Below are 72,089 nucleotides of genomic sequence, written 5' to 3'. Positions count from 1 at the left end.
CCTAGTTGGGATGCTGCCCCCGCGACCCGGACCCGGATAAGTGGAGGAAGACGACGACAACGATGAACTCCTGCATGTCAGACTGTGAGTACTGTCTAAATGCTGCAGTAGCTGTATAGAGTCTATTATTTATGATTGCTCCTGCTACAGGAATTATTGCATGCGGTCCACCCTGAGAAACTGAAGGCTTCTCTTTATCCTAGGTGCTTAAAAATTTGTTCGTACAGCAGCGCTCCTCCCCACTCAGCTGTTGGTTTGGAGTGATGCTAATCAAAGTGTCTTCCAGGTCAAAGAAATTGTGCTTCTCCATGAGAGACTCTGTTGTTCTGCTGCTCTTCTGCACTGTTCTGCCAGTTGTTCCTCTTCTGTTTGTGCTGCTGCGCTCAACCACTGTCCAGTTCCACTGCCTCCTCCACCCCTCTGCTGTGCTGGTTTATTAGACGATCAGTCTAGAATGTCTGGAACAGCTCCTCTCTCCTTCAGTCATGGCCCAGTACCAGCTGGGGACATCAACCCGGCGTGGGTGGGGACATCCCAACGAGGGGATGTTGACAGCCGTGGGAACTCCTAAGGACTTATGAGGCTCAGGATAAGAAATTTGTGTGTGTGTGTGTGTGTGTGTGTGTGTGTGTGTGTGTGTGTGTGTGTGTGTGTGTGTGTGTGTGTGTGTGTGTGTGTGTGTGTGCAGGTGAAATGTATGTTGGCTCATTTCTTGACAGCCTGCTCAGCTTTGCTGTATTTTATTGTTAATAATGTGTGTGTGTGTCCTCACTGTGTTTATTTTTCTTATTTTAGGCTGTGAGCTGACGGTGGTGATTGAGCCCTGGTGACGGTCCTATCTGACTATGTGCATGTGCTCCAGAGTCAGTTAATGTCCAGGCTCCATCATAGGCAGCTCCATCAGTCAGCCTCGCCCTAAAATGTTTTGGTATTAATTAGTTTTAGTGTTTTATTAGCATGGTCATTTTAGTAAATGTGAATTTTATTTATTATTGGAACCCTGTCTCTAGCTTAATTAGTGAAGTTGAGCTTGCGTGCCTTTAGGTTCGTGGTGACCTTGGTTCCTGATACTAGATAACGTTGTTGAATTTTAACTAAGTTACAAGCTCCTAATCTGGCGGCATAAACTCGTTTGGAGGAGTTGGTGATTCTAATAGCTCCCCTCGCCACATTTTTGGCATTGCTGGAAGGATTTTACTTTAAAACTGAGATGTGGGTTCCATTTTTATTTATTTATTTTCAGAAATTGTATTAACCACGGTTTGTTTTAATAGTAACAGGTTGGAGTAAGCAGAACACCAGAGTCTCTTGTGCAAGTAAGGAAATAACTAGATTCTTTGCTGGTGTGTACCCCACGTTTTTTTCCCATGTAGATCTTCAGGAATTGAGGGATTTAGTCCAACAACTGAAAGCAGAAAATGAAAGTTTGAGGCAAGAATGGGACATGGCTGTGCCTAGCCACAGTTCTGCTCCTACCCCTCCTCCGGTACCCCTCACTGGTCCCCCAACCACTGCTTCTGCTGTTGAGAAGATAGTGTATATTCCTTGGGAGCGTAAATGCCCCGTCTTTACTAGATAAGGGGCATTAGTTTAGCTGAGTGGCTTGAGGAGGCACAGGCTTTTATGAGAGTATGTCATGTGTCTGGTACTGACAAAGCATTTTTCTTATTTGATCACCTGGGAAAAGAAGCCTGTGATGAAGTAAAATTCCGGCCCAAGGTTGAGAGCGAGGACCCGGCTAGAGTGGTTGCTTTGCTCTAGGAGCTGTATAGTTGCTCAGACTCCTATGTAGCTTTGCAGGAGGCTTTCTTTTCACGGCGCCAACAGTAACGGGAGACACTTCAGAAGTTCTCCCTAGCTTTAATGGCTCTTATGCAGAGCCGTGTCCAGGACTTTTAAAATGGGGTGGCCCATGTGGGGCACTTGTTTATGCATGGGTGGCACCAATGGTTATGCTTATTTATTTATTTACACAATTTATTTATTTATTTATTTACTTTCTAGTGAATTTTAGAGTTTCACATTGCACAATCACCATTTTTTTCTATTCATCTTCTAGTTTTGTGGTGGTTAGCAAGTCACTTCTTGTTGTATTATTACCACCAACTGGAGTTGAGTGGGACTCAATACTATTTATGTGAATATGAAAAAATAATAAATAATATTAATACTACCTAAATGTTCTGTAGGCCTGGTCTAGAAGACAATGTTAAAGGTGCATGCTACCACACACTATTTTTGGAGTTTACAACTCAAGCCTTTTGTCGACAATGTAAAGTCAATTTAAACTGGAACTTAGAAGGTGGCACCTGGGGTGGCCAGTCAGATTCTAAGGGCGGCATGTGCTACCCCAGGCCACTCCCTGGACACGCCCCTGCTCTGATGGCTGCGGTAAAGCAGCAGGCCCCCAGCTAAAAGGTAAATGCTGAGGTGATGCTAAGGGACCAGTTTGTAGAAAATGTGGTGGATGGGTTTTGCACCGTGAATTGAAGCAGTTTATGTGTGGCTACACTATTAGATGTCCGAGCAGAGGCCATTCAGTGGGAGCGAGAGGGTATGCCAGGAGGAACTAGAAGCCATACCCACTCTATGCCCTCGGTGCTAGGTCTCCAATATGGTGTGCAGTGTCCCCCAGCAGTGGTTGGTTTTCCCCCAGCTGCTGAGTTGAGTGGGATAAGGAGATGTTAAAATGCCAACAAGAGCAAACGAACAAACTTTCTGAAAGCATTTCTTATCCGTGGACACATTAATATCTAAGTTCATATGGAATAATAAAAACCCTCGAATACGAAAAGGAATCTTACAATGACACCATCAACACGGGGGTTCATCACTCCCAAATTTTCCAGTATTATTATTGGGCTTCTAATATCACAGCTGTTCCCAAACGTATTTAGCCGCGCACCCCCTTCTATGTCCTGACCATGTCGACGCACCCCCCAGCCCCCACATCATGGCATGGCTATATATATATATATATATATATATATATATATATATATATATATATATATATATATATATATATATATATATAATATCAGACGTCAAGCTAAACAGTCACTCGACAGACAGGGTTAAAAAAAATATGATAGACCTTTTTCCCCATCACTTTCATTTTTAAAATAGTAATTAATAAACATTCAATACCATTACAATTTCCTTTGATTTAATTTTAAATAAATATTTAGAGTGCCCAGGTAGCACATAAACAATGCAATTTAACGGTTTTCTTAAAGTAGGAATGTTTAACCTGTGGCCAGAGCTCTCTCCTTCCTTCTGCTCTGCGTAAACCTGAGCTGGCCACCTACTTGTGCGTAATCAAATGTCTATAGGGGAAAAGATGGAAAAGCTATAGCCATGAGGTTCACTTTTGCCTCAGACCGACTTATTGCTGTTTTATGGTGTGGCTGAAACTGCGATCCGCTGCCACGCGGACTGGAATAACAAATGCTGCAGTAACATGAGTTGTAGTCGGGTTCATGAGGAGTCACTGGCTAGAGCGGACTCAAATTTCATACGTCATCCCAAAATAGAAGCTAATATCTTAACTTGACTTTGAATCAAAAATGTTGTTATAAAACCTCTCAAAAGTTTTTTATCATGAAGGTGGCAGCGCTCATTTCTGCCTTTAGTCTGACAGCGCGACGCAACGCCGGAGTTTGCGCAGCGTGCGCTTATTGAATCTGTGTGTGTGTGTGTGTGTGTGTGTGTGTGTGTGTGTGTGTGTGTGTGTGTGTGTGTGTGTGTGTGTGTGTGTGTGTGCGGCACAGCTCCATGAGCCGCTCCAGTCACCGCGTCTCGTTATTGGTGCTATTTAAACCAATGTTGTAAAATTACTTATGCCCAGCCCAGATGTGCTCACTTGTGCACCCGTGAGCCGTGGTTCCGCTGGAACACGTCTGACCTCTGACAGACGCACTCTGAACTTCAGATCTTCAGAGTGCTGTTAATAGCCTGGCACATTTAGAATGCTGTCCCACAGTCAGTGTGCTAATATAATAATATAATAATGCTAAAATGCTCAGATGGAAATCATTTCTTGATTTATTTTGTTACATCCACAATGTTCTGTGTGTGAGGTTTACAGTGTCAGAACACCTGCATGAGACAGGGTGTTAATTACAATCTGCCAGAATGACTCACCACCTTCAGATTTCTCCAACATCGTTAAAAATGATCAAATACGGAACATATCTTGCTATTGACAGCATGCACAGGCCAGAGCGCTGAAGCTCGGCGCATTATTATTATGAAGCTAGGGCATATGCGGAGGGCACACACACACACGCAAAATATACTAATTTTCAATTACATTTATTGGCCCCACTTACTTTTTCTTAGGCCCACCCACAAATGAGTTTCTGGCTACGCTAATGGTGACATATGACAGACTTCTCTGAGCTCCGCAGCATTACACTTTTCACCTCGCGCACCCCCTAGCGGCAGCTCGCGCAACCCCAGGGGTGCGCGCACCACACTTAGGGAATCCCTGTAATATCAGATCAATGTTGTACTGGAAGGAGTTCCCATCTTATATTCTCTCACCAGAATAGTTGTGAATGGAACATTTATCTTGTGCTCAAACCTCCTTATATTCACTACTTTTCTCAAAACTTCCTCTTTTGGAACCTATTTCTAAATTCACCTCAAAACACTCCTTAAAAATGTGGATACAGTTCAGACGAGCTTTTTCCCTTAAGGATCTACGAATCTGTGCTCCTATATTTAAAAACCATCAATTTATGCCATCAACCATAGATACAGCTTTCAATGAATGGACCAATTGAGGAATTATCGCAATAGAAAAGTTGTTCTTCTATGCTAAATTTGTGTCTTTTGATCAGTTAAGGTTAAAATTTGACATTCCAAGGTCGCAGCTCTTTAGATTCTTACAACTTTGCAGCTTTATGACAGCGTCATCTACTCATTTTCCAACGCAGCCACCTCACTCCCTCTTGGACATCACTTTGAGACTTAATCAAGGTTCCAAGGCAACTATTGGGAAAGTCTATTCCCTATTAGGTACACATAATCTGGAACCCTCAACATTATTAAGAAAGCAATGGGAGGATGATTTGCGGTTAGAACTTCCTAAAGAAACTCGGGGAAAGGCTTTAGATAGAATACACACTTCTTCAATTTGTCTGCGGCATACAGTTATTCAATTCAAGATTCTGCACCGCCTCCACTGGTCTAAGGTGAAACTAGCTAGGTTTATACCCAACATCGATCCACTTTGTGATCGATGTAAACAAACACCAACTACCCTCACACATATGTTCTGGTTTAGCTCAAAACTAAAAAACTTCTGGCGTGCAATATTCAAAACTTTATCAGATGTTTTACAGATGCCTATAGAACTCAGCAGAACGAGGGAGTCACCGGAAGAAGCATCATTCCAGCAGCCCTTCCAAGGTAAATAGTAAATGGCATGTATTTGATATAGCGCCTTCTAGAGTCCTGGAACCCTCCAAGGTGCTTTACAACACAACCAGTCATTCACAATGTGGGTTAAGTATCTTGCCCAAGGACACAACGACAGCAACAGACTGAGCGGGGCTCGAACCTGCAACCTTCCAATTACGGGGTGAGCACTTAACTCCTGTGCCACCATTGCCCACCCCAAGGTCTCCAAAAAGGGTGGATATTCTTAATTGTAGTTTGGTGCATAAGCACAAACCACAGTCAGAACCCATCTCCCCACACACAGGCGGAGGGAGGCTACACTCTCAGTCACTGGGGTAAACCCCAACGTACAGATACCAAGATGGGGGCAAATAGTATGCCCACCCCTGCTCAGCACCTCTCAGTGGGAGCAAATCCAGAGTGATAGAGTTTCCAACCCCTCTCAAGAAAACTGGTTCCGGAGCCAGAGCCATGCCTTGAGGTGAGTCAGACTATATCTAGTCGAAACCTCTCAACCTGATAAACCAACTCAGGCTCCTTCCCCACCAGAGAGGTGACATTCCACGTGCCCAGAGTCAGTATCTGTAGCTGAAGATCAGACCGCCAAGGTCCCTTCCCTCGGCTACCATCCGTCAAACACTGAATCCGACCCCTTTGGCCCCTTCCAATGAGTGGTGAGCCCATGGAAAGAGTTCCATTAAATTCAAATTCAATTCAAAGATACTTTATTAATCCCAGAGGGAAATTAGTACACACAATTCTGAGATCAGACATACATACATAGGCAAAGACACGACAAGAATTGGTGACTGTGGTCATTCGCAACCTGAGTTGCGCTACCTTAATGGAGATCAGAGGGGTTTACATGAGGATTGGGTCAGGTGGAGGAAAAAAAGGCACTTCAGAGTTACCCTCCACAGGGAGGGCAGCTTTGCCATGCAAAAAAACACCTCAGAGAGAAATGCAACAGACTTCAGACATAACACAACATAAGTGTCCACTAGGTGGGGTGGTAGGGTTTGGGACTCTCCACATGTCAGTGAATGCAGCCGCGATAAGCAGTGCTCATCACCTCAGTCCGGACAGGGGGAGGAGGTTGTTGGGTTTAGAGGGCACAGTGACTCCTGGAACGATTCAGCAGCCTTCACAGGCCGCAGTCCCACCCAGGCTGGGATAGGGAGGCAGAGTTGCCATGGCGACGGCAGCATTCCACTTTTCTTGGGGGGGGGGGGGGGGGGGGCTATTTGTCTCAGCCTGACAGGTTCAAGTTCACCAGATTCAGACAATAAATTGATTTGGGGCCAGACAGATAATTTCCTCTCTGTCTTAAAGTTATGCTGGTCCTCAACCTCACAAAATCTAATAATGGCGTAATTAATCTATCCCAATCCGTGCTGATTCACCCACTCACTCCTTGATCACATCCATTTTTTGTGCCAATGTATGAATCTCAGCCACAGTTCCAAGCTTACGACTCATCTTGACAATTATATAAGTCTGTGCATTCACAGCGGGGTGTAATCCATCCCTGAGCTCCGGGAAGGAGCCAATATTCCTTGACAGCTCGTTAATTTTCCAGTAAGCCAGGTAACCTCCCAGGCCAAAAAGCAGGAAACCTGACACCAACACCACGAATATCCAGACGTCTTCAGAATCTTCTACAGATAGGCAAATCAGGTTCCAATGTTTCCAGGAGTCCATGATATGCCCAACTGGATCTGTCCCAGAGGGGCACCTGGGAGCCCCTTCTCCCGTTCTCATTGCTGAGAAAAAATTTTCAATCGCATTGAGACCAGCTGACCAGGTCTATTTTTAATCATTTCCAGTTTCCAGAAAAAATGTAGAAGCGCCGTACACCCAAACACAGACAAAGAGCCTTGGGGATAAGATAGGGGAGGAGAGGAGAAAAAAAGCATCTGTACTCTCCAAGAACCGGACGAAAGCCCAGCCAACAGGTTCTCACCAACATGCCCCACCTCCAGGTCTGGCTCCAAAGGGGGGTCCCAGTGACCCGCGTCTGGGCAAGAGAACACTATTTTTATGTATAATTTTCTTCATAATGGGTCTTTGGGCTGCTCTTTGTCTGACCCCTCACCTAGGACTTGTTTGCCATGGGTGACCCTACCAGAGGCATAAAGCCTCAGACAACTTTGTGTGGTCAGACAACACCTGTGTGGTCATTAATAAATGAATCTGAATCTTTGTTTTTCAGCTCATGTGAGAGTTGTTTTGAGAACCCCATGTTGCTACTCTTCAGAGAATATTCAAAGAGGAATGGAAAGTTGCAACTAGACCCCTTAAATATTCTTTCTCATAACTGTATTCACCTGTGTGTGGAGCTCAATGGTCACTGAGCTTACCAAACCAATTTTGAGTTCTAATAATTAGTTCTAAAGGTTTTGGAATCAATAAAATGACAACAGTGTCCAAATTTATGCACCTGCCTAATTTTGTTTAAACAATTATTGCACACTTTCTGTAAACCCTATTAAGGTTGTTTCACTTCTCAAATATCACTGTGTGTGTTTCCTATATGATATATTTAACAGAATTGTTTTATAGTAACAACCATGAAGATTAACAAGGCTGCCCAATCTTTCACATCCCACTGTAGCTATAATTTGGCAGAACATTGTTAGGAAGCATGAAAAAAAAATGTTTTAAGCTGGGTTATTTAGCAGATTTGCCATTGTACCTTTATGAGAAAATGCAGTCCTCAGACAGCTAAAATCACACCACATAAATGTGTGGACAACTGTGTTTAATTAATTTATATAAATCTGAAAATTTGTACTTCTGTTCACACAATCTTGAGGTCAAAGCAATCAAAAACTCCATTTTCCTGCTGATGGCATTTCTTCATTTTATTACCCTGCCTTTTCCTCCGGGCTGAAAAATGCTAAATAACAATCCTACATTGTTTTAAAAATCCATTTATTGTCATTTGTAAGCCCAATAAAAATATTCAGAGTTCTAGGTAAACTTTGGCTGGAGGACTTTGTTCTCAAGACCACTCTCTCCAGATGAATCAATCTTGCTCTTCACCCATGATCATTATGGGCTTAACTGAGGTTTTAGTGGACACCAGAAATGTACTGCAGGAAAAAGATGAACAACAAAAGATGTCAAAGTTCAAAACTTGTGGGCACATTTCCAAATAAATGTGTTAATAAATTAGTCAACATAACTACATTAGTGTACCTTAGCTTGACAGAGAAGCCTCTTGAGGTGTTTATAAATCTCCTTCATTTTCAGTCCATATATGATTGGATTGCAAAGAGGATTGTACATTATCATTTGCATTGTCATAAGAAAACGTGCAGTCTTTGAAAAATCTGATTCAAGTCTAATTATAATTATATCAAAAGTAAGCAAGCAAGAATAGTTTAGTAAGACCAGCAGGTGAGGTAAACAGGTGTTAGCAACCTTCATCCTGACTTGTCCACAACTTTTATAAGTTGTTATGAATATCATTGTGTATGTAAAGAGTATAAAAAGCAGAGGAAGGAAGCCAATATTGACCAGAATAACTAAACCAAATATTAGCAGTGCTCTAGAAGTCACACAAAAAAGGTGGTTCACTGAATTGTTGCAGAATATACCTTTCAAAGTAAAGCTACACAGCTGGGTTTGAGCATTTCCTATGACTGTCACAGCCATGTGACAAAAAGGTAAAAACCAGGATAAAACCAGCAAAATGATCACAGTGGCTTTTCTCATGATTGTTGGATAATGCAGAGGTTTACATATGGACACATATCTGTCATAGGCCATGGCTGCCAACAGTAAGAACTCTGAACCACTTAGAGAGTAAAAAACACAAACCTGAAAGAGACAGGCTTGATAAGATATGATCTGTTTATCAGATAGAAAGTCAATCAAGAGTTTTGGATAGACCACCGTGCTGAAAAGAACAGAGTTGATCAACAGAGCAGCAATAAATACATACATTGGCTCGTGAAGGTTTTTGTGAACCACAATGAGATAAACAATGGTAAAACTGTTGCACAAAATGAAAATATATGCTATAAGCATGATGACAAAATAAACAAACCGGTATTTTTCCACCTCCACATGACCATCAAGAGTAATGTATGTTACATTCATCTCAGAATTCTAAATTATTGTAAAAAAAAATTCTTGAACTGATAAAAGAAGCAGAGTTTACCTGAAGCACATATAAACAGTCTAGATATGTTTAGTGAGTGTAGTGTGTTCAACTTAAGACTGGAAACCTATTCAGACCACCCACTTAAAATGGTTTCACAAACCACCATGGATCTCATTATGGATTCCATGTGGAGATAAAAGTAACTCCAACTGACAGCTCAAAGAACTTGTTTATGTTGGCAGTCTATTACATTACTTTTGCTGTGTGAAGATACATTTAACATTCTTGAACTTATGTGAAAGATGAGCAAATGAATAAGAACAAGAATACATTTATTTGTCTCTTAGTGGGGAAATTGCATTATTGCAATGGCTCAGGTTCAGCAGGATAGCAGCAGTATCACACAAGATATCACGCAAGAGTATGTAGCAATTGTAAATTAAGATAATTTTTGCACATAATAACAAGAGTCATAGTAGCATTGCACAAGTCTTGAAAGATGATGACATTTGTAGTGGAATGTTACAGATGTAGGGGTTCCATTAGCAATGGATATTATAGAGTCTAACATTGGCAAGGAGGAAGGGCCAGCAGTATCTCTCCTTCATACAACGAGGGTGGGTCAGTCTGTCGCTGAAGCTGCTCGACAGAGCAGACAGGGCATCCTGCAGGGGGTGTGACCAAGCCCCCACAATGCAGCTCAAAAATTGAGGCCAACCCGGAAGTACCAAAAATTGCAGTTCCACACTCATCCGCTGGGGGCTGGTGTCAGAAGCGAGCAAATCCTCATTGACTCCCATGTTAAAAATACCAATTTCACAGCAGAAATAAACATGTTTACAGCCTGGTACCAAAACATGTTTTTGGTTTAAATTATCTAGTTTACATTCATGACAACTCTGAGGGGGGTGACTTTTTTTCTCACTCTTCTGTTTAAGTGTATTAAAAGCCTAAAATTCTGTATAATTAATGAGCATCAGACCCACGTGACCACAGAGCTAGCTCCGTGGAAAGGCCTCAGTAGAGCCTCGGTCTGGCTTTGAAATTGTTCCGGGATTTTGAGTCTCTGTGTTTGTGTTTTCTTTTTTGTATATTTTTTTGTGCAATTGTTGGACAAAATTACTTGCTGTGGCATTAATTGCACTAATAGAGCGTCCAAGGAGTCTCCACTTCATTTTTTTCGGTAAGTAAAATTATATTTATGTATTTTAGGTCACTGCTGAGCTGAGCTTAGATGTTAATATGTACTGTTTAACCATGAGATTTAAATGTAATAGGGTAAAACCCAGTGCATTTAACATAATGCTGCACTTTAGAAAATGGGTTGAAATATAATATGTTGGTGGAGCTGGGTTCCGACTATCGGCTTGTGGAGCTCTCGGGAGACCGATGTTTTCCACACGGTTCTCCCCTCCCCGCAGCTCGGCGCATCTCTGTCTGATCGCGGCTTCTGTCTGCTGCGCGTGCTGCCGGCTTTCAGCAGCTTTCGGGAGACCTCTGTGTTCCACCCGGTTTTACCCAGCGGTCAGCCCGTCGTATCTCTGACTCAGAAGCTCTGGTGTTGTGCACAGTTAACTCCGGTTGTAGCTAGGTTGCTACCTCTGTTAGCTTAGCTCCCACCTCCGCATTAGATTTGGGTTAGCTTCAGGTTAGCTTGTAGCTAGTTTGACCGGGTGTCATCAGTTGATCTCAGCCTTACAGCCACACCCTCAGCTCCACCTCTCTTCCCTTTTGTGGAATTGTCTGGGCTTGACGGAACCTGTGACACGGTCAAAATGGCGGAGGTGGCCACCTCCCATTTCACCTCAAAAACGTGTTATTGGAGTCTATGGAAACCCATTGTCCAATATTTATATGTCGATGGGTGTGACTCATGGTCCAGCATGGATCTGAGTTTTGCCAGCACCCTCCTGTCCCCAACCTCTCATACTGAGTCAGAGGACAACCCAGGACATAGCTGGACTTCTTTATCAACCTGTCCAGTTTCTTTCTCTCCCTCTCTGTGATGCTGCTGGTCCAACAAACCACACCATACAGGATTGCTGATGCCACCACAGAGTCGTAAAAGGCCTTTAGGAGTGTCCCCATCACTCCAAAAGACCGTAGTCTCTTCAGGAGGTAGAGCCTGCTCTGGCCCTTCCTGAACAGTGCATCCTTGTTGTGAGACCAGTCCAGTTTGTTGTTCAGGTGCATACCCAGGTATTTATAGGAGTCCACTCTCTCAATGTCCGTTCCCTGGATGTTCACTGGTGAAGAAACAGCAGGCCGGCAGCAGGCAGTCTTGATGTAATAAATGCATGAACTAGTTTTTCAGCATCACTGCTGGAAAGGATGCTTCTAATCGTAGCAATTTTCCGAAGGTAGAAAAAAGAAATCCTCCAAACCTGTTTAACTTGGGATTTGGATGACATGTCCTGGTCAAAGATAACACCAAGGTTCCTTACTTTGTTTTCTGAGATTAATATAATGCCATTCAGGTCAGGTGACTGACTAAGCAATTTCCTTTTCTGGATTTCTGGTCCAAAGATGAGACCTTCAGTCTTATCTTGATTTAAAAGCAAAACGTTTAGAGTCAGCCAATCTTTAATGTCCTCAAGACAAGCCTGTAATCTACCTAACCAATTAGGTTCATCAGGGTTAATGGATAAATATAACTGAGTATCGTCAGCATAACAGTGAAAGTTTATCCCATGCTGTCTAATGATTTTACCAATTGGGAGCATATATATATATATATATATATATATATATATATTAAAAAAACAGCACACTATCTTTCCAATCTCATATCAATAGCGTCACACGGTCACCTTATTTCCATCTTCGTAACATTAATCGTCTTCGCCCCTCCCTTGATGTCCACTCTACTTCTATTCTTGTCCATAGTCTGGTTACATCACGTATCAAGTTGTCACACCCTGTCCTGTCTCCCCTTATGGTTTAGTCTTGTGACTCTGTTAAGTGCTCCCACCTGCCTCTCGTTTTCCAATCACCCAAGTTCCCAACCCTCTTGTATTTAAACTCCTTCAGTTCTTTGTCTCGTGTTGGATCATTGTTTCTTTGTCAGCGTGTTTATCACTAAAGCCTTTAGCCGTTCCTGTCTGCCTGCTTTCTTCACGCGTGTTTGGATCCTTACCTCCGCTTCGCACTCCAGCACGTCTGACAGAATGGTCCAACCCGGTAAAGGATCCAGCGGGGAGATTCTCCCCTGGGAGTGCCTGCTCCAGTTCCTATCCTCCGACCACCGGCCGGCTTCTCCTCCTCCGGCGTCACCTCGCCGCCGTCACCGACCCTCAGCCTCGGCGTTCCGCTCCACCCTCCCGGAGCCAGATGAGAGGTTGGACCGGGAGACGTTTCTGGATAGCTCCAGCTTCATGGGCACCAGACTGGCTGTGTGCTCCCCTGGAGCTGGCCCATGGCGTGGGGAAGGATGCCGGGCTCCACCGCAATCCTGTGTCCCAAGACGGAGCAGCGAGCTCGCCGCTGCCCCGGCTTGGCGCACCTGCTTGGTCCTGCCCCCAGTCAGACCAACAGTCCCGTCTCCGGTCCAATCCACGCCTCCGTCATCTGCAGGCGGAGGAACCACGCCCCCAGCCCAGCTGACAGAGCTCGCAGGTCTCCAGGCGGAGCTTGGCCGGATCCGTCAGCTCGTCAGCCTCAAGGAGACCCACCTGGACACCCTGTCCTCCCCGATTCACCAGGAGAGGGTTTCAGTTCAGCCAGCAGCTCCCTCATCTCAGAGCCAGAGGAGCAAGCCTGCAGTCCACCTAGCAGAGCTCGCTGGTCTAGGAGCTGAGCTGGCCCAACTCCATCAGAGCCTCAGTCTCCAGGAGCTCCAACTGGACACTCTATCCTCCCTCCTTTCCCAGTTTCCAGCACCACCAGATCCCGGAGGTCGCACCGCATCCATTTCCAGTGGTGGTCCCGGTGGATGCACCACATCCAGTTCCCCTGGTGGTCTTGGAGGTCGCACCGCGTCCAGTTCCGGCGGTGGTCCCGGGGGTTGCACCGCATCCTGTTCCAGCGGTGGTCCCGGTGGATGCACCACATCCAGGTCCCGTGGTGGTCCCGGAGGTTGCACCACATCCAGTTCCAGCGGTGGTCCCGGTGGATGTACTACATCCAGTTCCGTGGTGGTCCCGGAGGTCGCGCCGCATCCAGTTCCAGCGGTGGTCCCGGAGGTCGCACCGCATCCTGTTCCAGAGGTGGGCCTGGAGGATGCACCACATCCAGTTCCCGCGGTGGTCCCGGAGGTCGCACCGCGTCCGGTTCCAGCGGTGGTCCAGGAGGTCGCACCGCATCCAGTTCCAGAGGTGGTTCCGGAGGTCGCACCGCATCCGGTCCAGCCTTTCCAAGCGGTCCCGTCTGTGGCAACTCCTCCTCCACTCCAGAAGCCGGCGGTCCAGAGGCTGACGATCCAGAAGTCGACGCTCCCAGACCAGAAGTCGACGGTCCAGAAGCTGACGGTCCAGAAGTCAAGGGACCAGAAGTCGACGCTCCCGGACCAGAAGCCGACACCCCCGGACCAGAAGTCGATGGTCCAGAAGTCGACGGTCCAGAAGTCGACGGACCAGGAGTCGACGGTCCAGAAGTCGATGGACCAGGAGTCGACGCCCCTGGACCAGAAGTCGACGTCTCCGGACCAGAAGTCGATGTGGTCTACCCCTCTTCCAGTCCTGTGGTCGACGCCTCTTCCAGTCCGGTGGTCGACGCCTCTTCCAGTCCTGTGGTCGGCGCCTCTTCCGGTCCTGTAATCGACGCCTCCTCGTGTTCTGAAGTCGACGCCTCCTCGTGTTCTGAAGTCGACGCCTCATCCACTCCAGAGGTTGACGCCTCATCCACTCCAAAGGTCGACGCTCTCTCCAGTCCAGAGGTCGACGCTCTCTCCAGTCCAGAGTTCGACGCTCTCTCCAGTCCAGAGGTCGACGCTCTCTGCTGTCCAGAGGTCGACACTCTCTCTAGTCCAGAGGTCGACACTCCCTCGTGTCCAGAGGTCGACGCTCCCTCGTGTCCAGAGGTCGACTTCCCCTCCAGTCCAACGTCTCTGCCGTCTCCAGTCCCGTGGTCTCCGCCGTTTCCAGTCCCGTGGTCGACGGCATCTCCAACCCAGAGGCCGACGATGCCACCTCCAGCCCAGAGGCCGACGACGCTGCCTCCAGTCCGGAAGTCAAGGATGTCTCCTCCGGCGTCTCTGCCTCCGCTCACTGCCAGTCCTGCCCTCATCAGGCGCGGGTCCCCAAGAGTCCATCCTCATCTCCTCTTCTGTCCCAGACGCAGGTCTCCTAGAGCTTGTCGTCGCCTCCTCCTCTGCCCCAGACGCAGGCCCCCGAGAGGCCATCGTCACTGCCTCCTCTGCCACAGACGCGGGCCCCCAAGAGCCCGTCGTCACTGCCTCCTCTGCCACAGACGCAGGCCCCCAAGAGCCCGTTGTCGCCTCCTCCTCTGCCACAGACGCAGGCCTCCAAGAGCCCGCCGTCACCGCCTCCTCCTCTGCCACAGACGCAGGCCCCCAAGAACCCGCCGTCACCGCCTCCTCCTCTGCCACAGACGCAGGCCCCCAAGAGCCCGTCGTCACCGCCTCCTCTGTAACAGACGCAGGCCCCCAAGAGCCCGTCGTCGCCTCCTCTGCCCCAGGCGCAGGCCCCCGGACTCTACTGGTTCCTGCCTCCTCTTCATCGGGCCCTCGGTCCCTCTCGGTCCTCCCTCCGGGTCCCCCTCCTCCCGCCCTGCTCTATGTTCTTGTGGGCGTCTGGAATCCGCCCTTTGAGGGGGGTGGGGGGGATACTGTCACACCCTGTCCTGTCTCCCCTTATGGTTTAGTCTTGTCTCTGTTAATTGCTCCCACCTGCCTCTCGTTTTCCAATCACCCAAGTTCCCAACCCTCTTGTATTTAAACCCCTTCTGTTCTTTGTCTCGTGTTGGATCATTGTTTCTGTGTCAGCTTGTTTATCATTAAAGCCTTTAACCGTTCCTGTCTGCCTGCCTTCTTCACCCGTGTTTGGATCCTTACCTCCGCTTCGCACTCCAGCACGTCTGACACGATTATTGCAACTCTCTTCTCTCAGGCCTCCCTCAGAAAACCCTCCGTAAGCTCCAGTTGGTTCAGAATGCAGCAGCACGCATCATTATTAAAACTCCCATCTCTCATCACATCACCCCATCCTCAAACAACTCCATTGGCTACCAGTGCACACCAGGATTAACTACAAGATTCTCCTTCTCACCTTCAAGGCCATCCATAACCTCGCCCCTCACTACCTCACAGATCTCGTTCACATCGTCACCTCGTCCCGTTCCTTCAGGTCCTACCCCTCCATTCATCTCTCTGTGCCCTCCTTTCGTCTCAGCACCATGGGGAGTAGAGCCTTCAACTGCACCGCTCCCAAACTCTGGAACTCCCTTCCCCCTCTCATCAAGAACATTAACTCATTCACAGAATTCAAAAAACAACTCAAAACTCACGGGCTGAGCATTGTTTCTGGCCATGTCCATCCCTTCATGGCCACCATGTACCCATCCTCTGATGGCTACTTCCAGCAGGATAATACTAGCCTGGCCTGCCAGACTTGTACTCTGTTTAATTCTGCACAGAGAAAGAGGCGGGTAACCCACAGGCAGAGAGGCACATGAGGGGCAGGACTAGCCAGCTCAAAAATAGCCAATCAGAAAACAGACAGAAATCCCGACTGTACCATGTAACGCTGTAGTTTTTTAGCTGTAGAATGAAAAGGCATCTGGCAACGGCGCAATCTTTTTTTTAAGGAAGAAGAAGAAGAAGAAGAAGAAGAAGAATGATAAATGATAAATGACCCGCACTTGTATAGCGCCTCTCAGAGTAAGGACTCCAAAGCGCTTTACACAACAGTGTATCATTCATCCATTCACACACTCATTCACACACTGATGATGATGAGCTACAATGTAGCCACAGCTGCCCTGGGGCGCACTGACAGAGGCGAGGCTGCCGAGCACAGGCGCCACCGGTCCCTCCGACCACCACCAGCAGGCAACGTGGGTTAAGAAGAAGAAGAAGACGAAGAAGAAGAAGAAAGAGTTTAAGCACTTCTATTTGTTGTGGTTTTAAAGACATTCAAGTAATTTAGAACAGAGGATAGAGCCACAGAAAACTCCGCTGCTGTCTTTGTTTTTATGAGAAACTGAGCGTCACTGTGTGTGACGTCCATAACGCTGTAGTTTTTTAGCTGTAATCAAAAATGGCGTCTGGTGACAGCGCGAACATCTTTCTTTAAAAGAAAGACTTTTAGCACTTTTACTTATTGTTTTAAATACGTGTCCAAATCATTTAAAACAGTGGAAAGAGCCACAGCAAACCCCTCTTTAGTCACCATGTTTATGAGAACCTCGGCGTTATGGCATGTGACTTACGCTGCTCAGCACTGATTGGCCCGGTTAGAATTCTCATGGGGTGGGGTTATTTGAATAAAATAGTTCCCAGACCTTTTCTCTGTGCAGAATTAAACAGAGAAGGAGTCTGGCAGGCTAGGCTATGGTAATGCACCATGTCATAAAGCTCCAATCATTTCCAATTGGTTTCTTGAACATGACAATGAGTTCACTGTACAACAACGGTCCCCACAATCACCAGGTCTCAACTTGATGGAGCATCTTTGGGATGTGGTGGAACGGGAGCTTCGTGCCCTGGATGTGCATCCCACAAATCTCCATCAACCAGATGCTATCCTATCAATATGGGCCAACATTTCTAAAGAATGCTTTTTGAAGGTGAAAGGGGCTCAAACACCGTATTAGTGTGGTGTTCCTAACAATCCTTTAGGTAAGTGTATAGCTGTAGCAACACTAGTAGTGGTGGTGATTCAATTACCTTTAGAACACGTTTGTATGTCACGTATTTTTGCTCTAATTACAAACGCTAATGATTTATTTCATCCCTTTACGTTACAATGTTACTAAAAGAGCTCCTCTTCAATGGACGAGTTTGTTAGGTGCACACCTCAGCAAGCTAACGTCCTGACGGATGCCATTGTGAGCATGTTGGTCACAAGACTCCTGTCCATGGTCGGTATCAAGATTTTAAAGAGATGATCAAGCAGCTCAACCCCGGAACCAAGACACCTACCAGGCTGATCCCATTTGACCACCATGATGTAAAAGAAAAATTAAACAACTTTTAAGGTGTGTGTGTGTGTATGTGCGTGTGTGCGCGCGTGCGCGCGTGTGTGTGTGTGTGTGTGTGTGTGTGTGTGTGTGTGTGTGTGTGTGTGTGTATGTGCGTGTGTGTGCGCGCGCGCGTGTGTGTGTGTGTGTGTGTGTGTGTGTGTGTGTCTGCTCTGTCTTCTCGATCCCCAGTGAGTCGTGGTGGATGGCTGCTTATACTGAGCCAGGATCCCCTGGAGGTTTTTTCCTGTTAAAAGGGAGTTTTTTCTCTCCACTGTCGCTGCATGCTTGCTTAGTATGAGGATTGCTGTAAAGTCACTGACACTAGTCAGTGACTCGATGGAACCTGCTGGGTTCCGTATATAGGAAACATTTTACTGATTGGCTTAATGAACTGACCTGGATTGGAATGTTTACTATGTGAAGTGCCTTGAGACGACTCTTGTCGTGATTTGGCGCTATATAAATAAACTTGAATTGAATTGAATTACAACAAAGCCACAAAAACAATCACTGGCTGTCTCTTCACTCGCTATTAAATTCAGTTTAATTTTATACCACCAAATGATGACGAGAGTCATCTGAAGGTACTTCACAAAATAAACATTTCCGTTGAGTGCAGTTCATTATGCAAACTGCTGACTTGTTGTTGTGACTTTACTGCAATTCCCATAGTAAGAAAGCATGTAGTGACAGTGGAGAATAAAACATTCTTTTAACAGGAAAAAACCAACAGAACCTGGTTCAGTATGAGTATGAAGGCAGAGCACCCCCCCCCCCCCCCCCCCCCACACACACACACACACACACACAACAAGTTGTGTTTTCTATAGCTGCATACATTGGGACTTTTTGTAGTAGTAGATTCTATTTATAAAAGTAACACTAAACTGGTTAAAAGTGGAATTATAACTGTCATTAACAACCCTGCAGCAGCCTACTTTAGCTAGCACTAACAACAAGCTAACACCAGCATGAGCCAAGTCTTATTGAATAAACAACAGATTAAAAAGATCCACAGTGCATTACTTACAAGTACAGTAGCAACAAAGGCAGGTCACCATAAGCCTCTGATTTCATAACCTTCTTCAGCTTCCTCAAATGAGTGTAGGCTGTGGTGCTGTTCACTCTGGCCTTAGCTCTTTGCTTCACCTTAAAAGATATCACCCATACTTTAATTGACGTACGTTTATCTGCACATGACTTTTATTTTGAAAGATTCCAACTGTTTTGCAGTACTTTTGTGTCTGTCCTCCTGTCTGGCCTGATCTGAACAGTGGAGTTTGATGTGTTTTGGATGCGTATTGCGTAGAAATTAGAACCAAAATGTAACGATAGCATCCCTTCCCTTCTGTGAAAAATCCAAAACATTACACTTTGCTGCTGGTGGAAAGGAAACCATCCACTATGGTAAATGGCCTGCATTTGTACAGCACCTTCTTAAGGTTCTACAACCCCCCAAAGTGCTTCACTACACTATCAGTCATTCACCTATTCACACCCCAGTGATGATGAGCTACAACATAGCTACAGCTGCCCTGGGGCACAATGACAGAGGAGAGGCCTGCCGAACACTGACGCCACCAGTCTCTCCGACCACCACCAGCAGTCAAGGTGGGTTCAGTGTCTTGCCCAAGGACACAACAACAGCATTCTCTGGTTGGCGCCGGGATCAGACCTGCGACCTTCCAATTACGGGACAACCCACTTTACATCCTGAGCTACTGCTGTCCCACTAAACAAAGGCTAATTGCCGTGAAGTAACTTTCGCAGCTGTTTTGCAGCCGTTTCGCTACACTTTTGTGTCCTATGGAAAAGAGGCTCTAGAGAAAACAAAGCTAACAGCTGAAATAACAAGAATTCATGCAATTGGAGAGTAGATGAAAGACATTGGACCTTTCAAAAAAGGATGGGAAATGGAGAATGCTGCATGAAAAATTGGACAGATTTTCTTTTCTTTTTTTTTGTTGGCGTGAACGGCAAGCCACTGTGCCTAATTTGTGGCTGTGTACTGGCCATGGTCAAAAAGGCAAATGTTGAGCACCATTACAGCTCGAAACTTTCAACACCAGTTGTGGTGCTATGCTGTTACCATAGTGATGTCTCAAGATGGAGTTGGTTTCGAAGTAGGGGTACCAAAGTACCGGAAAACAGCTCAAATGCAATACGTTTTTTTTACATTATGTAACAAGTGCATGTTTGCAAGTTTCCATATGTTAAATAAACATGATTATTCACACAATATCTGCTGTAAGCACTTTAAAGACCAAATTTAATGTATGTTTTATGCATTTTAACTACCGTAAATCCTCTAATACAGGCCCGGGCCTGTATTGACTCAAGCTCATCAAGCTCCGGGCCTTTATTGGAAGGAGGGTCAGTATCAGAGGCAGGCCTCTATTTCTATTTGAGCAAAATGAACTAATGGTTCGCTGGAGTTTTTGACAATTAAAATTGCGCCCACATTTTCAAAGTTAAACACATTTCTTTTAACAACGGTAGTTTCTGCTTCAGCCATCTCCCCCCTCCCCCTGCGCAGCGGCCGCAAACTCACTGATACGCCTGCAGCCTCTCGGAGTTCCTGCTGCTCTAAACATTAAAATAATTATTTCATTTTCTGTTCCTCACTTCTGATGACCTTCAATGGTGTCTGTTTGTTGCAACAGCAGGTACAAAAACTAACTTGTTTTAATTTGACTATTTTTCTGTCCTGTCTGTTTATTATCTTCCTGCATCGCCTCTCAATCCTAAAGAAAAACTGCTACCTGGGTTCATATATATTCACCTCATGAGTTACCTTTGAACTGCAGTTCTAAAAGATCTACCGACTGCAAAAACAGCGGAGCGCACGCTGTTTGGCGGCCGTATCAGTGATCAGTGCGTCGGAGGACAAGTTGATGCGCCCCGCTCCACAGCAGCGATACACATCAGGCGCAAATAAAAGACATAAAACATTAAAGGAAATGAACCGACATGAACGATCGCGTGTCAGTACCTACGGTCTGGCACAGCGCGTTGCCCCCCCCCCCCCACCACCCCCCGAGCGCAGGAGCTTGTCACCTGCTGACAGCTGGCTGCTGTCTTTTCCGAGGGCTGCATCTTGCCGGTCATTATCACGTGACAGCGACTAGTCGACGACAGGCATAAAAAGTCACTATAGTGAAGTTGACTAGTTCATACACCCCCTACTGCTGCTCTCCAGAGTGTTCTGCAGCATAATCAGCACGTTCTCTTTGAACTTGATAGTGTAATGACCTGGCTGGGGTTGTAAGCCAGGTGCATTCTGGGTATTGTGTTATATGTGTTTCCTATCATTCTGCTAGTTACTATGTGTTGATTTGCGTGTTGTGTGAGTGTTATGTAAGCCACAGGGAAGGTGATGTGTGTTCTGTGGAGCGGGTTGAATTAGCATGGTTAACTGACACCGTGACTCTGTGTGGTAGGAGCGTGATAGAGGATCGTGTCTGTAGCGTTACAAAGCGTTGAAGAAAAAGCCTAATAAAGTTCTGCGTGAACCTCTGCTGCCTCCTGCTGGTTGATTTGGGGACTATAACCCTGCTGCTGGGACGCTCATACTTGCTTGTTACCACATTCCACCTGGCCACAATAAGAGACCGGCCGTTATTTACCTCTGCTGACTCCGACGCCGACCAAAATTGGAGACCCGGCCTGTATTTTGAATACCGGCCTGTGTTAGAGGATTTACGGTACTTTTTTTCCATTTATAAGGAATTAAATGAACATCACTGCCTTTCAGTTTTTAAGATGATCTCAAAACAATACGTTAAATGATATGAATGCATTCTTTTTCTTGGACTGAAGCAGTACTTCTTTTACACGAGTTCCTAACTACCAACAAGTAACACAAGATTCACTAGAGGAAACGTGATATAATGTGTTTAGACAGCTTCAGGGTGACCCCTAAAGGCAGTTTCAGATGTGGGATAATGACTTTGAGTTCAATAGAATGCCCAATACTGATGTAATGAGTACTTGTGTCCTCTGTGGTATCCCATGGGTCACCACCTGTACTGTGATAAACAACAAGCCAGGTCTCAGAGGAGTGGCCTGACTAAAGCCAGTTAATTATTACCCTGAGGGCAATGAGAGCTGGACTCCTCGGGGTGTTCCCACATGCACCTCCTGTGATTTCAAAGATGTGTCAACTCTTGCTGGAAACAAACTCTCTTTGACCCTTTTCTGCTTGACCTATCTTAAAGGCCTTCTTCACAGAGAAATTGTGTGCTACTTGATTTTTTTGAACACTGAGTTGCATGTGCTTGCTGAACGTGAAAAATTTCTCAACCCCTTTCACCTGTATTAGTCGCAGGAAAACAACAGAGGAACAAATAGTTGGTTCAGAAAAAGCCAGTCCCTTCTAAGTCACAGGAAAGTTCGTATTGCCTCGCCCACCTTGGCTTGAGACTGTGGAAGGCTTTTGATTTTGTGTCCAATAATAACAATAATAAGATGAATATTGCAAATTTGTATGGTGCTTTTCTAAGTCAGGGACGTCAAAGTGCTTTATGATTCAATCATTCACATTCAATTATGCACATCGAACATAAGCTAAATAGCCCCCCCCCCCCCCCCCCCCCCAACTGCCCTAGGGCACACTGACAGATGTGAAGCTGCCACACAATCTGAATCACCAGTTCCTCTGACCACTACCTGCAGACAATGTGAAGTGCCTTGCCCACGGACACGATGACTGACATGGAGGGGGTCTGGATTCAAACAGGCAACCCACCGATTAAACGGTAAACGGCCTGTAGTTGAAATAGCGCCTTCTAGAGTCCTGGAACCCCCAAGGCGCTTCACAACACAATCAGTCATTCACCCATTCACACACACATTCACACGCTGATGAGCTACGATGTAGCCACAGCTGCCCTGGGGCGCACTGACAGAGGCGAGGCTGCCGAGCACAGGCGCCACCAGTCCTCCGACCACCACCAGCAGGCAACGTGGGTTAAGTGTCTTGCCCAAGGACACAACGACAGCGACAGACTGAGCGGGGCTCGAACCTGCAACCTTCCGATTACGGGTCGATTTCTGTCAAACGCCTTGTCTGCAATGCCTTGTCTCACGGGAGTGTGAGATCGTAGTGCACCAGCAAGTTTGCTGACCAAAGGGGTTCGCTTACCTCTTAAAAAGCTTCCTCCCACTCCTTACCTCGCTTTCATTTCGTATCATTGTGGAGTTATTTTTACAGGGGGGCAAAAACTTTGAGAGAACCTGGAGGAATTTACCAGAATAATTCACCATACCCAGAAATGACCTGAGTTCAGGGAAATTCTTAAGACTTGCTTAATGGCTTTCACCTTATCTACAACTGGTAAAAGTTTTTCAGCACTTTTCTTATATCCCAGATCGGTCACTCTCAGCTCCATGAAGACACATTTGCCCCCCTTCAGTCAAAACCCTGCCTCTGAGAACACTTGCTCCAGGTTCCTTAAGTGCTCTGCCACTGTGGTTCCTGTGATCCAGAGTGTGTCTGAATACACTCCTGCCTGTGGAATCCCCTGCAACACAACATGGTCCTTTAGAATATGGTCCTTTTGTTTTCCAACCACTACTTGGTAATTTAGGGCAAGTGATGGACATAGATCACCCAGTTGGCCAGTTTGGCAGCTACACCACTAAAAAATTTCCTGATTACAAGTTCTCTGACGGTCGTATGTGTTGCCCAAGTGGCTTTCTCCTTCTGTGGGAATCATCATGCTTTGCTAGGGTTCTATGGCTACATAATGAAATGGGTCAAATTCACACGGGATTTAATCAAAACCAAGCATCTTATTTCTGGGATGATAAAATGGCTCAAACTTATATTTCTGAGCTAATGACATCTCCTTAGAGCAGGGGTCGGCAACCTTTTCCCATCAAAGAGCCATTATTACCTGTTTTTCACAGTAAAGAAAACACTGGGAGCCACAGCAGAGAGCTGCTTTAACCAATCACAACAGGTGACAGCAGCCAATGCCGGTCGCTCGTGTACATCAGATTTATCTTTCAACAGAAGATAATCAATAAAACCATTTGTATAAAATGGATTCAGACGTTGTAGCCCGTCTCTGCCTACAATATTTTGATATTTTTCACCCTGTTGGTGGTTTTACTGAGCAGGTGCCACTTTTGTCATACGTTTCTTTTTAAAACATGTTTAAGCTGTTCAGAATACAAATCCAGGATCTGTCACGTTTGATTGTTGTAATTAAACTTTGTAGGTGGGAAAGGTCAGAAAAGGATCAGATCGATTTGTTTTTCCCTCATTGACAGTGACGGAGGTAACGGCGTAGTGCGCCTGGCTCTGGTGTTAATCAAGTTCAATTTTCACAAGAAAACAAAACAGTTAAAAGCAAGGCTTGTGTTGACCGGACAGTTCCCGTATTTGGCCGTTTATTTTGACGGAGAAAGAATAGAAAGAATTACCCCGACGCATGCAGACGAACTGACATTTTATTCATTACGCACATTGCAGATGTAGCTAAATCACTCAAAAAAAGATTCCCATCTGAACATCTGAGATGGACACTGCTCAGCGCAGCTCGCTGTCAGCGCGTACGTAAGGTGCACAGCGAGCTGAAGATGTGGAGAGGGGCTTGGAGCGCGTCAGAGAACCAGAGCCATGCGGGAAGATTCCTCCCACTAAAGCTTGGTTTATGCTTGACGCGTCCGCGAGGTCCGCACGGCGACATTGCGTCATTTTAACAACCACGCCCCTCCACCGCTCCTCCGCATGGCCCAAAATTTCCACACCGCGCACCTAGGAAATTTTATAACCACGCGGATGGTCGGACGTGGAAAAACATGGTGGACTGGAAAGAAGTAGTATGGCAGAGGTTCGTAAATACAGACGTTTGTATGATTCAGCTCTCAGAGATCGCCGTGATCAACATGTTGTTAATAATTCTTGGAGAGAAATAGCTCGCACTGTCAGAAAAGACGAGGACGCTGTTAAAAAATGCTGGAATGCCACGTTGTAAACAACAGTAATTTTTACTTCTACTATGGTGTAGTGTTGGATGCATGCCGTAGAGCTCCATGCTGCCCCCTACAGTTTGGGAGAATATTGGCTCACCGCAGAGACAAGCCGCATGAACCATAAACGCTGCAAGTTGTGATCCGCAAGCCGTATCACCAAGCGGAAAGTGAATGCGTCAAGCATAAACCAAGCTTAAGCGAGTGTTTTCCAAACCCTGTCACTCAGAGAGACTTGGCGCTTAGAAAATGTTCCCTGATGATGAAACTTAGGCTGAATAGCGTTTGTTCCTGTCTCCAATGTGGCGACACATCCAGGAGCCGTCTGAGGAGAAGTCCAGAATCTCACATCCTCTTCAGCTCAGAAAGCGCCTATAATTACGCACAAGCGTGACCCGTCAACCCGGTCTCACAGTAAGACCGGGTTGGAACTGTTCAGGTTTACGCAGACAATCTTTACATTTAGAATTGGCATACAGATATAAAATTAATGCAGTAAAATATGAAGCATTTTATTTAAATATCCATTCATTCTTTTACAAGCACAGAGAGCAGCGGCAGATGGATGGAAGAGTCGCATGTGGCTGCAGAGCCGCGGGGTGCCGACCCCTGCCTTAGAGCCAACAATAGTATTTTATCATATATGGGCCAATCATTGCTCTGAAAGGTTTAAAATAACATGATATAAAACCTTTAAATGATTCAATTGAATTTATAGCATGAAAAAAAGAATCAGAATAAGAATCAACTTTATTGTCATTGCACCAGCGTCTTGGAACGTAGAAGTTTGTCTCTGCAGCACAATCCCACCAAGGTGGCAGTCCACGAGAGCAACCATAAAAGGTTCTCGTTATTAGTAAAGAAAGAGTAGCAGATTATTATAAGGACTGGTAATTTGGGGAATAATACCATTGCAATTATCCAGCCTGCTGGAGATGAACACATGAATGAGTTTCTCTAGGCCTTGTTTTGACATGAGACCGCTAAGGCATGCTATTTGATGAAGATGATAAAACACTGATCAAGTTTAATGTGACCAGTGAAGCTCAGGTCTGAATCAATTCAATTTTCCATTTACCACACGGATGGACTAAGGCCTCTCTGACAGAAAATCCTGTAAAGAATTAAACAATGAACAGCGTTCTAACATTTTTTCCAACTTTTTCGGCCATGACAGCTCATTCAAAGCATTACATGATGATTGGTGTCAGGGCGATGAGAGTAGTCGTTCGGGCAGGATACAGATGATTCTTTGGCACCAGGACGATAGAGGTGGATTTGAAGCATGCTGATCATTTGGCTCAGTAATGGTTTGAAGATGTTTGTGAAGACATCGGCCAGCTGACCAGTGCAGTCACTGAGCACATGACCTGAGAGGTTGTCTGGTCCAGCAGCTTTCCATGGTTCCATGATATTAAGAACTGCTGCCTATTGAATACAGTTTGGTGTATTGTTACAGGATTAATCAAAACAAAGCACAAAGTTAAATCCCTTAAACTTCTACAAAAGATGATGCTGAGTGTTGTTTAGATTTGTTTCTGAGTGTTCACCCTACAGAAATGGAAAACTTTCCATAAATGAGGCAATCTGTTTTCACAGGACTGGCGTGATCCCTAGAGGAAAGTTTGGGACATTATGCTACTGTTAGACAATGGTGTGCCCTCAGCTGATTAAGGATGCTACTGTGTCATTAGTGTCCTCTAAATGTGTGCCTTCTGTAAACAAGGGGGCAGGTCTCAGAGGAGTGGCCTTAATACAGCCAGTTCACAAACACCTAATGAGGACCCAACGGCCATGATACGCTGGACTCAAGGGATGTCCTGATGTTTGTCTCTGTGATCAGTGACAGCTGATCCAAGTTGAAAGATCCCTTCGATTCACCTGACAACTGGAAACTTTTACCTGTTACTATCTCTTGAGAGTGGACATGCCTAAGTGATAGAGTTAACCCAAACTCACTTCATAAGATGTTTTTTCAAACAGCAGGAAAAGTATAACTATCAAAAGTTTAACAGGATTTTAGAGCTGAAACAACTAATCGATTTAATCGATTATAATCGATTATTAAAATAGTTAACAACTTTTTTAGTCATCGATTAGTTGTTTAATAATCACATTTTACCGCATAAAGTCTATTTTTACCACAATCTGACGTTGGTTACAATCTGTTAAATTTGCCGCCAGTGTTTGGCAGTAATGAGCCACTGATCTACCAGTGGAGCCGTAGAAGAAGAAACAAGCCAATAAGTGCCCTCGGTTTTCATGACGTATCACGTTACTGATGCTCATCTTGCTGTGAGAGATGGCGGAACAAGAAGAAATACGGAAGAAAAATAGAAGCGACAAAACTGAAGTATGGGAGCACTTCACTCTAGATGTCATGAAAAGACGGATGACCTGCAAAATATGCAAAAACCATCTAGCATGGCGCGGAAGCACGACGTCCCTAAGTGAACATTTGAGACGAAAACATGTGGGGGCTGATGCAGCAGAGGAAGAGCCAGCCCGGTAAGTATATAGTGGTCCATCACTACACGCAGATCAAATTTGGGACTTAGTGTTTTAGCTGAGTTCGTTATAGTGAATGTTAAACATGTTTTTTTTTTTTTTTGCCGCGTCAGTCTACGGTGTTCTACTTCTGATTGACTAAATGCAATCGTGAATCTCCGTGTTGTGAATCATGCGCTTGCCAAATTTAGCACGTCTATTTATAAGAATGTTCTCGTTAAGAGAAAACGGCACAAACCCATAACTATGTTCCTCATTCCAAAAAGGACAACTCCGCGGAGAAAAATATACAGACGAGCTGTGTCCAGGTGAATATAATGCGGCATAGTTGTACGCTTTCAATTTTTAAATACAGGAGAAATTCAGAAAAAGTCATTTTTTTTACTATTAAAAGGGTGTTTTGCTATCTAACACTGTAAAACGCCTCACAACGCATTTTAATAAAAATAAATGATCACTGTATATTGTTAATTCATTCAAATAATATAATATTGATTTAGTGTTGTAGTGTGTGTGCTGCTTTATTTTATATGTGTACTTATGTCAGTCAATTTGTGTTTCTTATGCAGAAAAAAACAAGCAACGATGGACAACTACATGGGGAACAAGACACTCACCCCCCAGCAATGCATACCACTTACAAACTCTATTCTAGATTCTACATAATTTTTTATGGAATTTACCTCTGATATTTTGATGCCAAAAAATTATTCTGGACTGATATTTTGCACTGTTTAGCTCATTTTACACTGCTGACTGTGTTCATGTGCAATAAAATCGATTGCAGTCAACTGCACAATTCTCCTATGTTTTTCTTTTTCTTAACTGAAATGTATTCATCACTTGTATAGGTTAAATAGCTAAACAATAACAAACCGATTAATCGAAAAAAATAATCGACAGATTAATCGATTATGAAAATAATCGTTAGTTGCAGCCCTACAGGATTTCCCAGAGGAGCCTTCATGAGATATCAATATAATCAATCTGAGTCTGAGTTTGATTATTTTGACCCGATACAAATGAACTGGTGAAAAACTGAAATCAACTAAAGAAATTATTTGTTTTATGTAATGGTAGTGTCACCTCAAACAATCCCATACCTGCAATATTTGATTTCTAACTTGATGTGAAGTTAAAATTTCCAGGAAACAATCAACATTTTCATGAAAGTATCAAAGGCTTTTCAAACCAGTTCATTTTAATGCCTAGGTGCCTCATTTATAAAGCTTGCTTACGCACAAAATGGGGTCGGAAAACTGCGTAAGCAACTTTCCATAGCCTAGTGAACTAGACCAAATTCTTGCTTTGCAAAGAATGGTCTAGGCATGCTCCATTGGAACCTCAGCAGCTCCTACCAGGACTCTGGCTAGCCAATCACAGCTCTCTAGAGGGGTTTCAAACACATAAAGAGCTGTGATTGGTCCATAATGGTGGGCCAATCATGCTCTATCTGCTTAGTGAACAAATCACAGAGTTTTATCCGCTTTGTGGGCCAATCAGGGCACTCTATATGCCTGGTGGGATGATGCAACAGAGTGAAGCAAGAGTATGTCACATTCATTGTCCAGTGGAATGCGGAGATCATTTGAAAGACAACGGTAGAACCCGCCCCACAACCGAGAGCTGTCAATGGAGCATGGCCAGACTAAATAATACATTTATTTAGTCTGGCTTGCCAGGCTAAGCTTTCCACGCAATCTTTGGGATTTATAAAAGAAAACTTAGCGGGAAAATGTGTGCAACTTTAAGTTGACTAAGGGTCTGGCTTACGCACATTTTGGACACGGAGAGCACCTGCAGTGCTGCTGAGAAGGATAAAATTATGAATTCCAGCAGCATTATCACTTGTACCACTTCGTGCACACACAGAACAAGTCCCCCCGTAGCTTAGGCTAGTTCACACTGCAGGCAAAAGCACATTGAATCCGCTTTCCCCCCACATACGACCATCAGATTTTTTTATGACAGTCTGAACGCACAGATTCGATATTTTCAAATGTGATCCGTGTCACTTCAATATAGTACTAATGCTGATACATATCTGATGTTTTTGGCAGCTACTGCAGTCTGAACGGTCATGTCGCATTAAATCAGTCTCCTACGTCACTAAGTCAGCGGAGGTGAGCGTTGTGTGTGGATGTTCCTGAGGAGGAACGCTGTCAGAAGGGTTCAGGAGTCTGTAAATCCTGTTTAAGGATTAGGAATTAAAAATACAAGAAAAATGTTTACGAGAGCGGGAGGTGCTGCTGGAGTGAGGCGTTTCACTCCCCCGTGGGGGGGTGGGGGGTGGGGGGGGGGGAATTCTCCGTGAATGAATTAATACCGGAACATTTTCTGTAAATAATGATACAGGGAGACGACGAGAGCAAGAAGTAATTTAGTTTACGGTTTTTAAAACAGTTTCCAGCCCAAAACGGAAGAATTAGCACATGAAAAAGTTTTCACTGACCGTTTATCCACAGGATCAGGATTACGTCATAACGCCATCGCTCATGGTTTCGGCTCCACTGAGTGTGACTTCTTGCCTTCTGCACATGCGGGTAGCTTTGGGGCCGCAGAGTGTTCACACTGGAGAGAGTCTGATGTCACATTTCAGTCACCGTGTGAACGGCCACACACAAAAAAAAAATCAGATTTACTCAAAAAATCGGAATTGAGCATCAAGGCCTGCAGTATGAACGTAGCCTAAGATTTGTGGAGCTTCGAATTCCTGCAGACATGAACCTTCAACAGAAGCAGTGAATGGGATGCAGATTATTCTTGCTGTAATCGACGGACTGTTCAGACCAGGGCTCGGGGGATGGTTTTTCTCAAGTTAGTTTGAGCTTTTTTGTTGTTGGTATCTTGTAAATATAATTTAGCAGTACTGTATTTTGGTCCACCAGCAGCACCTCCTAGTCAGCTAATGTTAGCTACATGTTTAAAGCTGGTGTTCCCCAGACAGTAGCAACGTTTAAATGGGCACAAATAATGGGAATGAATACTCGATCAGATCCAAAATTCTTCGTGTAAACATGTCAGTCGGAATAATTTGATCCGATACGGCCCGATCGGAATGAAATTTCCTTCCGATTGAGAGGTGGTTTTGTCCGATCATCATTCCGATTGACATCTATGTACACTCCCATTCAGATTATTGGGGTAAAATAATGCCCTCCGTGCACATGTATAACTTCAGCGTGACGTCTTTCCGCCTTTGCAGATGCTCAGGACAAGTCGAAAACATGGTGGGAGGGAAAGCGAAGTGGTCTGTTTACTGGAAACACTATGGGAGCTCAATATTATTGAACGTCTCGATGGCCGAAAGGCTTGAAATGCCGAGTGATACACTCAAGTGCATCTAAAGACGCAGGAAGCGGGAATTCACCAAAGTATCGACCAAATAAAAAACTGCCGGAAACTAAGGTAAGTCAACGGACAAAGCTAGAGAATGAGAAATTAAAATGCGTGTTAAATGACACGTGGACAAAATGGTGTTTGTTTACAAATTTTTTTATTCGGGAAAGATAACTCTGCGCATGCTCAACCTATTTAATCTGATCAAATGCTTGGTGAATGTATACTCACGGCATGATCGGACCATTTCAGTTGGTCTCCATGTAAACAGAAGTTTGGGATTTCCGATCAACCAAGATTTGAATTGGATAGGAGAAATTTGACACATGTTAACGTAGCTAATGAAGGCTGAATGACACTTTATTAACCTTTTATTCCTAAACACTGACTCATATTACAGCTGAAACAAGAATGCTGCTGTAGAAATCAAACAAATCTCCCTGATATATCTCAAGTCTCAAACCCTCTTCTCTGACTGCTAACATGCTGAAGAGGAGTTTTTCTGGTTCCGCCCTTCGCAGAGTTTTGGTTCATTATTGTTAGAAATGCAATTTTTAGCTTAAAGAAAGATACTACGAAATCTTCAGAAAGAAGTCAACAGAAGGGTTGGAATAACACAAGAGAAAAGGGATGTATATGAAATGAAATTTCACTCAAACTCTTTAGATTAATTTATTTTTTCACAAAGAGGAATTACTAGCTTTTGCTCTTTAAACTTCAGATCTTCAGATGAACTTCATGGGAAATCAGGACCATAAATACAAGATCTACAGAAAGTTCTCATTTACATGGTCCTAACGCACACAGATACCTCAGAGAGACTCTTCATTTGCCCCTCCCACATCCAGACATAATACAAAGAAAGTCAATGTTGTCAAATTCAACTTTTGGAAAGTACTGATGAAACAGGTTCAACGTGTTTTACAGGATAGTGTGGTTGGCGGATGATAAGCCTGGCCTGAACAAGAGGATGCCAGAAAGAGCAGACTAAACACAGATGTGCAGCACTCGTGCTGGATGCCACAACCGTCACACGTGATGTTATTGGTTAAGTCGGTGGTTCTGAAGAGGAGGCTCCTCTCTAACTGCAGAAAGGGAGCTCCAGATAAAAGTTCTTCAAAGCAGTCCTCTTTCAGGGATTTTAGCTCATGTAAAGCTTTTAATTGCTATTTTAAAAACATTCTCAGTACAAGTAACAGATAAATTAAGAGAAAACAAATAAAATTTACTCCTTTAAGCAGTAATTTATTCTGTCCTCTCCAGTTCAGCTTGACAGGACACAGGGAGAGAACTAATGTCAGAGTAAAACAAGCCTCACAGATTAACTCTCACAGGTGGAGCGTTCTAGATTCAGCTATAATGCCCTCCTGATATTTAATCTTTATTAGAGATGCTTTTGGTTGTTTTTAATCCCAACAGACATGGAGACAGAAATGAGAAAAAGTGAGAGAATTTGCAAAAATAGACAATAAAATATGAACAAGAACCAGCTTCTAGATCTGCAGAAAGAGAGGGAGAAAAATTGGACACAAAGTACAACAGAACCAGAACATCACTAGGCAGACAGTTCTGATGGATGGTTTGTCTCCCGTATGACCTCAGGCAATGCGTTATCAAGCTGGGGGTGAAACTGGATACCCACTTTTCCACTTTTCCTCAGATTATTGCAGTGGTCAGATCTTGTTTCTTCCAGCTGCATCGACTGATTCGCTTAAAACCAATTTTGAAACGGGCGCACCTGGAATCCATAATTCATGCTTTTATCAAAGCCTGACTGGATTATGCAAATTCCATCTTAACTGGTGTACCAGCCTCCGCTCTTAACAGGCTTCAGGTCATACAGAATGCGGCAGCCAGGTTTCTGATGAACACCTCGACGTGACCATACCACACCTGTACTGAAGAGGCTCCATGGCTACCCGTAAACTTCAGAGTGAAGTTTAAAATTCTGATGTTTGTTTTTAAGGCCCTGAATGGACTGACACCAGAAGCCAATGGTCTGGCAGGGATCGTTATGTGCCAAACCGGGCGTTGAAATCTGCTGATTGCTTGCTGCTTCACGTTCCCACAATGAAATACAAAACGTGGGAGCAGCGTGCTTTTGCCCACGCTGCTCCATCCATCTGGAAGGCTCTTCCTCTCTGTGAAACTGGCACCATCCCTCTCCTGTTTCAAGTCACTGCTTAGGCCCACTTTTACGACCAGGCATTTTTAAACCGGTGACTTTTATTAATTATTTGTATTATGTATTATTTTTGTTGACTGTGATTTTCTGCTTTGTTGTTTACTTTTACTATTGATTGTGTTTTTGTTTTTATGTTGTGTTTTACTTTATATCTGTACAGCACTTTGGTCGGCTGCCATGCAGTTTTTAAATGTACTTTAGAAATAATGTTGGTATGGTTAGGTAAGGTATGTTCTTGTCTTCCAGACTTTGTTCTAGTTGTCCTCTCTCCCTCTCTTTGAATTATATTGACACAAAATGTATATGAATCACACAAACATGATTTATTCAATTGTTATCTATAGAGCTCCGGGAGTTGACGTCACTTCTCCCGGCATGCAACATTTGAAATCGAAAAGGCGCCATATTGGCAGGCAGAAGCCCGCAGCTGGACTATTTGTTATTGTCAGAAAACTCAATCAAACGGGAAATATGGTGGATTCCTGTTGTGCCCCAGGATGCAGAACAGACGCGGACGACATAAGGAATGAGCCATCTACAGGATTCCCCAAGATCTGGAGCGCCGCAAACGTCGGATCATTGTAATAAAACGCACTAGTGACCGGGCTAAAATGAAACTGTGGGATCCCGAGAGTAAAGGTTTTTGCTTATGCAGCGACCACTTCATATCAGGTACTTAAACCAACGTTTCCTCAACTGTGTATGGTGTTTATTTTAAATGCTTTTATAACGATTCTTAGTGGGCTTCCTAAACTTATTTTGGCGTGGCTTTTTCTGTCTTATTACTCATAGCAACAAGTAAACATCACGTAAAATGTTGCCTCGTGATTTCTGCGTGCTGCCGTTTACGTGTTTTATGATCACAGCAATTAACCGGCTAAGCTGGATTTTATTTTTAAGCAATGGTTGATCAATTGTCAGATCACACATAAAAAGCACTTGGGATTGCTATTATTTGTCTCACCAAGACAGATCTCAGACAGATCCTGAGACGCTCCTGCCTGACATATTTATTTTATTCATGGAAAAAAATCAGACTAGTGATTTCTCTTGGTGTTCAGTTTATACATTCAAACAGCACAGCACTCTATTTAAACTACTTACATGTAAATCTATGTTATTTGTCCATCCATCCATTTTTATCCGCTTATCCAGAGTAGGGTCGCGGGGGCAGTAGCCTAAGTCAAGAGGCCCAGACTTCCCTCTCCCCAGCCACTTGGGCCAGCTCCTCCAGGAGAATCCCAAGGCGTTCCCTGGCCAGGTCCGGTAAGAAGTCCGCTCCGACAGCTTCTGGCGTTTTTAACTCATTCACTGCCAGCCGTTTCCTGATCACTAACGGCCTTTGCTGCCAGCGTTTCTCACCGTTCTTACTGTTTTTTTAAGAGTCACAGAACGTTGCACGCTAGCATGATGTCGATGCCAAAACAACCAAAACAAAGAGGACACTCACCTCTTACATCAGGAAGAAGCCGCGTGTTTCGAGCCTTATCCGTTCTTTCATAATCCGTTGTCGAATTGTGATCGGCAGATGCTTTTCCGGTTCGCGCCTCACCTTTTTTACAGGAACGGCGCAAAACGATCTCCAAACACATGGATGGTCTGCTTCCTGATCATGTGATCTGTGACGTATGCGGATGAAGATCGGCTTCAGGGCTGAGATGTTTGTTCTCTCAGCGCGGGGGCTCGTTCCGATGCTCAAACAGTAAAAAAATGCAAATGACGACTTTAGTCATCCTTGGCAGTAAACGGTTGGATCTAAAATGACGACCTTAGTCGTCAATGGCAGTGAATGAGTTAAAAAGTATCCCAAGGGCACGGTAAGGGTCGGAGATGTTTAGTCTATTTTATTTCTGACTATATAAAATGATTTCTTTGGTTTTAAAGTGTGAAGTAAACTCCGACGAAGTTAAATCCAAGCTCCGTTCATTTTGTTTACCTTTGTTGCCTGCCAACATGGCGTCTACTCTCTGAGAGTCACGTGACATCCGGAGCTCTATAAGTATCATGTTGTAGTTATTTATAAAAATGGCTGAGTAGTACCTTCTGCTTCATATATTAAGTGTTTTTTAAATACCTACCATAGTTCTCACACACCTGTTGTATGAACCTTTTGTAATCATTTTGATTCTCGTTGTTTGATTTTTAGTGATTGATCCTTTTTTTCTGTAAGTTTGACGCTAAGATCTGGACAAGAGTCACATCTGTACCCACAGCAAACCCACTGTGATCAAAAATGCTAAAACATGTGTCCTGTATCAGAGCTACATGTGAAGTTGACTCAGAAAAAAAAACTGCATCAAAATCGGTTCAGGAGTTATGGTTGATTAAAAATGCTGACAATGCTTCTATTGACCGATCCGAGACCGCTCGTCAGCGCCCAGTGTCCATGGGCAGTGGCAATCGCTCGGGGTTCATCAATGTCTATGGATCTACCTATAGCACAAGTGTGTTGTGCTTTTATAGTCGTTAACATGACTCCTCCTGCAGCAGCCATGTGTTTAGTTACAACTCTCCTCTCTCTCTCTTTCTCCGTTTCTGTCTTAATTTCTGTGATCAGTGGGATGAGTATTAATCTCTGAGGCCATGACCCACACCTCCAGTGCACACATGACAAAAGATAATCACAGCTGGCCTCCTGAACACACAGGTGTTTCCAGAGAGCCAAATGCATCATGATGCTGCAAGAAGTGTGCAGCTTGCACCTGTTGAGTGTAGGTACTGTTTCATTCTGTTGAATTATCACTTTCAGAAGCACTGTTTTACTTTTAGACTCAGTTCATGGGTTCAAGACTTAACCAGATATTAGGTTAATGGATTATGCAAACAAAGGTCTCCACAAAGAGAGAGCTGTGTGTAGGGCTAAAAGCAATAGAGTTAAGAAGCTTTGTAATACACTGGAGTACATAGAATGAGGGAGAAACAGAAATGATGAAATCGGTAAACAATACATGGAAAGCAGAAGAAGGCAAAGAGAACTGAATGAAAATGCTGGCTGAAGGAAAAATATATTCAATTAGTGAAGAAAGCAAAGAGGAAGAGTGATTTAGTGCAGCGGAAGGGGAGAGGAAGAGGTTGGTAGATTAAGCCGGGTTAGAGAGGATTAGTGTCAGGTTTGGTTTGGTTGTAAACTCATCCATGTTGGACACTTCTGGCTGGTGCCTACATGTTCACACCACTGATTATCTCCGGCTCCGTGCTCACAGAGGGAAGCTGGCCTGTTGGAAACACTGGACCACCGAAGGAGAAGGTAGGACGTCTTACTTCACTCTGATGGTGTTATATATGTGAGTGTGTTTGCACACAAAAGACAACAAAAGCTCAGCTGATTCATCCAACTACACATTTACAACCTATATTTAATTTTTATGTCCTTATTTGTTTACTTCCTTTGACATCATCCAAACAGCCAATAGGGTCTCAGCAGATGGATAACTGATTCTGTGATAACCTAAAGCAGTGATTCTAAGCTCTGTTGTTAGGTCTGTCAGATTACACCAGCATACTAATATAGATGGTGCTTCATGTTAGTCCATCCATCCATCCATCTATCCATCCATCCTTTTTCATCCGCTTATCCGGAGTTGGATCGCGGGGGCAGTAGCCTAAGACGAGAGGCCCAGACTTCACTCTCCCCATCCACTTGGGCCAGCTCCTCCGGGGGAATCCCAAGGCGTTCCCTGGCCAGGTGAGAGACAGTCCCTCCATCGTGTCCTATCTCTAAGGGAGAGCCCAGCCACTCTTCGGAGAAAACTAATTTCCGCCGCTTGTATCCGCGATCTCGTCCTTTCAGTCACTACCCAAAGCTCATGACCATAGGTGAGGGTAGGGGCGTAGATCGACCGGTAAATCGAGAGCTTCGCCTTCTGACTCAGCTCTCTCTTCACCACAACAGACCGGTACAACACCCGCATCACTGCAGATGCAGCACCAATCCGCCCATCGATCTCACTCTCCAGTTTTCCCTCACTCGTGAACAAGACCCCGAGATACTTAAACTCCTCCACTTGGGGCAGGACCTCATCCCTGACCCGGAGAAGGCATTCTACCCTTTTCCGAATCACTGTTAGTTTTACTTTAAAATTAAACCAGTAGAAACAATTTGCCCTTTTATCTTAAACATGAATTCACCAATAAAATGTTCACGTAGGGGTAGGGATGTATAGTACGGTACTGCTATAAACCTAATCTGGGTCTACCAGACTATGTTCTTTATGGACATGGGTTTATGTTTTCTGCATCATTTTCTAAACATTTTCTAAATAACTTTGATCTGAAGTTTTGACTGTTGCGCAGAATTCTGTTAAGGGAGTGAATTTAACTACAGCCTTCTAGAGCAAAGATGAAGAAAGAAGCCTAAAAACTGTCAGGAACTGTCCATCCACCCATTCTCTTCCCCTTATGCACATTCGGGTCGCAGGGGCAGCACCCTAAGCAGGAGGCCCCCCACCCCACCCCAGCCACCTGGGCCAGCTCCTCTGAGGGAATCCCAAGGTGTGCCCTGGGCAGCCGAGAGACATAGTCCCTCCTGTGTCCTGGGTCTTCCTTTAGGTCTCTTCCAGATTTGGACATGCCCAGAAAACCTCAACAGGGAGGCGTCCAGGAGGCATCTGCCCGAGCCACCTTAACTGGCTCCTCTCGGTGTAAGGAATTACTACGAATAACAAAACAACAACAACAACAAAATTGTCCAGAGCACATGTGATCTTTAGAAGGAAGGTGAGCAGTGAGGGATACAGTAGCAGATACCAGGTTTGCAGTAGCAAAAGATTTAGCTCTGCGGCTCATTCTGGCCACGTTCCATTGTAGCTCCTCAGCAGGTCTACCATTGGCTTGAACAATTTTAGGTTGGAGTAATAACCGCACCCAGTTGTTTTTAACAAGGTCTTACTGATCTTTTATTTTTTAAAAGGTAACAGATAACACATAAAAAATAACAACATTGGATCAAAAAACTGGTACCGAAAGTCACCGGATCGACACACAAAAATGAATCTACAACAAAAAACAAAAACTAATTTAAAAACAGTCAAAAAATTACCAACAGGAACATTTTTGAAATACAACACAAATGGCAAACAAAAACCGTTACATTACTCTGCTGAACCTTTCAAACGGTGTATTTTTTCCCATGGGTCGTGATTTTGCTGACCCAGTGACCCTACGCTGGCGGATGGGAGTCTTTCCACCTGGACAGAAGGAGTCACTTAACCAATAAGGAGCAAAAGGCGATCATGTCCAACTGGCATGTATCCAAAAAAGCACCCACCTCAACCACTCCAAACGATTCAGTCAAAGGGTCTGGGTGCACAGTGGTCCCACAAATCCTGGAGAGTGCATCAAAAGCAGACCACCGACACGCTTGTAGTTTTGAGCAAGTCCAGAGCGTGTGAAGAAGTGTGGCAGGTCTGTAAGGTTCACAATTTGGGTCCAGGTTTGGCTTGATATTAGATAGCCTGTTTTTGGACCAATGCAAACGATGCACCACTTTCAACTGTATAACCTATCTCCAGCAGTCTTCAGGTAAACAGGCGAGGTACACCCTGGACACACAGGACAACCATGCACACACACTCACACCTAAGTTCAATTTAGAGACCAATCAGCCTGATGGTAACATTGTCACACCATGGGAGAAAGCCGGAGCACCTGGTGAGAGCCCGTGCATGCACAAAGAGACCCCAGGCCAGCCTTTGACCCCAGGACCTTCTTGCTGCAACACAACAGCGCTGACTACTGCGCCACTGTGCAGCCCCTATTATAGATATCCTTAATTATAATTTCTACTAGTAACAACATAGCTGTTGATGTCTTCATTTGCAATTTTGACCAACAAAAGTACAATTAGCACTAGGATCAAATAAATTATTCTATATAAATAAGAAATCTGTCTTTGTCAGACACGTGACCTGCATATCAACCACACACACCTATCGCCATCTTGAGTGTAAGACTCATGTTGCAAGAGGAAGCCACAGCCAAAGTTCGAGTCAAACGGATGGATAAAAAAATAAAAGACGAATGCATCCTTGTGAAGCAGGATAGGGGTCGTATTTTCAGAATGTGTCTACAATCACAGTGTAGATCCCTGCGACCTCAAAGGAAAACAAACAGAGCTCAGATGTTTCAGAGCTGCTGTGCTTCATTCAACCGCATCATCGCAACGCACCACTTTCATCATCATCATTTCTCTTTGTGCCAGGAGGCACATAAGGCAAGGACATCATTTTTCCACAGGGATCGATTTCCAGCTGCACTTCTTGTTGAGTTCCATGAACACCATCCTGCTCTGTTTCTCTCTGCTTCAGCCACTTGCCGCCAAGTTGTTTTAGGTCGGCCTCTTTTCCTTCGACCTTCAGGCGCCCAACCTAGAGCCACAGCGCAGTCGCTCGTCTCCTCCTTTCGCAGCACATGGCCGATCCAGTTCCATCTCCTCCTCCTCACCTCATCGCTGATCCTCTCAGTCTGTGCCATCTCTAGCACTGTCTTGTTGGAAACATGCTGTTGCCACCGGATCTTAAAGATCCTCTTAGGCACTTCGTTTGGAAGGCGTCGAGTTTCTTTTCTTCTCCCTTTGTCAGTTTCTATGTCTCACATCCATATAGTAGCACTGACAGTACGAGGCTTTTGAACAGAGAAGTCTTTGTCTTTTTGCTGATGCCACTGGCCATCCAGATGTTTGAAAGCTGTTTGTGCCTTACACTTGCCAATCTGACCCTCCTCTTGATATCCGCTGTGCCTCCACCATCTTTAGTGACACTTGCCCCCAGGTATGTGAAGCTCTCCACCTCCTCCACTTCTCTTTCTCCCACTTTCAGCTTATCTTCCCTCTTACTGTTCACCTTCATGATCCTACACTTTCCAGCATTCAGCCTCAGTCCAACTTAAGCTGCATTCTTCTCCAGCCTAGTTGTTTTGTGTTGAAGATGTGCCATTATTGAGGACAGTAGGGCAATGTCATCTGCATAGTCTAGCTCCTCCAGCATGATCATGAAGATCCATCTGATTCTGGTTCTTTTACCCTCCACAGTTCTCCTCATGACCCAATCTATCACCAGTAGGAACAAAAATCCTGACATACAGCACCCTTGTTTCACTCCTGTTGTCACTGGAAACCAGTCTGTTATTTCATTCACGCGCCACTTTACAGGCCCCGTAACTATAACGGCGTTGCAACAATGGGAAATGTAATAATTAGAATATTCCATTACCTAAAATTAGAACGCTGTTAGAAACGTCATTATACTCCCAACTCTGTTACTATAACTAATGGGCCATTCCCATCTGTACCTGTTCGGCCCGGCCCGGGTAGCATACAGGTGCTGGCCAGTAAATTAGAATATCATCAAAAGGTTGAAAATATTTCAGTAATTCCATTCAAAACGTGAAACTTGTACATTATATTCATGCAATGCACACAGACCAATGTATTTCCAATGTTCATTACATTTAAATTTGATATTCATAAGTGACAACTAATGAAAACTCCAAATTTGGTATCTCAAAAAATTAGAATATTCTGAAAAGGCTGAATATAGAAGACACCTGCTGCCACTCTAATCAGCTGATTTACTCAAAACACCTGCAAAGGCCTTTAAAAGGTCCCTCAGTCTTGTTTTGAAGGCACCACAATCATGGGGAAGACTTCTGACTTAACAGCTGTCCAAAAGACAATCATTGACACCTTGCACAAGGAGGGCAAGACACAAAAGGTGATTGCTAAAGAAGCTGGCTGTTCGCAGAGCTCTGTGTCCAAGCACATTAACAGACAGGCGAAGGGACGGAAAAAATGTGGTAGAAAAAAGTGTACAAGCTCTAGGGATAACCGCACCCTGCAGAGAATTGTGACGACAAACCCATTCAAAAATGTGGGGGAGATCCACAAAGAGTGGACTGCAGCTGGAGTCAGCGCTTCAAGAACCACCACGAGGAGACTCATGAAAGACATGGGATTCAGGTGTCGCATTCCGTGTGTCAAGCCACTCTTGAACATGAAACAGCGCAAGAAGCGTCTCGCCTGGGCCAAGGACAAAAAGGACTGGACTGATGCTGAGTGGTCCAAAGTTATGTTTTCTGATGAAAGCAAGTTCTGCATTTCCTTTGGAAATCAAGGACCCAGAGTCTGGAGGAAGAGCGGAGAAGCACAGAATCCACGTTGCATGAGGTCCAGTGTAAAGTTTCCACCGTCAGTGATGGTGTGGGGTGCCATGTCATCTGCCGGTGTTGGCCCACTCTGTTTCCTGAGGTCCAGGGTCAATGCAGCCGTCTACCAGGAAGTTTTAGAGCACTTCATGCTTCCTGCTGCTGACCAACTTTATGGGGATGCAGACTTCACCTTTCAACAGGACTTGGCACCTGCACACAGTGCCAAAACCACCAGCACCTGGTTCAAGGACCATGGTATCCCTGTCCTTGATTGGCCAGCAAACTCGCCTGACCTTAACCCCATAGAAAATCTATGGGGTATTGTGAAGCGGAGGATGCAATACGCTAGACCCAACAATGCAGAGGAGCTGAAGACGACTATCAGAGCAACCTGGGCTCTCATAACACCTGAGCAGTGCCACAGACTGATCGAGTCCATGCCACGCCGCATTACTGCAGTTATTGAGGCAAAAGGAGCCCCGACTAAGTATTGAGTGCTATACATGCACATTCTTTTCATGTTCATTCTTTTCAGTTGGCCAACATTAGAGAAACAAACATTTTTTCATTGGCCTTTAGAATATTCTAATTTTCTGAGATACCAGATTTGATGTTTTCATTGGTTGTCACCTATAAATATCAAAATTAAACGTAATAAACATCGGAAATACATTGGTCTGTGTGCATTGCATGAATATAATGTACAAGTTTCACGTTTTGAATGGAATTACTGAAATATTTTCAACCTTTTGATGATATTCTAATTTACTGGCCAGCACCTGTAGCTTGCTTACATATCTTGGTGGCCTGCCTTTTTTCAGGGTGCAACAAAACTGTTTTTCAGCCCTCTTTCTGAGGTGGTCTGCTTCAGGCTGACCAGGGCCAACACACCCACTGCTGACTGACAAGCCGGCTTATCAGTCAGCAAATTCACACCTTCCATTAGAGCAAGCCTCTGATTGGTGGGTAGAATCAGCCCACATGAGCTTTAAGCTTGGTTTATGCTTGACGCATTTACTTTCAGCTTGGTGATGCGGCTCGCGGATGGAACGCGCTTCACAACTTGCAGAGTTTATGGTTCATGCGGCTTGTCTCTGCGGTGAGCCAATATTCTCCCAAACTGTAGGGGGCAGCATTTACCCTACACCATAGTAGAAGTAAAAATTACTGTTGTTTACAACATGGCATTCCAACATTTTTTAACAGCGTGCTCGTCTTTTCCGACAGTGCGAGCTATTTCTCCAAGAATTATTAACATGTTGATCACGGTGATCTCTAAGAGCTGAATCATACAAAGGTCTGTATTTACGAACCTCCGCCATACTAGTTCTTACCAGTCCGCCATGTTTTTCCGCGTCCGACCATCCGCATGGTTAGAAAATTTCCTAGTTGCATGGTGCGGAAAGTTTGGGCCGTGCGGAGGCGCGGTGGAGGTGCGTGGTTGTTAAAATGATGCAACTTTTCTGCGCGGAGCCGTGCAAACCTCGCGGACACGTCAAGCATAAACCAACCTTACGGCATGCTCAATTCATTATTATGCTGATTACCTAGAAGCTGAAAAGGTCTCTGACTGCATTCCTTGCATACCTAAGCAAGGATGTGTGGAATCAACCGGGCCAGGCTGGAGCCGACTGGAGCTATCCGGGCAGGGCCGCCCAGGTACAGATGGGAATGCCCATAAGTACTTTTTTCATATAAGATGCCCAACATTGTAAATCATGGAGGGTTTCCAACAGCCCTACTGGGCACGACTTGAATTGATTGGGTTCAGTTGGAAAGCATTTGGATCAACAATTGATCTTTGTTGCTGTTGACTTGTCTGTGTGTGCTTCGATGTAGCTCCAAGTGTTCCAAGCCAGGCCAAAAACGCAACATCAACAATTATTGGCCACTGGTTGCCTAGGGGGTGGAGTCCCTTATGGTTCCAGAGTCTTCTGCTTGCTGGCCACCACCCACAGCCATCTCTAGGTTTAGAGATGGATGAAAAGCCATTGACGGTACAGGATGTTCAACATAACCACGTTGTGCTACTCTTGCGTCTGGTAGATTGTGTTGTGGGTTGCGCACACACACACACACACACACACACACACACACACACCCTCCAGCTATGACGAGTTAAGTCAAGTATAGCTGTGTTCAGTAATATTAAAGCAATAAAGTCTACTCAGAGAGGTATTTAAAGCAAAAGTAGGAATGACAGACAGTGATTAGTATTTAGGCCAGCAGCTGCAGTCAATCAGCTCACCCTCTTTTCAGATTGCAAGACAGATGTTTTTGATTCTGACAAAATGTTCTAATGAGCCATCTGGTCAAGAAACTAAATCAGTACCATGTACTTAGCAAGTTATATATAGGATTACCAAGAAATACTTTATACCTGCAGGACTGTGCAGTCAGGTCATAGAACAGGGAGGAGGATGTTTAGATGCCACAAGTAACCTAGATGAGGCTAAAATAACCCAGAATAACCCAAGATTTACTACACAAATCTTTGCTTGTGTCACATAAACCCTTTTCAGATTGACATTCTGGAATATGTGTGGACAATTCAGCCCGGTTTTTAACCAGAACTGTGTTTTCAGACACACCACTTTTGTACCTGAACTTGTCCTTTCGGCTGCCTTCACACAGCAGGGAAAAGTTCCAGATGTCTGAGGGGGAGGGGGTGGGAAGGCTGTACCCAGATAGTGCGGCGGGCGTACATGCGTCATTTACCCAAACAAAGCCATTCAGTCAACCATGGCCGACAAAGACATAGAATTCCTCTCACTGATCGGACTTATGTTAAGCATAATTCTGCGCACACGAAGACGCATAAGAGACCTGGATGATGAAGCTCAATGGTTAATAAAGGAATCAAGGAAGCGGTGTGAAGCACTCCATCGCACGTCTAGGAGACAGTACCGTAGGAGGCGAGCTGCCATGGTTCACCGCATGCTACAGGAGCGAGCTATCTAGGTGCGCACAGCGTCCCCCGGTCCCCTCCACCTCCCCCTCCTCCCTGTCTGGAACTTGACCCCACCAGTCTGAAGCAGCCACCCTGTCCATGACAAGTCCGGTCCTGTTACTAGGGGCCTCGTCCGGTTTAATTACGGAAAAGGTTATCTGGATGTTTGTATTCAGACACAAAGGTCTTAAGGACAGAGTCCGGAACATTTCCGTTTTTCATGGCCTGTCTGAAGGGGGCTATAGAATCTCCTCCTGGTGGTATTGGTTTGCCGGCTGTTTCCACTCCTCTCACCAAGGCTGCAGACCCACAGCCATTTTACCCTTTTCCTAGTATTAGAAAATCTAAAACTTCTCCTTGTTATTTTTTATTTCCTTATACTTAAACAATCAGCTTTTTTAGGCTCCTTGAAATCAAAAAGTTTGATCAACAAACTTTTTTTTTAGCTGAGTTTCTATTATTCGATGGTAAAGAGTCATGTGAGGGTCATTACAAACATGTAACACATTCCATTTTCATGTATTTTCTTTTTTCAGAAGTCCTTTTCTTCCCCTTTGTTGTTCCGGATGCTCACCATGAGACAAAGTATGGAAGATGGTGAGGAAACAAACACGCACCTTTGAGTCAGTTTCTATAAAACCTTACGTGTTCACGTCTTTAAGTGTTTCTTGTAAATTCAGCTCTACCTCCTCTTATTTCACCTGTATCTGTTGATTTTTCAGTGTAGCATCATGACTTTGAATCTGTATCTCATTATTACCTTTAGCTGAGCACAAAATCAACTATAAATGCGGGAGTAGGGATGAATTAGGAAATGTGATTAGGATTCATTTGCAAATACATGAAATAAGACTGTTAATATTAAACTCATGAATAGTGTGTAAACTCTCCCACCCGCGTGTGTTTGTGTGCAGAAATCAGCGGTATGTTGTCCAGCGTAGTGGAGGACATCAGTGAAGCTGTCAACAGGAACATCAGTGGTGCTCAGCTTCTGCATGAACTCCTGAGTGCACCATGGCTACGCTCCTTGTTAAGGGTACTTGATTTATTCACTCTCCAAGTAAACTAAACAAATATATTTTAACCGATGATTCGCTCTTGAATCTACAGATTTATGAGTGCCTGATGGAGTTTCAGAGAATAGCACCAAGCCCATTCCTGCCTTATGCTTCAGGACTGTCAGAAGAGGTGAGTGAGTGTGTGCAAATAGTATTTTAGTCCATGCTGTACTGTCTGGTCACTTTTGAGTCAGATATATTCATACTTCATGGTTATATTTGAATCAGTCAACCAACTTTTATTTGTCTAGCACTTTCTACAGCCTTCAGCTCACTACTGAACAGTTTATCTGATAAAGAACCTACACTGGTATAGAGCCTTTACACTACGGTGAATCATTCACTTGTCACTCCCTGGTGGTGAAGAGCTACATTGTGGCCACAGCCGCCCTGGGACATACTGACAGAGGCGAGGCTGCCGAGCATTACACAAAAGTGTCATGGTCTGCGTCTCCCTCATGTGTCTCCTTGTGTTCCTCATGTGTCCCCTTGTCTGCAGCCCCTCTAGGTTCTCCCCCCAGGTATCCCCCCCACCCCCCCAGGTCCTGTGCTCCCGTTGGTCTCCCCTAGTCACCCCTCTGTAGTTTTTCTATAGGTTCAGCTTTTCTTTTAATTAGTCTCTTTTAGTGTGTTTCTTTCCCCATCGGTTTTTTAGTTCTCCTCCCTCCTTAGATCATTAGTTATTTATCTTGCTCTTCTTGTCTTTAGGTTTTGTTTTTATTCTTAGGTCATGTTATTTTCCCCTCCTCAGCTCACTTTCTTCTCCCTGATTAGTTGATTGATTTCACTAGGTTTCTCTCCCCACGCACCTGCAGCTCATCTCCCACTCATCCTGCCCCAGTGTATTTAACCCTGTCTGCGTCTCAATGTGGTGTTGGTTCATTGTTTCGTGTCAGTGTTGTTTTGTTCACCCTCCTTTAGGTCTCTAGGTTTTGGGCTTTGCCCCTTTTGGTATTTTCTGGCTTCGTACCGTGCTTTGTTTTTGTGTTGGATTTACATCTTAAGAAAGATGTTTCATTTTACATCCTCTCCTGCTCCGTGTCGTTCTGGGTGTCTGCACATCGGGTCCTACTCCTCCACCTGTCAACATGACAAAAGGAGCCTCTAGGCTGTAGTGTTATACATTTTTTTGTATGCTTACTGTAAAGACGACACCCCCACCCCCGTCCTCATACTGGTTGCAGTCCACTCTTTGTGAATATCCCCACATTGTTGAATGAGTTTTGTTTCACAATCCTCTCCAGGGTGCAGTTTTGACTGCTTGTACACTTTTTCTAGCACATCTTGTCCTTCCCTTCTCCTCTCTATTAATGTGCTTTGACACAGAGCTCTGAACAGCCAGCCTCTTTAGCAGTGACCTTTTGGGTCTTGCCCTCCTTGTTCAAGGTGTCAAAGGTCGTCTTGTGGACAACTGTCCAGTCAGCAGTTTTCCCCATGACTGTTGTAGAGTTAATCTGTACACTGAAATCACCTCTGTTGCTATGCAGTGGAGATTGCGAAAAATGACCAATCAGATTAACCTATGAAGCTTGTATCATATATATAAATATCCCGGATACTTATATATTGATCTAAGTTCATACATCAACCTGTTTGATCTAATTGTAATCCAAAGATTAATGTTTAATTTAGATAATTAAATTTAATAGCAAAAGTTATTTTAAATCAGAAGCTAGGATCTTTGCTTTCAAATAACCAGAAATATTGTACCTTTCCTGTGTTTCGTTTCAATAATGAGGCAAGTTTAAAAATGAAGAAATTTATTACTGACAATTTTAAACTGGAAGATTTGAAACGACTATTATGAAATGACAATTCATGGATGGCAATTTTAATGACAATCTTTAACAGTTTTGATATTAAACTTGTTTAAAAGCAAACCTGTGACTGAATTGAGCTAAAATGAGAATGGTGAGTTTTGGATGCGTGAATGAAGTTCTCAGAAGGTTTCTTTCAGAGAGAATGAAAGCGTTCTGGGTGGAAATGATGTTTTGCGGATAACTGGGTTATTTTGAGAGAAACAGCATCAAATGCATTCTCGTGTTCTACCTCACCCAAACAGCTGACCCTCTTGTGGATCCGGAGATCGGGAGGATGGGTTCATCCAAGATGACACTCGGGGCTGGCAGGGAAGACGCGAGTGTCTGATCGTCTGGTCCAGAGTGGTAGCAGGGTACACGGTTTATCAAGCGTTTGGCAGATGGACGTTCTCGTCTTAACTTCAGAAATCAATGACTCTGGTAGAGTCTTCGTTAGCTGGTGACAGTTTCGTTTATTCTTTAGCTATTCTGGTCGGCGTGACTGGAACAGCAGGCAGAGGGTCAGGGTGGCCGTCCCTGGGTCCTCAGGATGTTTGGTTCCAGAACTGACTTGAATCTGTGATGGTTAGTTTTACCAAAAGCTCTCAGACCACTCCCACTCTCGCCGGAAGAAAGCTTGATCATGCGTCAAAAACGTGATGAAGTTATTGTTATCTGAACTCTGTGTTAGCTGGATAAGGTGAACTTGACTTTGTTTGCTGAACACATCTTTATAATCACTTTAATAATTATTATTGTACCCAAAGCATGATAATCCATTTCATGTAATTAAAATACCTTTATATTGAACCAAGTGATCATGTTATGATGATTATATTAAACAGTAATAAAATCAATTAATTTATTAATTATTATCTAATTATTATCATCGTGACTTGCAGTGTCCTTCTGGGACGGAACAGCAGGTACTGGTGTTATGATCTTGAGCAGACATCGTGGCTCCTTGGGTTAATCTGTGGATTCAAAAGCACTGTTTGACCCAGCTGGGCAAATGTGACCTTTGCCACACATCAGAGAACCTTCATGCCGTTACACTGTGTAGCCCACAGAACTAGACTGAGACCATCTAAAATCAAGCCAAAGCTGCCAAGTCTCTCTTTAGATTATAAAAAGTTGATAAATTTGTAGATTGGTCCATAATGTCACACACATTTTACATAATTTCTGGTGCCAAATTAAAAATGTATTTAAAAAACAAAAATAAAATGTGTAAGGAGCCGTTTGAGAGCCTTTTTACTGAGCCAAGTCGTAACAACCGGTTCCCATCACTAATGTGAATAAATAGTGTAATGACTGCCATACCAATGTGATGGATGGAGCAGAATGTTAATAGTTCAAATTCAGCTAGAGCAAGAACACTGAAACCTGAGATTACAGTGTTGTATGCTAAAAAACAGCCGAACGGCACAGTGGTCCCATTCCTCCACATGGAACCCCCTCCTATGGTGGGAAACAATGTTAACAAAAATGGCGCCATCAGAACACGGAACAAAAATTAACAACATCCACACAACCCTGCCAGTAAGAGCTTGACAACCCACACCTAATAAAAATGTGTTACCCACAATGCACCAATCCAATAGAGCACTGTGATTGGCCCACCAAACAGAGTGGTGTGATTGGACCCGCTAAAGATGTTAGTCTTAGCTCATGGGGCAGTCGAAGAAGATGCAGCGTCCCACCCAACAAACTGTGATTAGACTGGTACCAGATGTTCGGGGCTGCTTTGGTTACAATTTTACAGAAAGTAATGCTGTGCTTTTTCTCTTTATTACAGGAGCATAAATATAATTTATTGACACTTTGATAAAAATAATTCAATTGTCTATTTATTTTTTTCCCAGCCAGTACAGCCCTCTGTTTTTCTGTGGGAGTCTCTACCAACACATTTAAGACCTAAATGCTGTTTATAAGAGGAAGTATTTAGAATACAGTACCAGGATTAAGTAAAGTAACATAATACATAAATACATTTTAAAGCAGGTATTCAGTGTTCTGTAACTAAATACAGTTACAAAGGATTCTCCCCAACCCTGACCAGGGGTATTCAATATTGAAGCTTTTCACAATATTCTATTCTGAGAAACTAAATTTGAAGAAGAAAGTATCATTTCTATAGAGCCTCTCAAGATAAAAATCATGAGGCGCTTCACAAAAGCAAAAAATGTAAAAATAAAAAACATTTAGAAAATGTTTAAAAGTATATTTAAAATTAGCAAAAAATAGACAATTGTGATAAAAAAAATGTTAAGAAAGAGAGAGAGTGAAGAGGAAAGAGGGAAATCAGTGGATCCTGAGGAAGGTGGAATAGGTGGGGAGAGCAGAATAAAGAGAGAGTGGTGAAGAAGGTCACACAAAAGCCAGCTTGAACAAGTGAGTCTTCAGCTGCTTTTTAAAGGAGACCACTGAGTCCACTGATCTCAGGCTCAGGGGGAGAGAGTTCCAGAGTCTGGGGGCCACAGCAGCAAATCATCTGTCACCTTTGGTCTTTAGCCTGGTGCTGCACAACCAGTAGGCTTTGGTCACTGGACCTCAGGGACCTGCTGGGGGTGTAGGGACTAAGAAGATCACCAATGTAAGATGGTGCTTGTCCATGTAAGGCCCTATAGACCAGAACCAGGGTCTTGAAATGAACCCTGAAGTTGACTGGCAGCCAGTGAAGCTGGAGGAGAAGCGGGGTGATGTGGGTGTGTTTGGAGGACTTGGTCAGAAGCCGAGCACAGGCATTCTGAACCACCTGTAGACGGTTCAGGGAGGTTCTGCTCAGACACGTGAAAAGAGAGTTACAGTAGTCTAAGCGTGAGGAGATGAAGGTGACGGTGTGGATAACTGTCTCAAGTTCAGACCGAGACAGAATGGGACTCAGCTTAGCAATGTTCCTGAGATGGAAGAAGGAAGAGCGAACAAGAGAACTGACATGAGAATCCAGGGTGAGAGCTGGGTAAAAGGTCACGCCAAGATTTCTGACAGAAGGTCAATTTGGAATCTTCATTAGTTATAATCATCAAAATAAAAGAGATAAACATTTGTGATGAATGAATCTAAAATACAAGTTTCACTTTCTGAATGAAATTGCTGAAATAAATCTACTTTGTCATGATATTCTAATTTTATGACCAGCACCTGTGCTGCTATTGAATCAACTTGTTTTCTAAAATCACTGCACTTGGTAAAGTCTCTTGTGTTCTCCTGCTTGGTCAGATCATGACTATAATACAGAGAGCACATCGTCCTTCAGCTGAAGCTAAGGAGCTCTACAACCTCCTCAGCTCGCCGCATGTCCAGGTCCGACTTAAAATTCCTTCTCCGTTTTATCGCTGCATGATTTTCTGTTTAGACTGTTGAATGGTTCCTGTGTTTGTCAGGCTTTGCTGTCGTCCCATGACAGTGTGGCTCAGTCAGACTACCTACCTGTCCTCCCACCGCTACCTGATGAGCTGCCTGAAGATGAAGAGGCCATGAGGATTGTTTGTCTTGTTAAGAATAACCAGCCCCTGGTGAGATAGAAGCGTTAACAGGTGTTTTCATACTCTGCAGTTTACTTTGGTGATAATAAGATTCAATAATCTTCAAACATCTTCTGTAGGACTTTTATATACTACAAACTTTTGTTATTTGTTTCATTGGCTGAAGTCCTTCAGAAATAGGTCTATTTGGTGATATTTGAGCATGAAAGTGTTTGTTCCTCTGTCGAGCAGTGACAAAATATAATGGAGGTACATTTAGGGAACTTAAGCTGGCAATATCTTTCCTTTATTTGTGCTCCAAGACTAGAGAAGTGAAAGGGAGAACTGTAGGAGGTGAGGAAGGCATGAGTGCTGGACGCTGGAGCAGCCTTCGTCGCCTGACTTTAGAGCGCCTCATTCCTGCTAGAAGAGCGTGGTCAGGGGAAGAGCTTAGATTGGAGGCCAGGGCTTCGCTGCTTCACCAGAATCAGCCCTGCAACGTTCTCCCCCGTTATGGGTCAACTGGAAATTTTCATTTGTGTCCTCAAAATGCAGAAGTTTGGAAACAAGGGCTCAATCGCTCAGCTCCTGCTGTCTTTAATCCACACAGCTGCTCTGGTAAGAGGACATATTGTGACATTCTACTGTCCTTAGTCCTAATCACCCCATTGTCTTTGATCGAGTCATGAGGTCACCAGAAGCAGACGAGTAGAGAACCACACCATCCACCTGTCATACGGACCATCTCTGCATTTAACACCCCTTTCTAAAATGTCCCTGTTCCTTCTGTTGAGTTTGTCCGCCACCTGTTTCTACAGCCGAAGCCTTTCTGTTCTTCACTTCATCCTTCATTTACTACCAAAACCATGTTCTGCATTCATGGAATGACATCACCCACTGTCTGGACTCACAGTTGTGAACATAAAACTGTCTTACTTGTCTTGTTTTGTCCTCACATGATGAATCATTTCAGAGGGAGCCAAACCCCTCAGGGATGAAGATGCCTCCAGGGAAGGAATTAGTGATGACTATGCTTACCCTCCTCCCCCAGTACCAGCGTACAGTATGAGTCTTCCCAGTTCCCCTCTCCTGCACAAAAGGAGTACTAGAGAGGCGAGAGACCTCCCTACAGCTGGTCGAACCCCAGTCAGAGTTCAAACAGCACCTGCTATTCCTGAAATTCAGCCAGCTCCTCGCCAGCAAGGAGGCGGTGACCTCCTAAATTCTGTCAGACAGCATTGGTGTCGAGGTGGAGCTAATGGAAAAGCCCTAAAAGAACATCTGAACCATCCACAGCAGCTCAACTACTCCACTGATCCCCACCACAACAAATTCCACAACCAGACTAATTGGTTACAGAAGAAATCCCAGCGGCAGCAACAGGAACACCACAAACCTCCTCCTCCTCTGGAGCTAAACAGTAGGTGTAGCATGGAGGAGCTCAGGACCACTGTTCAAACGGTGGCCAGCAGTATTGAGCACAGTACTCAAGATGTCCGCCATTTGGGCCAGAAGATGGTAGCAGCAACAGAAATGATCACAGACAGGGTGGAAGAGAACGCCCAGGCCCTTAACCTCCTGGCTGAAGTGGTGGACAAGCTCCAGGGGATCCTTGTGTCCAATAGGCACCTTGAAGCCTCTCCACCAAGTAGACAGGAATCACATCTTTGTCCTGTTCCTCCTCCAAGAGGTTCCTCACTATCTCCAAAACTGACCTGCAAGCCTCTCACACCGCACCCTCGCCCCAGCTCACCGTCCTCTGCTTCCTCTTCTTCTTCTTCTTCCTCAGCCAGCTCCTTCACCAATAACTTCACTGTGTCCCTGACTTCAAAGAGACTGAATGGAGGAACCAAACTCAGCAAGAGGACAGGTGAAAATCACTTTATGGAACATGTTAGGTTCAAGAATGGAACCGTTTCAAGAGCTCAGCAGGAGGACCAGCAGGACTGTAATCTGACAGGTTGCATTAAAACAAAGAAGAAGAGAAAAAACAATCAGGCAAATTAAACAGACACTTTATGAAATGACATCAAAACTGTGGCGCTTGAACTTTTTCCAAAAATCTCTTATTTTCATCAGCATTTAGATTATTATTTGGATTTTCACTCAGAAGCAAACACGTCAACGGTGAATCAGTCATTTTTTCTGGATCACTTTGAGGAGCACATGGGACGTAGTGGAAAGGTACCACGAGTTCATGTTTCTCCATCTTCCGTTTGACCCAGTTGTCCTTGAAGCTGCTGCACATTTCACCTGTTTTATCAGCACTGATCTGTTTATTTGAACTGCTTTTGTTGCTAAGATTTAATCCTAACAAACAAACTAGATGTCTAATAGCATGTAAAGGAATCTGAAGCCCTGCAGCGCATGAAGGACTGGTAAATAATGTGGCCATTAAGAGATGAGTTTTTGTTTCAGGGGGCAACTATAAAAAGGAACGAGGAGTCAGGAGACATTTATGTTGCCAGAGTGATCCACGGAGGGCTGGCAGACCGCAGCGGTGAGATACACGTGTAGACCACCTTGTGACTGTCTGCATGTCCATCAGTCAGGATGGGATTACCAGCAGGATGACCTAAACATACACGATGTTGTGGCTGAACCTGTGTTTTTGTTTGTCAGGTCTTCTTTTTCCCGGTGATGTCTTAGTGGAGGTTAATGGAAACTCGGTGGCGGGCCTAGAACCAGGAAGGGTCATCCAGATACTGGTGGGTAATCACGTTCTTCATGAGTTTAACTAGAGCTGGTAGATATGGAAAAATCCTACCATGATGTGATTTCTCGTGTGAGTCGATATTAATACGTAGAGAGCCTTGCTAAGGTTTGGACACCTGCAACCACTGGGTGCTTTTTTTTAGATGTTCTGTGATAGACCAACACAAAGTAGCACATCACTATGAAGTTGGATGAAACGGACACATGGTTTCAGTGAGGCATTCATTGATACTCAGTGGTTGAATCAAAGCCCTTGTGAAGTCTGACTCCTCATTTCCGTCTAGTGTGGAACGGATTTGGACCTGATTGTCTTTAGGGAGCCTAACCCCAAAATCCCACTATCTCCGATCCGCTCCGGCACGAACTCTGCAGCAAAAACGGTCCCGTTGTAGTCAGTCAGAGCTGTTCCACCAGTGCGCCGCCCGCCGTCCGGCAAAAATAGGATCGATTCTATTTTTGCCGGATGCCGGAGCACCTCCGCAGTCAATGGACAGAAATCACAACCGCCCAACAGGAAAGGGAGCAAGCACAACTTCCGTTATTTCACAATAAATCGATAAACAAAAAGCGTTTTTTGTTTCATATGCACAGGTTTAACAACTTTTAACAACTATCAATGGCGGTTGAACTTTAAATGCACAAAAACATGCCATAAATACAGTTTCCACTATCAAAGTAGTCACCCTTTGTTGATCCAAACACTGCTGATCTCTCAACACAAATGATGGGCAGATTAAACAGTTCATTTCAATGCTTCTCCCACACAACGGGTGTTTGGATCTAACTTCCGCATTTATTGCTCGGACTGTATCGCAAGATGTCAAAAATCCTGCGCATGCCTGTTTGCGCACCTCAGGTCTCCGCACCGGAGAGGAGCCGTTGTAGAGCGGGTATAGTATAATTTGAGTTCGGAAGCGAGCGGCAGCGGAAAGCGAGGGCGGAGCGGAGATAGTGGAATTTTGGGGTAAGTCACACCCATCTACTTCCGGACCACGGGTCCCCGGAAGAACGAAAGAATGAATGCAAGTTAATGGGGCTAAAATGCTATTTTCAAAATTTGCTTGTTTTGTGCCATGGATTTCACATATGATGTCCATGAATTTTAAAGAAGCATTTTGATGCCAAGAATGCGCTTATTTTCGAACGGGGGAAACGCTATTTTAGGTTTTGTGTGAAATATTAAAGCAAATGCAGACACTAGCCTGACAAGCCAACAGGTCACAACCCTTTGACAGTCTCGGTTGTGGGGCGGGATCTACGGCTGTCTTTCAGTCTCCACATGCTATTGGACAACAAACAACGAGACTTATTATTATTATTATTATTAAACGAGGTTCTTTTAGCTTCGGACATGAAGGTGTTTCGAGTTACCTTTTTACATGTTTCGATCGTCATCTGCGGTCTTCTTTAGAAATGTCACAGGTGTTTGTGTGACGCATCTTTATCAGCTGTTCTTCTGGTGGGCGCGACCAACCCAGATCAGCTGATAAAGATGCTTAACACAAACACCTGTGGCATTTCTGAAGAAGACCGCAGACGACGGTCGAAACATGTAAAAAGGTAACTCGAAACACCTTCATGTCCAAAGCTTATCGAACCTCGTTCAACATTTAAAAAGAGGACATAATGAACATTGTAAAGGAAACAACGAGACATACACACAGCTATGGATGTCAGTCATTGGGACATCCTTTTTCCAAATAAAGGACTTAAGCATCTTTCCTATTCATTTTCTCTCTACCTTTCCTGGAGTTTTTTAAATCACAATTTTAATATTTTCTCATTTTAAACATCTTATTTTTATCATTTTTTGAAATTTTTTTTATACTTTATGCTTAATTTTTTTTTGTGAAGTGCCTCGTGATTTTTATCTTGAGATGCACTATATAAAAGACCATTTTTTCTTTCTTTTCTTTCTACCGCTATCTGCTCTTGACTCACAGAAAACCCCAAGTCCAAGTAGTCCAACTTAATGACAAAGTTGTTTCAAACGAGCCGTCACCATCTTAGTTTTGCTCAGTTGCAGTAACATCCCACTCACCAAACTGATAGAGCACTGTGATTGGCACGCCACCAGGGTAACCAGGGCTGCCCAGGTTCCAGTGGAGCATTGCTAGACCGACATGGAGAGCAAAATCTTTTTGCTTCAGCAGTCTGGGGTTTTTGGTTCTAGGCTAGCAGAACACAGCCTACAGTAGAGCATATAGACTAACAAAAGCTGTGATGAATGAGAGAAGCTAGCTCATTATGCTAAATGGCTCTAAGAGGTCAATGAGATTAGAGTGTGGTTATATAAATGCAGACTTAAGCTGGGCGGACACTGTGCAACTTTTTCACTCGTAGCACTCAGCTTCAGCTCAAACTGTACGACTTCCTCGCAGGGCAGATCTCACAAGTCATGTGCTCACACTGTACGACCCAGTTCTCGGATGCGATCTGACTGCTCACTGTACGTCTGGTAGCAACACGTCTGCCCTAAAAATGTGCTAAAAATAGCCGTTTTTACACAACACGTCAGACTTTTTTGACTTGCCTGTTGTCCTTCGGGAGTGCTGCAGGGGGACACACAGCAATTTATGGGGGTTGGATGAGGAAAATGAAATAAAGAAAGTAAATCTGTGTTTTGTGATCAGGTTAATTTGACACGAACACGACAAACACGCTTTCTTGACAATCTTTGTGAGTAAAAAAATACGTGTAGAAATAAAAACGAACAACTTGTGTTATTAGGGAAATAGCGGGCGAGCGGTGTTGATGCATGATTGCGCATTGCTGCTCCTGTTGATCAGTGCAGGAACCCCCCCCCCGACGCCCTAGACAGAGAGTGAAAAGTGGGCATGCGCACATCTCCTCCTCTCCCCAACTGGGAGCCTCTCGGCGCGAGGCATTTTTCAAGCTCTAAAAACTCCCAAACTTTGCTCAGCCTGAAGGATACACATCTCCACTATCTTCTGATGTAATGTAGTAACTTCATGAGGGATGATATTTGTAGATGAGACTTGTTAAAGTCAGCAATGAGGTTTTGGCGCTTTTAACGAGTAAGTCCCAACACTGACAACAATGTACTGAATCTATAACCAACATGCATAAACAGACAGACCGGTCCCGCCTACTTACACTGTTGGTCTTTTTTAAATACGCAGTAATCGTTGCTTGCCTTTTTCGCTTCATCCTGCATCCTAGCAGCAACTACTTTGGCGCCTCTGGAGTCTGTTTGTTTACGTCATGCTGCATTCAATGGAATTGGAAAAGGTAGCTTCATGCGCTTAACCTCTAATTTTGTTTTCTTTCTGGCATTAGTGCGGGGGACGGATCGGGGTCAATCTGAATCTGGGGGGACAGATCTCCCCGTCCCCCACCCTATCTGCGCGCCTGTTTTAGCCTAACAGCAACAATATGTGATCTAGATTAATGAAGTTCAAGAATAAAAAGTCTCCTTTGAGGTGTTGACCTGTTTCTTTTGGTTTCAGACCAGTTCTAAAGGTACCGTCCTGCTTAAAGTCATTCCTAATTCTTCTCAAGTCAACAGCCGTCAGAAGCCGGTAAGAAACACCCACACCCTCTCCTCATCTCAGACAGTGAAGAGAAATAAATTAACTGTTAACCAATGTTTACATGAATACAAAACTAGGACTCATTTGCCAAAAGATGATTCTTTAACTCATTCGATGTCGCCCATTTTCTGAACAGAAAGCCTTCTTACATGAGGAAGAATCGGCGTGTTTCTTTTTGCTATCCGTTGTTGAAGTGTGAGCTGCAGAAACTTTTCCAGTTTCTGCCACACCTTTTGCATAGTGTCTCGTTGTCTCGTCTCGTCTTCCTCCGCTTATCCGGGTCCGGGTTGCGGGGGCAGCATCCCAACTAGGGCGCTCCAACCGTCCTCTCCCCGGCCACCTCCACCAGCTCCTCCGGCAGGACCCCAAGGCGTTCCCGGACCAGATTGGAGATGTAACCTCTCCAACGTGTCCTGGGTGGACCCGGGGGCCTCCTGCTGGCAGGACATGCCCGAAACACCTCCCCAGGAAGGCGTCCAGGAGGCATCCTGACCAGATGCCCAAACCACCTCAACTGACTCCTTTCGATCCGGAGGAGCAACGGTTCTACTCCGAGTCCCTCCCGAATGTCCTCACCCTATCTCTAAGGCTGAGCCCGGCCACCCTACGGAGGAAACTCATTTCGGCCGCTTGTATCCGCGATCTCGGTCTTTCGGTCATTACCCAAAGCTCATGGCCATAGGTGAGGATTGGGACGTAGATCGACCGGTAAATCGAGAGCCTGGCTTTCTGGCTCAGCTCCCTCTTCACCACGACAGATCGGCTCAGCGTCCGCATCACTGCAGACCCTGAACCAATCCGCCTGTCGATCTCCCGATCCCTCCTACCCTCACTTGTGAACTTTTGCATTGTGGCGCCCCAAAACGATCTCCTAATTCATGGATTGTCTGCTCCGTGATCACATGACATGTAACACACACAGGTAAAAATCTAATTTAGAGGTGTGGTGTAGATGAGCTTGTTCCCAAGCCCGCCCCTTTAGAAAACGCAATTGATGACCTTAGCAGTGGATGAGTTCATTGAACCAATATTAAAAGTTGAGGGAGTCTGCTGAAAAATCAGGATAAATACAGATGTAATTATTTTTATTCACTGAGGTTGACTTTGTGTAAAATCATGATGACAGAAGGTGAAGATCCAATAGCCAAACCCAAAACAAGAGCCAGCCTGGTGCGATAAAGGTTCTAAAGTTATAAATGCGTTGGCATGTTAGCATAGCATTATGCATATCAGGTAAACTGTGAGCCATCACTGATGTGTGGTTAATGCTGGGAGAGCAGCGGCTCTACTCCAATCCCCTTCCAGATATTTGAATTCCTTTCTCCATAGCAGCTAATCAGGGGGTAGGTGGGTGTGGTCAGCAGTAGCTTACTTGTATTAAAGCAACAGAGCCCTGAAACAGCTTATTCTGGAAGGTACAGAAAATATTAACAATAAAGCTGCTGAAATCATTTGATGTGAGAGGGATTTTATGCTTTATAAACATTTTTTATAAAACGTAGAACTTTTACAACTTAGAAACAAGGTTATAATAAGCCTCCTTTAAACGGTTTTGGGGGGTTTAACCATTTTTATTTGTCTGCCTTCTGTTCAGAACATCTTGGACTTCATACAAACTGCAATCATAACAATTGCAGCAGCAAACGTCCATTTAACATTTGTGTTATTTTTACAGCATTGGGCCACAGCTGTACTGAACAGCTTTCTACACCTTAGATGGTTTTATAGCATGAATCAGAGCTAAATTTTATTAGAAAGGAAAATCTGGAGACTGTTTCAGTAAAAATCTAATAAATTTATAAAATGTTTAGACAGAACCAGGGCGTTATGTCCTGGTCTGTGTTTATGTGTCAGAATGTTTGTGAACATGTTGGTTTTGTGTTTTTCACATTTAATCTTTTTATCTGCAAATAAAATAACGCCCACACCCCCCTCTCCTTCAGGTGTACATGAGGGCCATGGTGGACTATCGCCCCCAGCAGGACTCCTCCATCCCCTGTCCAGTTGCAGGAATGTCTTTTAGCAGAGGAGACCTATTGGAGGTGGTGGACCAGTCCGACGGACAGTGGTGGCAGGCCAGGAAGCTACCCTGTGGTGCAACCTTTGCTGGTTTGATTCCCTCTGCCAGCATGCTGAAGAGGTGACCTAGTCTTAACCCACACACACACACACACACACACACACACACACACACACACACACACACACACACACACACACACACACACACACACACACACACACACACACACACACACACACACACACACACACACACACACACACACACATCCTGAAACCTGCATGTCTCAGGGAGAGCCACCAGAGGGCAGTGTTGGGTAGGAGTAGATCATGGTAAAATGCTTCAACAGTAAATGAAAAGAAAAACCTGAAGTACACAGACTTTAGTAATCCGTTCGTCCATCTGTCTAAAACCTTGATTCTGGGAATTTTTCAGTATTTCTACTAATGATGTGCCTGTATAAATATGTTGTAAATGAACTATTCAAATCTAAACAAGTGAAAGGCAGGTTTACTATTTATTTTGTAATTTTTTTTGTTTTTATCTGCAGTAAACAGCGGGAGCAGTGGTTCTGTCAGCCCCTACAGGTTCATACCTGCATCAGACCCTGTGAGGACACTTATCTCAAAACTGCTTTCTGGTTAATACCTTATGCAAATTTGTAATTATAACTATTACGAACACAAATGCAATTACAGTTTGCTGGAATATGTGCATCTAGCATCTTTATGAGGATATGCACCACTTTGCTCAGCCTAAAGAAAATATAGACCCCTTGAGTGTTATTGTTTACATCCAGGTAATAGCGCGCACACACACAATGCTGGGGGGGGACAAAAAGACCCTACAGACCAGTATTTACATTACTTATGGTGAATAATAAAACCTAGGAATTTAGACATTTCTATTTTAGTTAATCTACCATTTTTGTGCAGATGATCAAAAAAATAAACATACAAAGATTCCAGATGTGTTTGAATTAGCCACCAAGCTGTGAGACGACTAATTCAGAATGGGAACATCTACAGCGGTGGCTTAGGCGCGTGATGTCACGTGTGAAGAGGTCTATAGGAATGTTGAAGCAAATTCTCCTATTTGAGATAAGTCTTAATTATTTTAAATAGATTTATTTTAATTATGTTTTTCCTGTTTTCAATCTTCAAAAAGGCAGATTTGGTGATTTAGGGGCCAAAAAACATGAAACCCTCCGTGTGGAACTTAAAGCTGTTTACAGAAAGGTCATACCTGACGATTCCTTCAGCTCCAATTAGTACAGAAACAGATTTTCTGCAAGAAATGCAACTAATCCATTTATTTTGTCATAGTTTATTTGTTTGGTTGTCCATGTGATGCCTTTAACTTAGCCACCACTATGGCATGAAAGAGTTTAGAGCATTCTACCTGAGATTTAAAACTTAATTCATTCTTTTTGTGTTCCAACATTCATGTTTCACGTGTATGGCCGTCAAAGCGCTGCTAGACTTTTCTACTCCCTACAATCCATTTCAATTAAAAAAGTAACTAAATTATGTTAAATTCTACAACACAAGTCGTCTCAGCATACTTTACAATCATCCCAGTTGTATCGTTTATACAGTGCATTGAGTTAATTTTGTTATTCCAATTAGTCAAATGTTTTCCAAGAAAGAAAACTCAGCAGAGTCCCGATCCTCATACTAAGTAAGCATGTAGCAACAGTGGAGAGGAAAACTCTCCATAAACAGGAAGGAACCTCCAACAGAACCTGGACCAGTATGAGCAGCCATTGGCCGTGACTCACTGGGGGCGGAGCCGCCTTAATGCACGGGCCAACCAGGGCCTTAGACAGGGGCCTATGAGGTTTAAAGGCCTATCATTGCAGGTTAAACAAAAAGAAACACCGTTTTATTATTTGTCAGACTTTCAGTCAGTCATCTTAGATGCTCATCTAAAGCTGCTGATTGATTCAAATTACAAGTGACCTACTCACCCACGTGACCTCTGGACCATGAGCTGACCAATCAAACAATTTAGATGATTTCAGGGCGTGTTCCTCTAAATGTAAGGAAAGTTGACACAAATAGGTTGGTGGAGGAGATGCTCTGGATAACCGTTTTTGTTAGGTAAAAAAAAACAAAGTCAATAAAATATCAAGAATTTCACGACATTTAATTTCAAGTCTGTTGATCCAGTCGGTTTAATTGTTAAACGTCATCACCAATGAAACAGGTTCCAGTTTAGCCAACATTATAGTGGAGAAAAGCCTTTTAGGTCTGTGCTGATGTGACTTTACAAATGCACTTATGGACCTACAGCAACTTAATGTTCTGGCAGATTTTATATTTTGCTCTTTTACTTTATTATTGCTCTAAAACCAGCAGCTGGAGATCAGTTGTTTTTCTTTGCCTGCTGATGTTCTGTTGCGTTTGTGAGCACAAGAAGATTATTTCAAATTTGCAACAAAATAAGCACAGTAAGTGTGTGTGCGTGCATGTGCGTGCGTGCGTATGTGTGTGCATGCGTGCACGTATGTGTGTGCATGCGTGCGTGCATGTGTGTGCGTGCATATGTGTGTGCATGTGTTTGTGTGCGCATGCATGCACGTGTGTGTGTGCATGCGTGTGTGCATGCGTGTGTGTGCATGTGTGTGTGTGCGTGCACGTGTGTGTGTGTATGTTTGCATGTTTCTAGTCACTAAAACCTTATGCAAAATATTTTATTTTATTATTTGTTGTTTATTTTACCCTGAGGCATTGCCACCTTATTGTGTGTGTGCATGTGTGTGTGTGTGTGGGGGGGGGGGGGGGGGGGGAGGGGGGTTACATAAGAGCTGCAGCAGCAGTTCGGCCTTCAGGTGGGACACCACAGTAGGACAGGTATTAGGGTCATAATATAGAATAATAACACATTTTATTCATCAAGTGCTTTTCTTAACACTCAGAGTTGCTGTAAAAATCCAGATGACCAAGCAGATTATGCAACAATAAAAATGGGGCACAGTGGTGGAGCAGGTCAGGGAGGTAGGAGGGGTCAGGTTATAGAGGACTTGTGATGCTCTGAGTGAGAGGAAGCCAGTGGAGGTGTTGAAGCAGAATTCTGGATGTGTTGAAGTTTGAGGGTTTTGGATGTGATACTATTAGTGGATTTGTGATGTGATGAATGCATGAGTAAGGGATTCAGGGACAGAAACATGAGTAAGGGATTCAGGGACGGAAACATAAAGGGAAAGGACAACCACTGGCACAAATACAATCCAGTCACCTGACAAAAGCAGTTATCTAGAGCACCTCTTCCACCAATGCACACATGGGTCTACTGAGCCTCTCTCCCCCGGGGCCTGTCAGCTGGTTAAGGTGGCCATGGCTGGGTTTCAGAAGACAGAGCAGAATTCAACAGATGAACTTTTAATGAAGAGGGTAAACGTGAGAATGTTCAGTGGTACGCATCTGGTTTAACACATTTTAACAGATGTTTCCTTTCTTTCTGCTCTCCCAAGTCATCCCAGCTGATCACGGTGGGTGTGACACCTGGTGCAACATTGATACACTCACTTTGTTCCTTCTGAGTCACTCCTTCTCCTTTTCAATTGGATTGTTCTTCTCTTGTTTCTAGTTGTGTTCTGAGTCCTTCATCATACCAAACCATGTTTCATGTTTCCTCTTTGTGTCTTTTAGAGGAAGATCCCACACACGCTGATGACAAACGCATCATAACAGGTGAAACTGTTAAAAAAGATTTGTAACCATCTTTTCTTAGAAAAACACCTGACTGTTTCTCTTTTCTCCAGATTTGGACAATAATCAAGAAATAAACTTTGGTAGGTAAGTCGGTTTGGACACAATCTAGTTTTGGATTATTGATCGTGGTTGATCTGGTTGGTGGAGTTTTCTGGGGTTTTGTTATTTTAAAGGGACTTTTCGGACTTTTGAATTTTTATGCTCGCGATTGCCCCCTCAGGCCAAAAGCATAACAGCAGCTTCAATAGTAGGCTCGTGCACGAGGCGCGCATGCTGTACGTGCACACTCCTTCACGAAAATAACAGCTGAGACAGTCCCTTGTGTGTGTGTGTGTGTGTGTGTGTGTGTGTGTGTGTGTGTGTGTGTGTGTGTGTGTGTGTGTGTGTGTGTGTGTGTGTGTGTGTGTGTGTGTGTGTGTGTGTGTGTGTGTGTGTGTGTGTGTGTGTGTGTGTGTGTGTGTGTGTGTGTGTGTGTGTGGCCCAGAGGACAGGAGAACGCGCAGCTAATTAATTAAATAATTTGGTTCTGTACCTTTCTCTTCAGCACAGCCGACAAAGGTTTATGATGGGTCAGTCCTCCTGCATGCTCAGATCATTCCCTTCCCTTGCTTGAAAAATTGTTCCAAAATGAAAGTTGAACCCACATCTTTTTTATCTGTGAATTCAATGCCGTTCGGCGAGTCTCAAATAAAAATTTGGGCATCTTACTGTAAAAAATATACCATTAATGTAAAAAAACAAACTCTAAATAAACTATGTTCACATCCAGAATCAAACCCAGGTCTTCTGCATGAGAGTCAGACATCTTACTAAGTGAGCTACAGCACCAGTTATGTTATTTGTATCTGTAACTTTTATATCCTTGATGACACCTGAAACAACGTCAAACCAAAGAACGGTTTGCAGCGAAAATGGCTATTTTGTTGCTAATTTGCAGGAAATATCTAGAAGAAAGTTCTACAGAAAGTAGCTAAGGGTCCTCAGAAATGTAGCTAGCTTTGTCACTAGGCGTTAGGAACAGCGACAAAGTGGCACTGCCTCTCTGCTGCTAAAGCTACTGATAGCAAATGCTACGGGCTATGGCTGAGCGTGAACGCGCATGAAGCAGCCTGCTCGACCCGAGCAGCTCTCTTTTTCTGTGATTTTACAGAAAAACAGGCAATCACAGTAAAAATGCCAGGGCTCATTCTACAGGACCACAGCATTGCAGGAGAATGTATGAAGAAGACATTTATTATTTCTATACATGTTTTGGCTGTCAAACTTCCATAATGTCACTTTAAGTAAAAGTACAACTTTATATTATACACATCTTTACCACAGACAAGTGGAGAATTGTTAATTTATTGTTTTTGGGGGTAGACTTGATGTAAAGTGACATTTAGTTGTTTTATTTTAATTTATTGTTTTAATCTTCCATTTTATTTTATTTTATTTCTAGTTTCATCTACTTTTTCTTTGAGTTTCATTCTTGGAGAAAAGTAGAAACATTGGATGTTTTTTTCTATTCCTTCAGATGAGGATGACTATGATTTTACTGCTGGAGTCTATTTAGGTAAGATCTAGTTTGTGCACACATACACTAGAATAACAGCATTTCTGACCCCGTTTGTTTAATAACAATATTCTGCCTGAAGCATATCTGTTTTAAATATTTCTAGTCTCAACTGTTTAGAAATGTTCACAGAAAGTTTGTAAAACTATTAAAGGCTTAAAAGAGCACTTGTAAACATCTGCAATGTTACATTAGAACCCCTTACAGAAAAACACATGGGAAAAATCAGGTGACCACATGTAGAAAACACTTTTTTCTTTGGTTTAGTTGAACATGCGAGAACATGTTAAAAACAAGTTGTGACCTCTGGTGATTACACACATACCCCATATTTCATGGTAAGAAAGTGTGGACGTTCTGATATGAAGCCCTATTGGATTACATGTAAACTACATGTGAAGCACATTCTTGTTCCACGTGTGAAGCCGAGGAGTTTATCCATAAGGCAGTCTTTCTTAATTAGTGGAGGCGAGGTGGTGCAGCGGATCATCAGTTGAGAATCACTGCAGTAAGCGAATGACTAAGTTGAAACCATTGGTCGATGACCTGTGGCGGCCATCTTTTATATGGCACGGTATGGGGGCCAAAATTAAGACTACTGCCAAGCAGCAGGAGGCTATATAAATTCCAAAGCAAAGTACTGATCTGATAAGCTGGCGCCGGTAACTGAGAGGCTGGCGCTGCTTACTGAGGAATAGCACCTTTACCGGTGTTATTACTAGATACGCTAGGGACTAGCAGCCCTCGGCTGGTCATTGACTGGTTCATACACTCCCTCTGCTGTCTATTAGCATGGATAGGCTAGCGTTAGCCTGGACAGGCTGGTGTTAGCATTGGAGAGGCTAGCCATTAGCGTGCCTAGGCTGGCCACTAGCTGACTAGTGACTCTCCGAGACATGCTAATGGCTAGCCTCTCCGATGCTAATGCCAGCCTATCCATGCTTAAGGTCCGTCAAGGGGGTAGGAAATCCAGCTAGTGGCATGCCTAGGCACGCTAATGGCCAGCTTCTCCGATGCTAACGCCAGCCTATCCATGCTAATGGTCCTTCGAGGAGGTAGGAAATCCAGCTAGTGGCCAGCCTAGGCACGCTAATGGCTAGCCTCTCCAATGCTAACACCAGTCCGTCCAGGCTAACGCTAGCCTAATAGACAGCAGAGGGAGTGTATGAACCAGTCAATGACCAGCCGAGGGCTGCTAGTCCCTAGCGTATCTAGTAATAACACAGGTAAAGGTGCTATTCCTCAGTAAGCAGCGCCAGCCTCTCAGTTTCCGGCGCCAGCTTATCGTTAATCAGATCAGTAGTTTGCTTCAGAATATATACAGCCTCCTGCTGCTGCGCAGTAGTCTTAATTTTGGCCCCCATACCGCGCCATACTTCAAGGGGGTAGGAAATCCAGCTAGTGGCATGCCTAGGCACGCTAATGGCTAGCCTCTCCAATGCTAACACCAGCCTGTCCAGGCCTAACGCAAGCCTATCCATGCTAACAGACAGCAGAGGGAGTGTATGAACCAGTCAATGACCAGCCGAGGGCTGCTAGTCCCTAGCGTATCTAGTAATAATGCCGGAAAAGGTGCTGTTTTCTCAGTAAGCAGTGCCAGCCTCTCAGTTACCGGCGCCAGCTTATCGTTAATCAGATCAGTAGTTTGCTTCGGAATTTATATAGCCTCCTGCTGCTGGGCAGTAGTCTGAATTTTGGCCCCCATACCGCAACATATTCATTGACAGTAAAGTGGATCAGCTGCGCTATGGTTCTATTAGCAGAGCAGGTTTTTCTGCATCTGAGCCTGGATGATTTATTTTTAGTTGGACCATATAAGCAAAAATGTTCTTCGCCCTCGTTAGCTGGTTTTCGTCGAAGCTTCCGTCTCTGGAGGAGGACATGGTACAAGAAGAGGAGGCAGTCCTGCACCTCCTGCTCTCCCAGCAGCAACGTTCTGTCCTCGCCCTATGAGGAGGTGGCGCTGTACCAGCGCCTCCCACAGGAGAGCTATCGCCTCATCGTTCTCATTGGTGAGAAGAATTAGAATGAAAACCATGTTAATGTGATTTCATGCATTTTATCTCTGGCTTCATTATGATTCCCTAACTCCAGACTACATAGTACTAGCTGGTCGCATTGCTGCACTAACCGAAAGACAGTTGACGTTTTTGCCTACCTGTAGTACGTTTGTCCAACAAGCTAAAGACAAAGTTGGACTAGTCAGCCAACCACACTAGTAGCCCAGACGTCTAAACTTTTTCAGGCACCTGGATGCTCAGAGGCTAACTGGTGAACTAGTCAATTACAAAGGATTTTTAGCTGCACTAGTTAACTAATGAGGTCTAAAAAGCATCAACTAGTTTCCAGATGAGAATTCTGAGCTTTAGTAGTTGACACGTTAACTTTCAAATTTCTTGTTTCATTAAACTTTTGCAGACTTTGATAACTGCTAGTTGACGACTGATATGTAAAGGATTGTTATGGTTACTAGTTGAGTCGGTAGTGTAGCATATAGGCTGACTAGTACAACTGAGGTAAAAAGTGTCACCAGTGTACTTGTAGTCTTGTCTCGTCCTCTACCGCTTATCCGGGTCCGGGTCGCGGGGGCAGCATCCCAACTAGGGAGCTCCAGACAGTCCTCTCCCCGGCCACCTCCACCAGCTCCTCCGGCAGGACCCCAAGGCGTTCCCGGACCCCAAGGCGTTCCTCGGAGCAGCGGTTCTACTCAGAGTCCCTCCCAAATGTCCGGGCTCCTCACCCTATCTCTAAGGCTGAGCCCGGCCACCCTACGGAGGAAACTCATTTCGGCCGCTTGTATCCGCGATCTCGTTCTTTCGGTCATTACCCAAAGCTCATGACCATAGGTGAGGATTGGGACGTAGATCGACCGGTAAATCGAGAGCCTGGCTTTCTGGCTCAGCTCCCTCTTCACCACGACAGATCGGCTCAGCGTCCGCATCACTGCAGACACCGAACCAATCCGCCTGTCGATCCGCCAGTCGATGCTTGTAATCAAATACTGCAAAACTAGAGTAGAGTAGTCATGAGCCAAATGATCCGGGACAGCAAGGACATGAAGTACAGATGGGCTGCCATACACTGCAGTGGGCTCACATAGAGCTTATGTATTAAAAAATAAAATGAAAGAGTCTTGTGAGTGAACCCTTGCTGGAGCCTTTCGGATCAGTCAGAGAAAAATGGAAACAACCAAATGGTAAACATAACTCCAACGTAACCAGACAGAAACTCCTCCTCTTCGTCATCTCGTCTCTTAACCAGGTGCTTCTGGTGTTGGAGTTAATGAGCTGAGGAAGAGACTCATCAAACTGAACCCTTCGACCTTCCAGGGACCCGTACCTTGTATGTACATCATTATATATTTAACATATTTAGTCATGTTTCATGACAAAGGATGTACTTTTACACAAAAGCACGAGTTTCTTATCTGCTCTATAGCCTGTGATCTGTAGAACAGTTCTACATTAATCTTACGACGTTCCTGCAGATACAACCCGTCCAATGAAAGAGGGAGAGCTGGCAGGAAGGGAGTACCACTTTGTCACCAAAGAGCTGTTTGAGTATATGCTGTGTAACAACAAGTATGCGTCTATTTTTGACCTTTTGCATTCATGTTTGCTCTCTGATCGGCGGTCTTTAACCTGTGTTGTCCTTCTTGGTAAGATTGAGTAAAGCATGTGTTTCTTTAGGTTTGTGGAGTACGGGGAGGGTAAGGGCCACATGTATGGGATGAGCATCGACGCCGTTGACGAGGTGCTAAAAAAGGGACAGATGTGCATCATCGATGTTGAACCACCAGTGAGTTTAATCAGCAAACATCTGTGTTTATCTCTAGAAATGTAAACGAGTGAAACCCTATCAAAGGGTTTTCCACCTATTTGTGGTGGTTTGGGATTTCCATAAAACAACTTATTTTGTTTTGTTTCTAATTCACTTGAGTTTTTTCTAATAATAATCAGTTTTATGCTTTCTCTCTAGAGTGTTCACTTGTTACGGTGCAGAAACCTGAAGCCATACGTGATTTTCATCAAAGCACCAAACCAGGAGAGGCTGAGACAAACACGGAGAAACGCCAGAATCATCACCAACTACGCCATCAACAGAGCTTTCACAGTCAGAGCGCTAATTCTGTTTGTTTAACCTTTTGGTCAGAACAAGGACTGTAAAGAAGAAGAAAGAATTAACCAGTGACTAACTCTTCTCTTCCTGCAGGTGGAAGACTTGTTGGAGCTGGAGGAGACTTCCCAGATGATCGAGGCTAAATACAAACAGTATTTTGACAGCACCGTGGTGAATGATGACTTACAGGACGCCTGCATGCAGCTCTGCTCTATCATCCAGCAAGCGCAGAACGAGCCCCAGTGGATACCAGTCAGCTGGCTCCGAACTGACGAGTAGAACCACAGCGGACTGACTGGAAGACATCCAGATGGTCTTTAGCTACAGAAAATTTGGATGAAAAGTTGCAAAAATGCAGAAACAAAGAAGAGATTGAAGATGCAAGAGTGATCATATCTTGAGATAAAAATGGAGGAAGGTGTTGAAGAGAAACAGAAACATCTTTTTTTTTCTCATCCTATGACAGGACTTCTGCCATGTATGCAGTCTTTATGTATCATTATTGTTGCTCTGATGCAGAATTTTTGTTGCCAATGTTGATTTTATGTAAGAGCAATTTAAAACAATAAAAATGACACCACAGTGCTGTATAGGAAACTGTAGCGACAACAACAATGAAAGGTCATTTAAGCTATAATAATAATAATAATTATTGTTATTATTATTATTATTTTTATTTTTTATTTATTTTTATTTTTTTTTTGTATATTTGTATGCTTTCACTGAAGTGCCAGAATCAATCCATGCTTCTAAGGCAGTTTCAGGGTTAGTTTATGGAAAGCGTCCTTCTGATGATGTGGGCACTTCCGAGAAGAACAATCTTCTGGATTTCTTGGACTGTTGGGTTTCCAGGAATCTGTTTCGTTCTCTTTTCCTGTCCCTTCTTAATGAGGCCAAGTGCACCCACTACGACGGGTATTGTTGTTGTCTTCATCCCCCACATTCTTGTGACTTCTATTTCCAGGTCTTTGTACTTTGATAGCTTTTCAAGCTCCTTGGTGGTGACATTTTTTTCAGATGGGATGGTCATAACAATCATGAGGCAGGTCTTCACTTCTTTGTTTCTGATGATTATGTCTGGTCTGTTGGCCATGATTTCTCTGTCTGTGTTGATTGGCATGTCCCACAACACTGTGATGTTGTTGTTTTCAGTCACTGTTGGTGGTTGGTGTTATTATTATTATTATTATTATTATTATTATTATTATTATTATAACACAAAGAGTGAAATTAATTTCAACAAAAGCTGATCAGCACCTACTTAACTTTGGTCCTGGTGAAAAGTGGTGGGCTGCTGTAGCTCAGGCGGTAGGGCAGGTTTTCCATAAATCGGAAGGTTGTAGGTTTGATCCCAACTCCCACCAGAGAATGCTGCTGTTGTGTCCTTGGGCAAGACACTTAATTAGTTGGTGAGCCGTGAGCGGTTCTGGTACTTTTTGGTTCGCAGCCTCTCGCAGCGCCGCTTTAATGAGGGACAAGGAAAAATAAAACATGGGATAAATCCGTGCAAGCTCACGATTGCTGATCAGTGTACACCTGGCTTGACTCTGAAAGGCGCTATACAAATGTGGGTCATTTGTCATTATCATTTCATAGCATCTGGGTTCAATTATTGACCCACGGCAAAACTTCTGATTTATACATCTGAGAATTCCTGGGAGTTCTAGATGAAGTATACTAAAAATCCTGCAGCTATGACCGAGGCCATTGATAAATTTATTTATTTTTTACTGTGTCCTTTCCGGCTGCAAAGCAATCAGAAGTGATATCTGAATGCTGCGCCAGAGCCCCAGATGATAACAACAGCAAGCCCCCCAGACTGACCCGCAGCTCCCCACCCTGGAACTCAAGGGCGCCCAACCCCGGCAAGGACCTGACAGAGTCCAGGGATCACGACCCCACTAGGCAGCTGCCGGGAGCGACCCGACAAATGCCAAAAACTTCCAGCCTCCGACTCAGGAGCTGCGAATATGCAGGCAGACCGAGGCACCACCCACCGGCAGAAAGTTTTGGCAGGGGGAGGGTAGGTGAAGATGTTGTATTACCACAATATATCTCAGGAGAGGAGGGAATCCAAGTCACACAATCCTCCCTCATGCTCTCATATAAATGCATACAGTTTAAAGAAACAAAAAAATGTACGGCATACACCCACTCACATGCATTGGCGGTTTTAAACAGGGGCCCACAGGGGCCTGGGCCCCTATAGAACCGGCCCTGGCCCCTGTTATGGCCCCTGTGCTGAAGAGATCGAATTTTTTTCCCCCGTGCTGCCTCGGATACGGGAACTAATGCGCTGCAGCGTTTCACACGGAGCCTTTAGAGCGCAGCACACTGTGGACAGAATTGTTTACCTGGTGGATTTTTAATAAAAGATTAAAAATAGTTTAAATGGGACCCGAAGACATTTTTGAGCACGACTAACGGAAAAGACGCTAAGAGACGAAGGTAAGCAGTACAGTTTATTTTCCTGACATCAATGTTTTGATCGTAGTCGCACGTTTCTGTCATTTACTTTTAAGTTCCTAACTGAGTCCATCCACAGTTAATACTGATTTGTTTTTCCTTTGTAACATTAACTGTAAAATAAAAATGAAGTTGCTGCATTTTAAGCCTTAGACACGTTGAGATTAGATCACAGTATTCATTTATCTATGACTTTCTCGCAGCACTGACTGGAAGCATCAGCGGCCATGAAAAGAAAAAGGGACATCTTGTCCTTTTTTACCGCTGTTAGTAAAGAACAGCGTAGACAGAGAGAGGATGAAAGTTATGAGGGAGCTGAGAAGCAGGATGAAAGAGAGAAGGAAGAGTTGGTTGGAGAGGAACCAGAGAGGTCAGAGGCTGTCCACCCTGAGAGTGAGGAGGAGGAAGATGTAGGCTGTGAGGGAGAGAGTGAGGAGCAAAAAGAGGGACATCTTCTGTCATGTGCACCGTGTACACTACCGTCAGGTTTGTGGGTGTTGAACAAACCCTCTGTGATTGCAGCTCATATTGTGTGTAAAATGCATTTGAGGCATGCTGACTCTGGACCAAAATTTCTGTTGTTTATATTTAATAAGTAGATAAAATAAGACTCTGAATTAACTCAGAATTAACTATCAAATCAATCAATCAATCAATCAAAAGTGCCAGACTAATTATGACTTTTATCCTCATGCTAACATTTATTTTCTTTCAGATATCAGCAAGTGCAAGGATGACCCTCCTACTCAGCCTAGTTTGAGGACATATCCAGTGACATTAATAGGAGACAGAAGATGCAGCTTTCAGCCAAGCTGGTATGAAAGTCATCCCTGGGTTGAATATTCTGTTACTATGGACTCTACTTATTGTCATGCATGCAGACATTTTAGCCCACCAAGTAGCGCAGGAAGTGTGTTTGACTCACCATGTGGATTTAGGAACTGGAAAAAAGCAACTGAGAGAGGAGGTTTTTTTTTTGGTACATGCAAAGTCTGAAAGAAAAAATTTGAAATTGTCTGAAAATTGTCTGAAATTGTATTGTGCACATATTTAATTTGTTTGAATGTTTATTTTTCATATGTACAGTACATGTAATCTTAAAATGAAGTCACAAACTAAAATAATCAACTAGAATTATTTTTTTACTCAAGTCTCATGTTGTGGTGAAGCATTCAGAATTGTTATCTGAGTACCATAAAAACATGCCAGTTTTACTTTCACAAGTAAACCATTACTGCATTCGCTGTAATAGTTTACTTGTTCATTGTTTTTTATTATGAATTTATTTGAATCTTATTTTAGTAAAATACAGCTGTAAAAGATCATAGATGAAAAGAGTAAAGGAAAATTTTTGATAAATTTGATCCCCAAAATATAGTAAAGATAAAAATTAAAAAGAAGAGAACAAAAAAGTGAGTAGTTTCACAGTACTAGGAATTTCCTTTGGCAAAATTGTGCACAAGCACAAAATTAGTCATATGGCGGAGACAAAAAAACAATTCTGATATTGTCCTAATTTTTCCCTTATTTTGTCTTGCGCCCCCATGAAAAAATACTGGCCCCACTGTGGCCCCCCTGGAAAATTTGGTCTAGAACCGCCCCTGGTCAAGACACTCATCTTGACTCAAGCGTGAGTCACCTGTGTGACTCATGCTTAGTTGGAAGTTTTTATGTTGATAATATAAAAGAGCTACTATAACAACAAAACCACACACACCTTCAATGTAATATTTACTCTTGGTGCTGTGAGTGCAGCAGGCAGTCATTTTGTCAAGGCAGCAGACTGCAGGAATATCTGCTGGAATCAACTCTGGAGACAAAACGGACATTATGAGCAGAACGTTGGTACAGGATCT

General features: G+C 44.0%; 2 protein-coding genes across 2 annotated transcripts; one reads left to right on the top strand and one right to left on the bottom strand.

Moving 5' to 3' along the window:
- Positions 1-8,601: 8,601 nt before the first annotated feature.
- On the bottom strand, positions 8,602-9,565 carry LOC107395275 (olfactory receptor 6N2). Its single transcript, XM_015974629.3, has one exon. It carries the CDS (start codon positions 9,514-9,516, stop codon positions 8,602-8,604), a length of 915 nt encoding a protein of 304 aa, XP_015830115.2. The 5' UTR covers positions 9,517-9,565.
- A 35,120-nt stretch (positions 9,566-44,685) lies between these two features.
- LOC107395274 (MAGUK p55 subfamily member 4) lies at positions 44,686-68,344 on the top strand. Its single transcript, XM_054737148.2, has 19 exons — positions 44,686-44,797; positions 44,872-44,949; positions 49,841-49,924; positions 50,005-50,136; positions 52,504-52,585; positions 52,708-52,793; positions 56,271-56,342; positions 58,298-58,494; positions 58,928-58,986; positions 61,853-61,870; positions 62,031-62,072; positions 62,144-62,173; positions 63,610-63,648; positions 65,493-65,660; positions 66,910-66,990; positions 67,136-67,229; positions 67,338-67,446; positions 67,627-67,761; positions 67,861-68,344. Exons 1-19 carry the CDS (start codon positions 44,687-44,689, stop codon positions 68,044-68,046), a joined length of 1,803 nt encoding a protein of 600 aa, XP_054593123.1. The 5' UTR covers position 44,686; the 3' UTR covers positions 68,047-68,344.
- The last annotated feature ends 3,745 nt before the right edge of the window (positions 68,345-72,089 follow it).

Source organism: Nothobranchius furzeri, chromosome 14 (genome assembly GCF_043380555.1).
Source record: "Nothobranchius furzeri strain GRZ-AD chromosome 14, NfurGRZ-RIMD1, whole genome shotgun sequence".
In the NCBI taxonomy this organism is placed as follows: Eukaryota; Metazoa; Chordata; class Actinopteri; order Cyprinodontiformes; family Nothobranchiidae; genus Nothobranchius; species Nothobranchius furzeri.
The sequence above is the reverse complement of the archived record's forward strand: the minus strand, read 5'-3'. Positions and strand labels throughout refer to the sequence as shown.

What these genes read in the sequence shown, in the direction of transcription:
- LOC107395275 (XM_015974629.3), bottom strand. Translation starts at nt 9,516, where the DNA reads ATGAATGTAACATACATTACTCTTGATGGTCATGTGGAGGTGGAAAAA.
- LOC107395274 (XM_054737148.2), top strand. Translation starts at nt 44,687, where the DNA reads ATGTTGTCCAGCGTAGTGGAGGACATCAGTGAAGCTGTCAACAGGAAC. An exon ending in CTTCAGGACTGTCAGAAGAG is followed by an intron (nt 44,950 to 49,840) that starts GTGAGTGAGTGT and finishes CTGCTTGGTCAG; the next exon opens with ATCATGACTATAATACAGAG. An exon ending in TCAGCTCGCCGCATGTCCAG is followed by an intron (nt 49,925 to 50,004) that starts GTCCGACTTAAA and finishes TGTGTTTGTCAG; the next exon opens with GCTTTGCTGTCGTCCCATGA.